General features: G+C 44.2%; 1 pseudogene; it reads right to left on the bottom strand.

Annotated features, from left to right (window-relative positions):
* Positions 1 to 36161: 36161 nt before the first annotated feature.
* LOC126254235 (5S ribosomal RNA) lies at positions 36162 to 36280 on the bottom strand (annotated as a pseudogene).
* Between the last annotated feature and the right edge of the window lie 35809 nt (positions 36281 to 72089).

Genomic DNA, 72089 nt, shown 5'->3' with positions numbered 1-72089 from the left:
CGCGTAGACCCGCTCGGCCACAGCGGCCGGCCAATAAATGTTCATGTAAATAACTCTTGACTAAGTTACTCAAGAAAAATTTCCTCAACAACAGACAGTTTATTAACGATATAATTGGTCATTTTATTTTCACACAATACAGAGCTATCTCGCGAATATCGTACATGTTAACATCTCTAGAGTCAAGTACTGAATTTTCATTTTTTACAATATTTTTCGTTTTGAAATTCATTATCAGTGGATACAGAGGTTCAAGATGATGGTGGTCCGATGTTCTTGCCGATGACAGCTGTTGGCTCTTGACTGCTGAAGTGACCTGGCCTGCCAGACACTCGCTCACTACGGTTCATGTTCGATTCCATGGGAATGATCGCGCCCCACGATCGTGATTTAATCCATCACAGAAAGTTTTCTCTGGAGCCACAAAACTCAAAAAATCATTATGATATGTGTTATGTTACGTGATAATAATTTTTTGCATTGTGTGCTTCCAGACAAAATTGTGTATTATGATAATTTCTATCTGAATTCTCTGTATCTGTATGCATAGAATAGTTTTTTACCTTGACCTATTCTTTTACATAAGGGCAACAAACAGAGGGGTTGGCCGTCCAATATGTCGTAAACAGAGGTTAGCTGTATGGATTTGTAAACAGAGGCCTCAGCTGGATCAATGCTTGTCACATGTCTGAGTTGGTATGGAATGTGTGAGTATACATGATTATTTATAACGATGTGTAATTGTGGAATTGTAACTGTCTTCAACTATGATCAGTGTGCTGGTTCTGCGTCTGATTCCTGTAATATTTGTATTCGTAGCACTGAAAACAGCTGCACTCTCTGTTGAAATCTGGCTCCGGAATGCGATAAAAAAGACAGAAGGCATTACGGCCTATGCTGACCATCTTTCTATGCTGCACTACATATCCTCTCCCTGGCTTGGCGATCTCAGGTCACGGCTATTTTAACGATTGTTAACTTAACAATCCCAATACAATTAAAATACAATTTACACTTCTCTTTTACACCACAGCTAACCATAGTATCTCTGCAGTTTACAGATGCACAGACTATAATATCAGTAATGCCATGTCGCATACTAGGTCATAAAACCACACTTCTATCAGGATTGCACATCAGTAACAATGTACAGTCAGTCAGGGTAACTTTTTACCAGTCAGGATATATGGTATTTGTACCACTTAGCACTTTTGTTTGAAATGGCTGCGGCTCCACCTACTTGCATTAGTTTGCTCTAAAAGTAACTGTTCTATTACCGCTGTGATTTCTCGTTGGTATATCAGTTGCCTTTATAACTTCCTACATGATCTTAGGCGTGTGATTATTTTTTAATTGAGATGGCTGTGGAGAGAGCTTCTGGCGACAGTGATTTAAGTTGAACAATGCCAGCTCGGTACAAGTGTCTAGATAATTCAAAGTAAAGCTGTAGTTCTGAATTAAGCTGAACAACGACAGCTCGCATTTTGTTATATAATGAGCGACACTATTAAGATAAATCTTTATATATCGTTTTTCCTTTCTTACATTAGGACTATAACAATGAAAGGATTTACCGTGGTACTTTAGGACCACCTCTCACTTTGATAGACGTTCTTGTACTTCAGAGGTAGTTATCTTACATGTAAAGTTAGCAAAGGTCGGATAGCTCAATGTTCCTCTTACACTGTATTTCAGACCTTTATTCTATGGGCTATTTCCGGTTTCTGCTTTTATATTTTACTTAAATATAATTTTTCTTATACTGTTACATTTTTCAAAGGCACATTATCCTTTGTACATCTGTACGTATCCTGGAGATCGGAGTTATTCCTTGGCTAAGCCGGCCGGGGTGCCCGAGCGGTTCTATGCGCTACACTCTGGAACCGTGCGACCGCTACGATCGCAGGTTCGAATCCTGCCTGCCAGCCGCGGTGGTCTCGCGGTTCTAGGCGCGCAGTCCGGAACCGTGCGACTGCTACGGTCGCAGGTTCGAATCCTGCTTCGGGCATGGGTGTGTGTGATGTCCTTAGGTTAGTTAGGTTTAAGTAGTTCTAAGTTCTAGGGGACTAATGACCACAGCAGTTGAGTCCCATAGTGCTCAGAGCCATTTTTTTTTTAATCCTGCCTCGGACATTGATGTGTGTGATGTCCTTAGGTTTAAGTAGCTCTAAGTTCTAGGGGACTGATAACCTCAGAAGTTAAGTCCCATAGTGCTCAGGGCAATTTGAACCATTTGAACCCTGGCTAACTTACTTATTTTCCAATACTCTGTGGGTAATTTATAATCGAGAACACAGTTAAAATATATTCCTGAGCACACGTATCCTGGGTACTCTTGGAATGTCCAATTATAACGCCTATAAACCAATACCATTTACGTTGTTTTCTTACTGTTATGAGATTATTATGCCATATCCGTACTAATCATGCTTAGGTCCTCTGAGTAGGATCATCATAATCATTTTCCTTAAACAACAGTCTCGGAACACCTGTCAAATTACGTCCCAGGGTAATGGCCAGAGTGGACTCTGCTTCCACGCATTCCAAGCACTATGTGATACCAAACAAGGAGCTACACGAATAGAGATTAATGATAAATACTTATTTCGCCCCTTTGTCTAAATGGAATATTGTACGTAATACTTTTCCTTGTGAACTAACTACATTTCCCTCGTAACAATGATACTTGTACATTTACTACGATTCATCTAGCTCCTGAGACTCTCGTATTTTACACGTTCTGACACTTGCAATATGCCATTCCTTATTACTCTAAATATGCTCATTTAGCCAAGTACTAGATTTTCACTAAATTGTATGCTGTTGCTTTTTCCTATTCCTCTCAGGCATATCTCTTTCATTGTTACCTTATCGCCTAGCCTCTCGATCTTTAAATTAAAATTACTTATTTGCTAATCTTATAGGTGGCGCCTTAAAGAAGTACCTCACCTGTCACCTACGCATTTATCTATAATCTCCAAATCAAAAAATCTCTTTTTCCCCAATAAATATTATTATACAGTAAAGGTCTTAGAAACGTGAAATACTGTTTTCACTTTGATTCCCTTTAATCTATAACTTCACGGTACTTCCACACATGCAATACATTATAAAGACCTTTTACAGTCTAACTAACTGGATTGTATATAAGCAAAACTTTTGTATGAGGTATGCTTGTTACTTCTCATGGACCCTGGAATAAGGGAAATAAATTTCCTACTTCCTTATGAAGCTTGGAGCTTTCAGCATGTGCCTGAAACATTACTTTCTCCCCCACTTTAAATATAGTAACAGAATATGTTTCATTATACTTCTTATATCTTATCTCTGCGCTGTTTTCTGTGCTATACTCTACCTTTTCCTGGCTAATTTAAGTAATTTTGTCGTTGTCTTTGTGCCATTTTTTTAAAAGTTAACAATTGGTGTCTTTCCACTTGCTTACCTACAACTTCTAGAGGACCATTTCTGTACTAACAAATTGTAGTTCATTTAATACAGTCTCGAACTCAGGGAGTATATCTTTCCATTTACGATGCCTTTCTGAGCGGTAAGTTTGACAAAGACGCCCTAGTTCTTTCATTATCCTTGCTGCAGGACTACTTGGGGGATAATTTTTTGAAATAAGTACCTATTGAATGTTGTGTTTAATTAGTATATTTTAAAGGACTTACTTCTAAACTGACTACCATTGTCAGATGAAATCCCTAAGAGATATCTATCTTAATGTTAATTGATAATCTCCCTTTAGGCATCTAACTACACTTTTTACATTTGCACATTTGAGTGTGTATAATCTAACATACTTAGACCTACATTCTATCACGAAAAATATGTATTGTACTCCAATTCTTCCTTTTGTCTGACGACTATAGAAGACGACAGTACATAAATCACGAAATTTCTCCAGAATTATAGGATACATCTTATATTTAACTATGGCTGAGGTTTCTTTACCTTCTGATGCAATTGGCATGAACAAATTACATTTCTAGTAGTACTACTCCTATTTTTCATGTACTAATGCTTATTCATATGTTTAAGGCTTTTTTTAATGCCAAATTGCCCGAATCTCTGATGGATATACTCTACTAGTTGGGCTGACACATGTCTGCGTACACGAGTTATCCAATGATTGTTACCAATAGAATTATTCCATTATAATACACCAATAGAATTATTCCATTATGTTGTTGTTGTCTTCAGTCCTGAGACTGGTTTGATGCAGCTCTCTACGCTACTCTATCCTGTGCAAGCTTCTTCATCTCCCAGTACTTACTACAAACTACATCCTTCTGAATCTGCTTAGTGTATTCATCTCTTGGTCTCCCTCTACGATTTTTACACTCCACGCTGCCCTCCACTGCTAAATTTGTGATCCCTTGATACCTCCGAACATGCCGTACCATCCGGTCCCTTCTTCTTGTCAAGTTGTGCCACAAACTCCTCTTCTCCCCAATTCTATACAATACCCCATCATTAGTTGTGTGATCTACCCATCTAATCTTCAGCATCCTTCTGTAGCACCACATTTCGAAAGCTTCTATTCTCTTCTTGTCCAAACTATTTATCGTCCATGTTTCACTTCCATACATGGCTACACTCCATACAAATACTTTCAGAAACGACTTCCTGACATTTCAATCTATACTCGATGTTACCAAATTTCTCTTCTTCAGAAACGCTTTCCTTGCCATTGCCAGCCTACATTTTATATCTTCTCTACTTCGACTATCGTCAGTTATTTTGCTCCCCAAATAGCAAAGCTCCTTTACTACTTTCAGTGTCTCATTTCCTAATATAATTCCCTCAGCATCTCCCGACTTAATTCGACTACATTCCATTATCCTCGTTTTGCTTTTGTTGATGTTCATCTTATATCCTTCTTTCAAGACACTGTCCATTCCGTTCAACTGCTCTTCCAAGTCCTTTCAAATGGTTCAAATGGCTCTGAGCACTATGGGACTTAACATCTATGGTCATTAGTCCCCTAGAACTTAGAACTACTTAAACCTAACTAACCTAAGGACATCACACAACACCCAGCCATCACGAGGCAGAGAAAATCCCTGACCCCGCCGGGAATCGAACCCGGGAACCCGGGCGTGGGAAGCGAGAACGCTACCGCACGACCACGAGATGCGGGCCCCAAGTCCTTTGCTGTCTCTGACAGAATTACAATGTCATCGGCGAACCTCAAAGTTTTTATTTCTTCTCCATGGATTTTAAAACCTACTCCGAACTTTTCTTTCGTTTCCTTTAGTGCTTGCTCAATATACAGTTTGAATAGCATCGGGGAGAGGCTACAACCCTGTCTCACTCCCTTCCCAACCGCTGCTTCCCTTTCATGCCCCTCGACTCTTATAACTGCCATCTGGTTTCTGTATGAATTGTAAATAGCCTGTCGCTCCCTGTATTTTACCCCTGCCACCTTTAGAATTTGAAAGAGAGTATTCCAGTCAACATTGTCAAAAGCTTTCTCTATGTCTACAAATGCTAGAAATGTAGATTTGCCTTTCCTTAATCTATTATCTAAGATAAGTCGTAGGGTCAGTATTGCCTCACGTGTTCCAATATTTCTGCGGAATCCAAACTGATCTTCCTCGAGGTCGGCTTCTACCAGTTTTTCCATTCGTCTGTAAAGAATTCGCGTTAGTATTTTGCAGCTGTGACTTATTAAACTGATAGTTCGGTAATTTTCACATCTGTCAACGCCTGCTTTCTTTGGGATGGGAACTGTTATATTCTTCTTGAAGTCTGAGGGTATTTCGCCTGTCTCATACATCTTGCTCACCAGATGGTAGCGTTTTGTCAGGACTGGCTCTCCCAAGGCCGTCAGTAGTTCCAATGGAATGTTGTCTACTCCCGGGGCCTTGTTTCGACTCTGGTCTTTCAGTGCTCTGTCAAACTCTTCACGCAGTATCTTATCTCCCATTTCATCTTCATCTACATCCTCTTCCATTTCCATAATATTGTCCTCAAGTACATCGCCCTTGTATAGACCCTCTATATACTCCTTCCACCTTTCTGCTTTCCCTTCTTTGCTTAGAACTGGGTTTCCATCTGAGATCTTGATATTCATACAAGTGGCCCTCTTTTCTCCAAAGGTCTCTTTAATTTTCCTGTAGGCAGTATCTATCTTACCCCTAGTGAGATAAGCCTCTACATCCTTACAATTGTCCTCTAGCCATCCCTGCTTAGCCATTTTGCACTTCCTGTCGATCTCATTTTTGATACGTTTGTATTCCCTTTTCCCTGCTTCATTTACTGCGTTTTTATATTTTCTCCTTTCATCAATTAAATTCAATATTTCTTCAGTTACCCAAGGATTTCTACTAGCCCTCGTCTTTTTACCTACTTGATCCTCTGCTGCCTTCACTACTTCATCCCTCAGAGCTACCCATTCTTTTTCTACTGTATTTCTTTCCCCCATTCCTGTCAATAGTTACCTTATGCTCTCCCTGAAACTCTGTACAACCTCTGGTTTAGTCAGTTTATCCAGGTCCCATCTCCTTAAATTCCCAACTTTTTGCAGTTTCTACAGTTTTAATCTACAGTTCATAACCTATAGATTGTGGTCAGAGTCCACATCTGCCCCTGGAAATGTCTTATAATTTAAAACCTGGTTCCTAAATCTCTGTCTTACCATTATATAATCTATCTGATACTTTGTAGTATCTCTAGGATTCTTCCACGTGTACAACCTTCTTTTATGATTCTTGAACCAAGTGTTAGCTATGATTAAGTTATGCTCTGTGCAAAATTCTACCAGACGGCTTTCTCTTTCATTTCTCTCCCCCAATCCATATTCACCCACTATATTTCCTTCTCTCCCTTTTCCTACTCTCGATTTCCAGTCACCCATGACTATTAAATTTTCGTCTCCCTTCACTACCTGAATAATTTCTTTTATCTCATCACACATTTCATCAATTTCTTCATCATCTGCAGAGCTAGTTGGCATATAAAGTTGTACTACTGTAGTAGGTGTGGGCTTCGTATCTATCTTGGCCACAATAATGCGTTCACTAAGCTGTTTGTAGTAGCTTACCCACACTGCTATTTTCCTATTCATTATTAAAGCTACTCCTGCATTACCCCTATTTGATTTTGTATTTATAACCCTGTATTCACCTGACCAAAAGTCTTGTTCCTCCTGCCACCGAACTTCACTAATTCCCACTATATCTAACTTCAACCTATCCATTTCCCTTTTTAAATTTTCTAACCTACCTGCCAGATTAAGGGATCTGACATTCCACGCTCCGATCCGTAGAACGCTAGATTTCTTTCTGCTGATAACGACGTCCTCTTGAGTAGTTCCCCCCCGGAGATCCGAATGGGGGTCTATTTTACCTCCGGAATATTTTACCCAAGAGGACGCCATCATCATTTAACCATACAGTAAAGCTGCATGCCCTCGGGAAATATTACGGCTGTAGTTTACCCTTTCATTCAGCAGTTCGCAGTACCAGCATAGCAAGGCCGTTTTGGTTAGTGTTGCAAGGCCAGATCAGTCCATCATCCAGACTGTTGCCCCTGCAACTACTGAAAAGGCTGCTGTCCCTCTTCAGGAACCACACGTTTGTCTGGCCTTTCAACAGATACCCCTCCGTTGTGGTTGTACCTACGGTACGGCCATCTGTATCGCTGAGGCACGCAAGCCTCCCCACCAACGGCAAGGTCCATGGTTCATGGGGGTAGGTATTCCATTATAGTACACCATTATATGCTAATCAGTTTCGTCTCCCCCCATGGTGAGGATTTCCTGCTAGCACGATTAAAATAATTTCATTTAGTTTGATATCCCAATTTGTTACAGTCAATATTTTCTTAGCTAATATCTTTACACAACTATTATGTTGGCCTTTTTTATAAAATTAATTCTAAACTTAGCAGCAGGTTCACACGTTCCTTGGTTTTCTTTATTACTGATTGATAATGTAGATAATACATCTGGTATAATATTTTTAGAAGCGTCTATGCATCTAATTTCGAAATCAGATTCTTGCAAAAACAATACCCATCTCATAAGTCTTTGATGAAGTAATTTACTATTCATCAAGAAAGGGAGTGTTTGACGATCCTAATACGCTATAGTTTTATTCCCTGCCAAAAGTTACCTAAACCTTGTAAAGCTACATACACTGACCAACGCTTCCTTTCCTGTTACAGAATAATTTTTTATGTTTGTTAAGTGTTCTACTGTCAAATGCTATACTATATTAGTTGCTTCTGTCTAAGGAAAGTTCTCCTTGCTGTACCACAGTCCGAAGCAACTGTAGATATCATAAAATTTTCATTAAAGTTAGGATGATGCAGAAAAGGATTTTGCACTAGATTTTACTTATTTGTATCAAACACTATCTTGTCCTATTCACCCCATCACCAATGAGCCTGTTTTAAAGTCACAAGATTCTAGTGTGAGTAAAATGGTTTTCAGTTATAAACTTTCGAAAGAAATTTACCATACCGAGAAGGGATTTTAATTGTTTTTTACTTTGAAGGTAAGGACAGCTCGGTATGGCCTCCACTCTCTTCGGATCTGGACGAATTCCTTTAGCTTGTACAATGTATTCCAAGAACTTAACTTCACGTTCATGGAATGATAATTTGACTAATTTTATGGTAATGACCATTTGGACGAATTTCGTAAAGATTTCTTCCAATAATTCCTTATGTTCATACCAGATTTTTGAGATGATAAGCATGTAATCAACATAGAGAATAACATTTTGCAATAATTCGTTTCCCAAAGCAAGATCTAACGCTCTCATAAGAACTGAAACTGACACTTTTAATCCGAATGGTAACACCTTGGTTTGAAAGGATTTTCCTTAAAACGAAAAGCCAGTATAAGGACGAGACTCTGGATGAAGCGAGATCTGCTAGTATCCGGCTGTCAGATTCGTGATACTGACATTTGAGCCCCATTGAATCGAGCCAGTACTTCTTCTATGTGTAAAGGTCTATCTTGCTCCATTTCTATAATTTGATTCAGAGTCCTTGCGTCTAGAACTAAAAGGATATCACCGTTAGGTTCCTTTATGACTAACAGGAGATTATCATATTCACTTAGTGACCTTTCAATGACATTTTGCTCTAACATTTTTTGAATCTTTAATGCAGCAGCTTGTTGTACAGTCATCGAAACTAGATATGCTTTTTAAAGAATGGTTTACCATTCTTTATCTTTTATTTACAGTCTACCCTGCAACTATCCCTGGTTTAGCTGAAAAAAATATTTGTATTTACACAACAAGTCTAACAGTTCTGCCTTTTTTACTGATAACAATCGATCTTTCTCTATTAGTTTTTGACTAACTTTATTTTCTTTTTCTACTTTAATCACCAGCATATTCCCTTCACAACCAGAGTCTCTCTGTTCTACTTGAGTGCTAGAACATACGCGAACATTTTCCTCTTTATTCACCATCCCCTCATCTTGATTAACAAAAAGAATGGATATGTCTTGATCAAAAACCTGACATAACATAATTTGTTTCTTGATATCTAGAATAACACTGTGATGTACTAACCAGTCTAATAGTAGTAATAAAGGAATGTTAATGCCAGTTACTACCAAGAATTTATGGAAAAAGTTAACTTACGTAGTTTAGAGACTAAAAACATTTCCTCATTAATTTCTTTCCTTTTTCTCTCGTGATACCTACTATCTGAACTCCGCTTACAGGTAAGGACGGACCATTCCAGAATTATTTATTCCTCTCACAGAAAACTTCATCCACAACACTACTATCGCTATGAGAATCGATAACAATATTCATAATTTTCGTCATACACCTTTAGTAAAACTACTGTTTTACATGATCTTGCTCATATGAAAAACTGTTTCTTCTAACAACTCATCATGTAATAACCTCTCTTCTTCTATGTTAATTACACCTAAAAATGGGGCCTATAATTATCTATTGCTGGTTTCTCAGTATGGCCTCTACCAGAAGACCTCAGACGTTTTCTGACTGTTCAATGATGACTATATATATGGGACATTCATTACTTCCTGAAAAGGGATTGTTTTGTACTCTAAGAAATTTCCCATTACTTCTCTTTGTGTGTTCATTATTAGTAACATTATTTGCTGGTCTTTTGAATGAACTGTATTAGCTCTGTCTGTTTCCTCCGTCCTTTCGGAAATCGTCATTTCCTCTTCTGAATTGGTATCTATTAAACTTAGTTATGTTCTTCTGTCTAGTCTTATTTAGAATATCTTAGTGTTCAAAATAATTAAGGATAGTACTGATTGTATTGCATTTTCTCCTGATCATTGTTCCCTTGACGTAAGTGGATGTAAGACTAATTAACACCTTAATCAAATGGCTTTTACGAATAGGTCATCTAGAATGCCATTTAAAATATTTTCTAAAATCTCCCCAACTTCTATTGTATGGATTAAGATCGAGCAGTTCCACGTTTAGTTTTTGTAGCTCACTCTCTCCTTAAAACGTCTGCTAAAGTCCTCCCATGTATGAAATTGTTCTGCGTGCAGTACTACTCATTCAAAAAAGTGCCCGTGACCTCGGGGTAGCGTGTTTGACTAGTAATCAAAACCTCCTCGTCCCGGGCTCGAACCACACCACCGATTAATTTTCGAATAAAAACAATCAGCAATGGCGATCGAAGACTTCCGGCATAAGAAGTCACCCTCATGCTGCCAATGGTCTTGTCAATGAGGGCGGAGAAGTGGACAGATGTTCAGGGCAGACTCTTGCCCTTGCTGTGGGAACCTGCCCCACAAAGACGGAACAATCAGTAATGATCAACGGTATGAGTATGCAGAAGGCTATGGAAACCACTGCATTAAGTGTCATGGTGCTCTCTCCATTGCCAAAAGATTCACGACTAGTCCTACATTTGGATCTCCGAGATGGGACTGCCAAGGGGGAGGTGACCATAAGAAAAACACCGAATAACCAGTAATCCTCGCACTTTTTAGTTCTTGCAGTTTTCGGAATTGTGTGGATGACATTGTTCCAGAAGTTGGATCCTATGTTGCCAGACTCGTACACTCTACACACCAACGTGAATAGTCGTCTTGTTTCCACTTCCCCGAATGATATTAGAAATTCGGATGGAATGTTATCTATTCCTTCTGCCTTATTTGATCTGAAGTCTTCCAAATCTCTTTTAAATGCTGATTCTAATGCTAGATCTACCTCTTCCCTGTCGATTTTGTTTCATCTCGTATCACGGCATCAGTCAAATCGTCCCTATCGTAGATTCCTTCAATGTATTCCTTCCATCTATCCACTCTGTCCCCTGCATCTAAAAGTGGAATTACAATTGCACTCTTAATGTTACCGCCATTGATTTTAATTTCACCTAAAGTTATTTTGATTTTTCTATATGCTGTGGCCGTTTTTCCTACAATGATTTCTTTATCGATTTCTTCGTTTTTTTCGTGCATTCATTTTATCTTGGTCTCTATTGTATTCGTAAATGACTTGTATTTCATTATTCTTGAATTTCCGTGAACATTTTTACACTTCCTTCTTTCGTAAATCAGCTGATTTATTTCCTTTGTTATCCATGGTTTCTTCGTAGTTGCCTCACTTGTACCTACGGTTTGCTTACAACTCCTGTGATTGCCTTTGTTAGAGATATCCATTCGTCTCCAACTGAACTGCCTTCTGTGCTATTCACTGTTGCAGTATCTATAGCCTCAGAGAACTTCAAACGTATCTCTTCACTCCTTGGTACTACCATATCCCGCTTCTATGCGGATAGATTCTTGCTTACTAGTCTCTTAAACTTCAACAATTGTCTTCGTCGTTACTAAATTGTGATCTGCTCATGGGTACGCCTTACAATCCAATATTTGATTTCGGAATCGCTGCTGGACCATGATGTTACCTGCGACGGACGAAAATGTGTGCCAGACATGGATTCGAATCCCGGACCTCCTGCTTACTAGGTAGTTGCATTAACCATTGCGCCATCCGTAATTGCGCGGACTATCATGGCACGCCTACTCGGCGACCCACACACCCACTCAGTGCCACCCATCCGTAGTCACCGACTATGACCTCCATGTTTGCTGCTTTGAGATTCCCGAAGGAGGTGGAATGTAATTGTGCAATGGCCATTAAAATTGCTACACCACGAAGATGACGTGCTACAGACGCGAAATTTAACTGACAGGAAGATGCTGTGATATGCAAATGATTAACTTTTCAGAGCATTCACACAAGGCTGGCGCCGGTGTCGACACCTACAACGTGCTGACACGAGGAAAGTCTCCAACCGATTTCTCATACACAAACTGCAGTTGACCGGCGTTGCCTGGTGAAACGTTGTTGTGATGCCTCGTGTAAGGAGAAGAAATGCGTACCATCACGTTTCCGACTTTGATAAAGGTCGGATTGTAGCCTATCGCGATTGCGGTTTATCGTATCGCGACATTGCTGCTCGCGTTGGTCTAGATCCAATGACTGTTAGCAGAATATGGAATCGGTGGGTTGAGGAGGGTAATACGGAACGCCGTGCCGGATCCCAACGGCCTCGTATCACTAGCAGTCCAGATGACAGGCATCTTATCCGCATGGCTGTAACGGGTCGTGCAGCCGCGTCTCGATCCCTGAGTCAACAGATGGGGATATTTGCAAGACAACAACCATCTGCACGAACAGTTCGACGACGTTTGTAGCAGCAAGGACTATCAGCTCGGAGACCATGGCTGCGGTTACCCTTGACGCTCCATCACAGACAGGAGCGCCCTACATTTCAGCAGGATAATGCACGACCGCATGTTGCAGGTCCTGTACGGGTTTTTCTGGATACAGAAAATGTTCGACTGCTGCCCTGCCAGCACATTCTCCAGATCTCTCGCCAACTGAAAACGTCTGGTCAATGGTGGCCGAGCGACTGGCTCGTCACAATACGCCAGTCACTACTCTTGATGAACTGTGGTATCGTGTTGAAGCTTCATGGGCAGCTGTACCTGTACACGCCATCCAAGCTCTGTTTGACTCAATGCACAGGCGTATCAAGGCCGTTATTAAGGCCAGATTTGGTTGTTCTGGGTACTAATTTCTCAGGATCTATGCACCTAAATCGCGTGAAAATGTAATCACATCTCAGTTCTAGTATAATATATTTGTCCAATGAATACCCGTTTATCATCTGCATTTCTTCTTGGTGTAGGAATTTTAATTGCCAGTAGTGTATCTTCCGGCCTTTTCCAGGTATTATTCGCTGTTACTGACTGACATTTATTGCATTATTGAATTAGTCTTTCTCCTCTGTCACTCCTACTACCAAGCCCATATTATCCCGTAACCCAGTCTTCTAGTCCTTCCACTACAACTGCATTCGAGTTACCTATAACTATTAGGTTTTCATTTCCCTTTAAATATTGAATTACATGTTCAATATCTTCATATAGTTGCTCTGTCTCTTCATCCTATGTTTATTACTTCGGCATCTATATCTGAACTATTCTTTTTCTGTGTTGTCTGTAGATTCTGATAAAAACAACTCTCTCTGAACTGTTCACAATAGCTCATTCTGTGCCCTTCGTTCCTATCCGTAACGAATCCGTTATACCACTTACTGCTGCTCTTCATATTACCCTATACTTGCCTGACCAGAAATCCTTCTCTTCTTTCCGTTTCACTTTACTGACCCCCCACTATGTATAGACTGAGCCTCAGCAATTCCTTTTTCAGATTTTCTAGCTTCCCTACCATGCTCAAGCTGCTGACAATCCGCTCCCCAACTCCTAGAAATTACCCTTTCGTTGGTTATTCAATCTTTTTTTCATTGTCACCTCTCCTTTGGTAGTCTCCTCCCGGAGACCCGAATGGGGGCCTAGTCCGGAATGTTTTGCAAATGGAGGGATCATCATGACACTGTTTTCAATTACAGACCACATGTTCTGTGGATATACATTATATGACTATAATGCAGAGGTTTTCACTGCCTTCTGCATCCTCAGGCCGTTGATCATCGTTGGTCTTCCGCCTTTTAGGGGCAGGTTCCTACAGCAAGGGCATGAGAATGCCCTGAACCTCTGTCTGCACTCCGTCCTATTTGACAACGGTGACGTCTTATCCAAAAGCCGTCGGCCACCATTGCTAATGATTTTTACTCAAAATTTAAGCAGTGGCGGTGTTCGAACCGGGGACCGAGGACGTAAAAATTAACAGTCAAAGAAGCTACCCACTTTTTTTAAATGTCACGAACACGACTTTAACATCGGCGAGTCTGAATATCCGTTCCCCACGGCATTGCCTCGTATCAAAGGTTTCTCTCTCTCTGTCTCTCTCTCTTAATTTTGTTCATAATTGTTCTCGGAATCTGGTATGAGTGGACGTCACGTGACACCCCTCCAAGGTCATCGTTGAGTATTTCACTCTGTATTTTTTATTACGGAGGACAGCCAGCCCTCTTATTGAACACGCTGAGATTCCATGGGGCAACAGACCACGGGTGGCATAAGGACCACTAAATCTTATTTAGTGCAACTAACTGATGCTGATTCCTGTCGGTCTGATGTGTATTATTTTCTCTCTCCGGGCTATGGCGTGATACGTTATTGGATTACTTCAGTTGCGTATCTGCTAGATTTCTGGATTCTGTCTCTACTAGTTGTTTTACAGAAACTAGCACTTGTCGATCCGTTTCAACTACTTCTCTTACACTAGACATAATTTCTTCCTGTTTTTTATCTAAATTAAAATTCTACATTTTCGCTTTTGACCACACCAATAGTTTCATTTACGTTTACTATTTTCTAAGCTTTTGACTCAGTTTCAAGTTAAATTTGATAAATCCTCCGCTACTGTTTTAATTTCATCACCAAGTTGTTCCTTTTCATCCCGAGATTCACTGACGTGAGTCTGGACGTGGTGCATATCTTCAGTTATTTGGTCAGTAAGTTCTAATTTTAGAGCTAAATCACTACTAACTAATTGTTCTGGTAGTTCAAGTAGTTCAGTTGTTACTTGCTCTGTAATCTGCGCAGTAAGTTGTTCCATCATAGCTTGGCTGTTTATTGATCTGCTGATACATCTGAGCAGTAAGAAGGTGATTATTGTTAACTAGGCGTTCATCAAAATTCAGAATTGACTCTTTAAGATTAGTTATTTTCTCGTTTATCTGCTGAGACATGTCAGCAGTAAGAACCTGATTATTATTAACCGTTTGTTCATTTATCTCCTTCTTCGATTCCCTGTTGTCCTTCGACAGTTCTCTTAATAATGCCTGAATGGTTTCAGAATCCAATTTGAATTATTATATCCTAAAGTGGTTTCTAAAATCACTAAAAATTTCGTCTACATAAATTTCTAATACTATCCGCAAAAATCCTTTTAAATTGCTTCCAATATATCACAGAAAAAATCTGTTATCGTGAATACTACTCGTCGTTTTGGAAACCACTCACAGTTAAGAGTAATTATCGCTGCTGAGACGGATGTGGTGAAGCCGTCGACTATGTCTCCAATTCATTGTGGCCGCCGGTCGTCCGACGGACTGGTTACGGCTGCTCTGCGTTGACGGCCGAATGGTGCAGCTGTCCTCTCGCCCGCGTCTGCCGCCGAAAGCCTCGTGGCAGAGGCAGATGTACTCGAAGCCGACTGCGTGGCCGCGCAAACAGCACACTCAGGCTGCTAGACTGCACCTCGACAAACTTTAAAAGTTTCTGCGGAATCGGGTAGTATCTCTCCTTCTCCATACTTCTCGCAGACTCAGTCCTGCCACAACGACACGTAACTGGATGATCTCCTCACTTCTCTTCTGGCGACGACTTGGAATCATCGGTCGCTACGTTGAGGTACCCCGTCCCGTTACATGATGTGCTAAGACGTGAATAGTTGTCTTCCTTCGTGACCGCATTTATCGGGATGGGACGAAACCTCATACGAAGTCTTATTTCGTCTTTATATTGCTTTATATTGGTATTATTGTTCTCGATCACGTTGAATGTATTACGCAGGATCGTCTGTAGATATTAAAGAAATTACTGGGTGCCATATCGGATCCAGTTGCTTTTATCACCTTTTCATGTTTATATTTACCACGCTGACGCCTTACATTTAGTAAACAGGATACTGCCAACATTGTTCTCAGGTACACTGTTCTTAGTAGGCAAGTTCCGAGGTACTTTTAGAGACGATAATGTTGTAGCCTACATCTACATAGACACTGATTCACTACTAATGTTTACCTGAAGATGGTTGTGTAGTAACCGAAACTATTAACCAACAACATACAAAGTAAAGTGATATTCGGTCAAGATAATTTAAAAAAAATTCAAGACATTCCATCGTACCTGAAAGAGCTTTAGATAGTAAAAACTGGGAGGGGGAGAAGAGAGAGACTGGAATGTAGAGGAATTTGTAGAGGGCAAAATCAGATCAGACACATGACCCAAAAAGAGTTCCAATCCCTCAGTTCTGATTAAGAGTTTCCTGACTTTTCTCTTTGTTTTCATATAAAAGCCAATATGAATATGATCTGAATGTCTACACCTACATCATACTCCGCAAGTCATTTAACTGTGTATGTCGGAGGGCACTTCTGGCACTAATAACTGATCCCCCCTACCTTCCTCCATTCACAGATGGCGAGTGCGAAGTATAATTGCCTGTAGGCCTCGGTATTAGCTCTAATTATTCGAGTTTTCTCGTCCTCCTCATTTCGCGAGATGTGTGTGGGCGGAAGCAGTATGTTGTCCGACACTTCCCGGTAAGAGTTCTCTCGTAATTTCCGTAGTAAACACCTCTCTTGTACCGTCTGCCACTGGAGTTCGTTGAGCATCTCTGGAACGCTGTCGCGCCGACTAAATGGTCCCGTGACGGCTCGTACAGCTCTTAGTTGGATCTTCTCTCTCTCTCTCCCTCCCTCTCTCTCTTTCTCTCTCTCTCTCTCTCCTCTCTCTCTCTCTCTCTCTCTCTCTCTCTCTCTCTCTCTGTCTCTCTCTCTCCTTCTCTGTCTCTCTTGTATCATTCCTACCTGTATGGATCCCAGATAGATGAACAATACTCAAGAATCTGTCGAACAAACGCTTTGTATTCCCCTCCCTTCGTGGATGAGTTACATTTCAGTAAGACTGTTTCTAAGAATCTCAGTCTGGCATGCGCTGTTCCTATTATTCGCCGTCATTCAATCTCACATCGCTCTGGATGGTTACTCCTGTATATTTTGCGGCGGTGATATTGGCCAAAACCGGTCAGTTTGAGATAATAAAACAGAGATGGACACACTGAATGTAAATGTACTTCATTATGCACATGTGATACGACGATTGGACCATTTACCCGAGAAGTTCTCCTTCATAAACAAAGGAGATGGCCCCAGCGGTGACTGACCAATACAGCGCCGTGTGTGGAGGCCGCAACCCTCTTCAACAGGGTGGGGGCGGAAGGACCAGCTGGCCGGAGGCAGAGGGGTTATCGCGAGTCTGGACACGCTTCGACGGCACAGGAAGCGCCTCCCCTGTGTCTCCACAGGCACCAGAGGGGAACCCCTCCCTCAGCCCCTCCCTGTCACCTGTCCCTCCCTGGCACGCTCATACACTCACACTCACACACACACACACACACACACACACACACAAACACACACTGTAGCGCTGGCTAGCGCCTCTCGTGCGGGACTCACTTACCGCTTTCCCGTCCTGCAGTGCTTCTTAGCCACTGCAACGAACGCACCCAGCTACGTAATTCTACACTCGGCGAAACTGAGACTACCTCGCACGTCATCTAACGAGGTCACAAAAAAATTACATTCTACAGGTTGTTCCAAACTGATTGATCCTATTTAGAAAGCATGTTCCTTCTACGTAAGATAAAAAGTTGGGGCAAATTTCAACTTCCACATTGTGGTATAATTTCATAATCGATTATCGCAGTACAGACAAAAATTTTACGTCACGTGAATCACACTTTTTTATACACAAGATATGTTTTTGGTCCCTTTGAAACGAAACTAACCTTCCAGAGTTGTATTTTAGCTCTCCTGTGAGAAGTCCATATTTAGAATGTTGAAACTAATTTTTATACATTACCTCTGAATTTTACTACCATAAATTCAGGCTCAATAGCAACTATAGCATACAGGCTTCTTAAGTACCAACTCATTTGCCTAATTCCAAAATCGTATCACGTGTCAAACGAAGCTGTTCCTTAATATTCAAATTCAAATTAATAATAGTCTTCCAAAAGTAGAATTTATTGAGCAGATGCTTGAGGGCCAAATATCATGGTTTGCCTATACAACCGGAATCCAAATGCGTCAGCTAAATTATTAATAGTAAATTGTAAATCAGATTATTAAATCGTGCAAGACGTCGGAAATATTACAAACACGCCAAATCGAAATTTTGGAATTAGCCCAAAAATTCCTTTAATATCAGTTACTTTATGCACGAGACTAGCTGAATACAGCTATGTACTTATTCCAATACATCTCCTCTCTACCCTGATCAAATAGAATCAATCCTAGGTAAAACACGTGGCATATTTCGATTCATTGCTACAATAATACAGTTAGCTCCTAAACGTAATTGCTTATTGAAAACACTCGAGCAATCCGTCCTAGACATGGCCCACGCGTGTAAAAGGCATTTCAAATATACGGAACAATCAAATACACACATCAGAATAAGTTTTGCATCTCCTCGGTTCAGAGTTCCGGAACCTGTACAGAAAACTGGAATAGAGATCAACTTAAACATCATTTCTGCCCTTTTTATTGCTCATGAAAACCACACATTGCATGTTGTACCGCCATACAGCGAGACCTTCAGAGGTGGTGGTCCAGATTGCTGTACACACTGGTACCTCTAATACCCAGTAGCACGTCCTCTTGCATTGATGCATGCCTCTATTCGTCGTGGCATACTATCGACAAGTTTATCAAGGCACTGTTGGTCCAGATTGTCCCCCTCCTCAACCGCGATTCGGCGTAGATGACTCAGAGTGGTTGATGGGTCACGTCGTCCATAAACAGCCCTTTTCAGTCTATCCGAGGCATTTTCGATAAGGTTCATGTCTGCAGAAAATGCTGGTCACTTTAGTCGAGAGATGTCTTTTTCCTGAAGGAAGTCATTCACAAGATGTGCACGATGGGGGGCGAATTGTCGTCCATGAAGACGAATACATCGCCAGTATGCTGCCGATATGGTTGCACTGTCGGTCGGAGGGTGGCATCCACGTATCTTACAGCCGTTACGGTGCCTTCCATGACCACCACCAGCGTACGTTGACCCTACACAATGCCACCCCAAACGGCAGGGAACCTCCACCTTGCTGCACTCGCTGGACAGCGTCTCTAAGGCGTTCAGCCTGACCGGGTTGCCTCTAAACACGTCTCCGACGGTTGTCTGGTTGAAGACATGTGCCACACTCATCGGTGAAGAGAACGTGATGCCAATCCTGATCGGTGAATTCGGCATGTTGTTGGGCCCATCTGTACCACGCTGCATGGTGTCGCGGTTGCAAAGATGGACATCGCCATTGACGTTGGGAGTGAAGTTGCGCATCATATAGCCTATTGCGCACAGTTTGAGTCATAACACGACGTCCTCTGACTGCACGAAGAGCATTATTCAACATGGTGGCGTTGCTGTCAGGGTTCCTCCGAGCCACTATCCGTAGGTAGCGGTCATCTACTGCAGTACTAGCCCTTGGGCAGCCTGAGCGTACGCTGCGCATGCATGGTTGTTTACATCTTTGGGTGTGTTTAGTGACATATCTGAACAGTAGAAGGGACTGTGTCTGTGATACAATATCCACATCCTACGTCTGTCTTCAGGAGTTCTGGGAACCTGGATGATGCAAAACTTTTTTTGATGTGTGTAAAAACGATGCAGATGGAAAAAAGTAACTACACTATTTATTATTCCAAAAGTATGTTTACTTTCGCGGTGTCTGCGTTTGTCACACTACGCGGTCACATCCCGTGTACAGAGAATGCTCATAGACTGGACTTGTGTAGTGTTTCTTTTATTTATACTTCCTTTTTCTGTTAATAAGCCACTTTATTGACACACGTTGTCCAGTTTTTTCTGGGCTATTGTGCCATTTCTCTGCAGACTCCCCCTCTGTTCTTTAAACTAGCCATTCATCAGGTCTTTATGCCTCTTTTTTATGTATCCTCGAGTTACCAGAGAATTATCCTGATGCGATTTGTTTAGGCTTCACCTACCCCATTTTGGACGTGGAGCCCTACGACCAGCTGATTTTTATTTACTAACGTGCCGCTATTTAGCGGTTTATTAGTTTTGTATGACAACGAATGTTAGGTTCCTTGTATCGGGCTACTTAGCTCTTACGACATGTGAGTACAGTTTTCTCTGTTTTATATATGTTCTTTAAAATCTTTTTCATATTAGTGGTACTTTTACATGATTCATTGTTATGCAGATGTCACTTGAGGATGTAATTTTCAGTGCCAGAAACCGGCTGCGATCTGATAATGAAAAGATTAAATACAGCTGAAAAGGCCTCTTAATCCCCAAGGTCGTCAGAATAGCCTTAGAGTAAATTACAATACCAGCTGTCCGTAGCGAAAACCGCTGAAGCAACAGCCAAGGGCACCATGAGAAGCAGAGCAATATACCGAAAGCAGGACGGAAACGGCGTGCAGAATCGCTTTGTCCCTCGTTCAACGGGGCTCACAAACACGATAATGAAGCCGCGCAGGCCCGTGACTGGTGCATACTCCCTCTAAAAGTAAACACTAGCAGACTTGCCGTCACTCGACTGGTCAAAATGTCGTGTGACTAGGGCCTCCCGTCGGGTAGACCGTTCGCCTGGTGCAAGTCTTTCGATTTGACGCCACTTCGGCGACTTGCGCGTCGATGGGGATGAACTGAGGATGATTAGGACAACAAAACACCCAGTTCCTGAGCGGAGAAAATCTTCGATCCAACCGAGAATCGAACCCGGGTCCTTAGGACTGAATTCTGTTGCGCTGACGACTCAGCTACTTTTCTTTTTTTTAAATTAAAGTCGTCGTGCGACTTGTAGTTAAAGTCCAGTTCTTACAGGAGCTCCTGAAGTGTATCCGCCTACAGCATGCCAGCTCGTCCAAACGTGTCTTCTCATGGCGTAGGCGTGGGTTCTGGGTAGCAGATCTATTCAGTTCGGTTCGGTTTATACAGTTTTCAGCTTCTCAGGGCTTGGACGTTCCAGCTACTAGGTGGGTCATCGAAAGGGCTCCGTAAGAAATCGGAAAAAATATTGTTTATAGCGTGGGTTGCGTATCAGGACGCAGTGTCGTTCGTTGAGATAAGTCCAATGTCCTAGCGTAGACTTGTCGCCAGAAGTAAAAAGATAGCGGATCGTGTGGCCACAGATCCAATTCACAGAGTGAGTTTTGGCGGAGGGGTAGAAAGTCTTATCGGGGTACAAAAGCATGTGGACGTCGATCTGAGCCGGTGTCTGGCGAGTAAGAAACGCCAAAATTCGCCGCGCAAGTGTCCAGACGTCGAACGCTGTGCCACAGTGGAACCGGTGGACATCCGTGTCATCCACTCCACAGTGGATGCAGAGGGATGAATCGGCGAGATGGATGCGGTGCAGACGATCTCGGTTAACTTGTTTGCCATTCACGGTGATGTTCCACGCTGATTGAACGTCTGATTCAAGAAAACGCGCATGGATCGCCTTCCATATGTGTCGCCACACGTACTGTGGATACTTACGTTCGATGGGGTTGGACGGGCGGCACTGTTCTAATAATTCGGAGACTGTTTTCGTGAGGTACAAACGTGTAAGTGGTAAGGACCGGTAGATATAACTGAACTCTAGGAAAAATCGTTGGATGTAATAAAAGGGGGTTGGAATGGTCGATACCAGTACTGGGGCGGACAAGGAGGCCGGTGCAAAGTTGTGAAGCAGGAGGCTAGTAAGGATCTGCGGGCAACGATGCCAACGTTTTAGGTGGGAGCTGACGTATAGTGCCTTGACACGAGTCGGCACGTGGATGAGTCCCACCCCGACACGATCTCGTGGCAGTGCGAGGGATTCATACTGCACCTTGAATAACATCCCCGAGCTGTCGAAGGAGCCGAAAGCCATCAACAGTCGTCGCGCCAGGAGATTTGGGACTGATAGTACTTGAGCCACGTGTGGTATACGGGAAGCATGATACATGTTCACGTATTGCGCGCGTTGGATAACGTCGAGAGCTCGTAGACGGTGATCTGCGAGATTTGCTCTGATTGTAGCAAGCGTCTACCATTGATAGTCGCTGAGCGGCGCAGGTCTGCTGTGAAATCAAGTCCAAGACACCGTATGGTGGCGGCGACACTAAGGGGGGCAGCGCATCTTTCCGGCAAGCCCTCACCAATGAGCAGGACCTTGGATTTTGACACGTTGAGGCAGCTCCCCGACGCTTCGCCGTAAGTCGCCACCCATGTCAGTGCTGCTCGTACTTCATCTTCACTGCGCAGATATAGTACTATGTCGTCTGCGTAGGCTGTACAACAAAAACGGTGGCCTTGCACAGCCATGCCTTCCAAACGTTGGCGCATGCCCTGGAGCAGGGGCTCCAAGACGAAAGCATACAAAATCGTGGAAAGAGGGCAGCCTTGTCGTACAGATCGGGCGATGACCAGGGACGGTGTAAGGCGACCATTGTACATGATTTTAGAGGTTGCGCTACTCAACAGGCGCATAACTACTGTGACAATACCGCCAGGAAAACCCATATGCTGAAGAATTGTCCGTAAATAGAAGTGGTCAACATGGTCGAAAGCCTGAAGCCAAGGCGCCAGGGAGACGCTGATAATGCGCTAATGCTATCATGTCTCTGTAACGGTAAAGGCCCGTACGGATGTTGTTGTCGCCTCCTAGGGAAGTCTGGTCGCAGGGTGTGACGTAACGTGCGACCTTCTTGAGTCGCGATGCCAGTAGTCGTGTGAATATTTTCATGTTGCTGCTGAGCAAAGTAATTGGTCGACAGTCCTGGACCCTCGATAACCCGCGCGGTTTATGTACGGGGATAATAATGCCTTCTAGAAAGGCGCTCGGGATCACTGTCATCGGTGACATCAGCTCTTGTGCGATTGCCGTCCACGTGGAAGCCAACAAATAGTGAAAATTTTTATAAAATTCGATGGGTATACCGTCAGGTCCAGGAGATCTGTTATCGGAATCCGCCTTGATAGCATCTACCACTTCATCTGTGGTTACGTCGTCTTGGAGGTCATGCACTGCATCCTCCGGAAGAGTGTTCGTAGTAAGCTAAGCGACTTCTGTGATCAGTGCTGCAGAATGCGGTACGGCTGCGTATAGCCCGGCAAAATTAGCATGGAGAGTACGACCGATGCTTTGTTGGGTGTCGTGCCGGCGCCCTTCCACATCAGTGAGGACTTGGATCAGAGCTCGTCGTCGTCGTTGTCTTTCCTGAAGGAGGTGGTACATCGACGGACGTTCTTGAGGGATTCGATTAGAAGCTCGAGAACGGACTACAGTGCCTTCCAAGTTACGCCGCATGATCAAGGAGATCTGCGCCTTCGTGCGATGGACCATCGACTGCCGGGCTGGCGAGAAGGGCATCGTCATACAGTCACGTAGAATGGTGTAGTAGAAGTGCAGGGTATTGGTTTGCCACGCCTTTAATTCCTTCCCATAACTCATCAGAGTCTTCCTGAGGGTCGGCTTTGCACAGGAGTGCCACCATGATAAGGTGGAGTCATAGGCTTCTCGACGATGGTGGCAGCGTGCCCACGCTTCTTCGACCACACGGCGACAGTCTGAGGAGGTCAAGTGAGCGACATTGAGTTTCCACAGACCACGACTATGCCACACTTGCTGTAGGGCGAGAGTGACGTCAGAGTTACGCATCGTGGTCTGAAAAGGCCAAGGGCCAGACTTCCGCATGACGTGTGCCATCAGCAAGGGAGCGGGTAACGTAGATGTTATCTATGCGGCTTGACGAGTGAGAGGTGTAGAATGTATAGCCCGGTTGAATTCCGTGGAGCTTCTTCCATGTGTCAACAAGTCGTAGACGGTCGATGACCACTGAGAGAGATGCACAAGGGGAATGTCGCGGGAGTTGGTCCGCGGGCTCTTGTGTCGAGTTAAAATCCCCACCCTGTACCAAATCGTCCTGCGGACCGGTGAAGAGGGGTGTGACGCCTTCGGCAAAAAAGTTTGTCGGTCATGACGGCGGCCAGTGCCGGACGGAGCGTAGATATTAATAATACGCACGCCGAACAGTGTGAGGGCCATACCCCGCGCAGTGGGGAGGTAGATGACGTCCTCTGCAGGGAGTCCGTCGCGTAGCAGGATGGCGACGCCGCTACCGGTATCGGATGAGGGGGAAACATGGGCGTTGTATCCGGTGGGAACTAGGAAGTCAGCCACAAACACCTCTTGTAAGAGTGCTATATCCACATCCGCAGAGTAAATAGTGTCTCTGAACATGGCCAGTTTATGGGGGGCACGAATGGTGGCAAGCTTCATCGTGGCGATACGATATTGCTGTGTACGGCCATCCTCAGAATTTGCGGTAGAAGTAGTCGGCAGGTGGAGACCCGCCGGTGGTCCCGCAGTGGTGATAATTACTGGCGGGGCGCCATCCCCAGTATCGCCGAGGTGGACTCCTGTGCAGACACGCTGGCAGTCTGTTCCACTTCTTCTTCAACGACATCGGCCCAGGAAGCTGACGACGTGGACATGTGACGGTCACGTACTTCCGGAACGGGTGTTGTGGATTCCGCAACATGAGTGGCAGGGGGACCGCCGTCATCATTCGTTGACAACGGCGAGGACACGTCCCTGGCTGGGAGAGTAGGCGTCACAGGAGGGGCGCCTGTTGCTGCCACATCGCGTGACTGGACGCAATGTGGGAGATCACCGTCAGACATCAGGTCGACATCTCGCGGGGCCGTCCGAGAAAGGGCGTCATCGGAAGGCGTTCGTCGTCGTTTCCTGTGTTTGCGAGAAGACCACTGTTTTCTGATGTGGCTTCTGAGTCAGAATGTGGTCGCCCGTCGTCTGACGCCGAACCCGTCTGGACAAAGGCAGACGTCGGCACGACACCGAGGTCGACGTCCATGACCGAGCGTGGTGTGCTAACCAGCACACTGGACTCGCATTCGGGAGGACGACGGTTCAATCCCGTCTCCGGCCATCCTGATTTAGGTTTTCCGTGATTTCCCTAAAATCGCTACAGGCAAATGCCGGGATGGTTCCTTTAAAAAAGGGGCACGGCCGATTTCCTTTCCCATCCTTTCCTCACCCGAGCTTGCGCTCCGTCTCTAACGACCTCGTTGTCGACGGGACGTTAACCACTAATCTCCTCCTCCTCCTCCTCGACGTCCATGGTTCCAACAGGAACATCGGTTTCGGTCTGCAACCCGGACGGTCCTGAAGCGAGCACTGGAGGCGACGCCGTGCTTGTGTCCTCGGCGCGCTGTGCTGCGGCGGGTGGCGTTGACGATGCTGCTGGCGCAATCGAGATTGGTACGACGGGGTCCTGTGCAACCTTGGCGTAGGTGATGGGTAAGGACGTGACCGTCGAAGCCTGGGTCTCTTCACGTAACGGCGTCTGTATTAAACGGCGGTGTAGGCATTCGGAACGTACATGTCCCTCCTGGCCACATCCTGCGCACGTTCGTGGCTGTCCATCGTACATGACGATGGCCCTCACACCGCCAATCAGCAGGTACGATGGGACATGTTTCGTCAGCTCAATTTTTATTTGCCGGACGCCATTTAATTCGGGATAGGTCGTAAATGTTTGCCACTTCCCGCGACGTGACCCAAGACGGTGCCATATGGTTGGAAAGCGGCAATGACCACATCCTGAGGCACCTCGAACGGGAGCTCAAACACCCGCAATGTCCGGAGACCGAATCCAGCATGGGCGACTATCACAGCACCCATATGTCCATCAGAGTGTTTAAATTTCAGTCCGGTGGCATGACGGTGAATTATGTCATTGCAAATTTCCACCGTCGACATCTTGATGTAGACAACACTTCCAGTGATGGAAAAATGTATGCCGATTACGTCCTGGGGGTTCAAACGTAGATCCTCACGTATGAACTGTTCGACTTCGAAAGCTCTGGGTCGTGGATGTTCGGCCTGAAACGTTACTTTGATCGTTGCACGGCGGTACGAGTGCGCCATGGTGTACGTCAGTACTGGACTCGATAGACACAAACACCGCGACGCGGAAGTAAACACCGTCGAGAGCGGAGCGTCGGACGGCGCGCGGAGCAGCTCCGCACACTAGCACGGCTGCCAGCAGACTTGCTACTGGGGGCGGACACTCGACTAGTCAAACACTGCAATACCTTAAGTAATCGATCACGTGGTGCAGAACATCTTTGCAACCGGCTTGCGACTCAAAACTCGCGGAAGAATAAGTAATTTTAAAATTAACATTTTAATGAACAGTTTTCACACTTAACCTGCAACTCTCGCACTTTGCCAAGCAGAAGGAAGGAAAAAACCATTTTGCAATTAGATGGATGGACCTATGCATTCGGATCATCCATCCAACCATTCTATACGACTTCATCTCGTAGTACAGGCATGGAAAGTGATCGTGGCAGCGGCAGCGTTAAATTTATTGACGAGCAGAAAGTGAAAACAGCGACAGTGCTGATAGGAAAGATGACGAAAAGTGCATGTGAAATATTAAAAATGAGTGAATTGATGGTAAAAATTACGACAAGAAAGACACGATTCTGTGTGGAGCGAGGTTCAGTTATCTGCCGCGAACAAGAAGAAGCAAATAGTACAGAATACATAAATCTACGATGTGGGTAAACGTATTATTAGTGCTGTGTCTTCCAGAAGATACGAGACACAGCCTGCACGGGAAAGCGCCGAACTGTCTAAGACTCAGGCGCCACTTAGAATTCAGCTCCCAAATATTATAAGCGCACACACGGCTCCACTCGACAGTCAATTTGACAGTACTACAGGACAGAACCTCTGTTAGTGCATGAGCTCTCATCTACAGCCGCCGTGAAGAAGGACCAGACTGGACATTATACAATGTCCAGTCTGAATCATTGAGTCTAGGGCTATACCTATATTTAAAGACAGATCAAAGTGACCATTAATGTACAAGGGGCAATGAAAAATTTTCTGTTCGAAAGTCATACACTTCAGAATCGGTATGTTAATCAGGCAAAACCGCCTACAGCATTGAAGTAACCACGCCACCGACGCATGAGGTTGAAGATACCCATTTGGCAAAACACTGTGTCCTGCTGCGTGAAGAAGTCCGTAAGTGACTGTTGCACATCCTCGTCCGATAGGAATTGTCGACCCTTCAACGTATTTTTTGAGGGGACCGAGGGCGTGATGATCGTATGGGGAGAGATCAGGTTTATATGGAAGGTGCTACAGTGTCTCCCAATCGAACTGCCTGGCATGCCAAGTCGACCGGTAAGCCACTTCATAACAACAACTACTCGGATTGTGTTCTCTTCCTGTCACATTTATATGTAGAACACCAAGTACATTCGGTGAGTACATCAAAATCGGGCAACAATTTCTGCGAAATTATGAACGATGAAATACCTTTCATAAACCGAGGCTAGAAAGAAAACTGAGAAAAGCTGTTCTATCTATAGGATTTGGTTTAAAAAAGTATCAGAATGAACGACTCATCGTTTGTAAAAGAGACTCCGTGCACAATGTTGCTACCTTCTCACACACCTCCCCCTCCCCCGTGCGGTGCTGCCACCCTGACGTGGCCTTCGCTTTGCCGAATAATAAAGACCTTACCAGAGATGGGCAGTAGTGTTGTGTTTTCTCCCTGGGAACAGGGCGAGAGGGTAGTACTACCCAATCATGACATTACTGCACTTGGCCTCCCGTGGCTGCTGTGGGAAACAGATGGCGACAATGCAGTAAACAAGTACGGTGCTGAATAAGGAAACATATTTATTTATTATTTATTTATTTATTTATTGTTCCGTGGGACCAAATTAAGGAGAAGTCTCCATGGTTATGGAACGACTCAATACATGACATTATAACACGATATTAGAAGCAGATAAAATGAAATATAAAAAAAACATATTCAGGTGACAAGTCGTAAGTTTAAATAAAGAAAATCAACAATGCAACACTGGAATTTGCTTAACTTTTTAGCTCTTCCAGGAGCAGGAGCTGTGAATGATTTCAAGACAGTTGTGCATATACCGTCAAGTGGTTTAGCAAGTCCTTGTGAAGTATCATCATAAAAAGTCACGATAAACCATCCGAAGGGCCCTCACTCCGAATTTCAATAATATTGTGGTCGACTAATCGCATTATGCCCTCCAGTATTCTTCCAAGTGCAGCGTATTGTGTGACACTTTATTAAATCTCCATTTCACACAATAACGGAGACAGGACATCTTACGTTAGCTGCTCACAATGTTTGCTGGCGTCTCCGTTGAACTATCTTCCATTGTGACGTCGCTATCTTTCTCAGCTGTATCTGTTGATTCGTCATCTGCGGTTTCATTCGTGGACAATAATTTGCACTCTTCTCTCTAATTCGTACCAACTGATACTATGTTTTCAGTTTCCTCGTCCATCAAAATATATCTTCTTCAGTAGCCAACGCCATCTTTTTTACCCTGATACACCGCTTTACACCAGTTTTCTAATGTCACAGTAAAGTATCAGCCTTAATTTTTAGTTCCAGGGGCGAGGTACTTCAAATATTCTGAGGGAGTATTTGATTCCTGGCGATATGTAGATCAGTTCTTTTATATTTTGATCTGGATGATTGGGAGGCAGCTGGAGAGGAGCAAGTCCAGTTCCTTGCAAATTTTTGTCAATGGAATGAAGAGGGGAACGATGATACTCCTTAGCTAATGACAAATGTTGGGCTTTCCTTACATAAAGTATGTGATTATTGGCCAACCAGCAGCACTTTATATGGAGCTAGAGGAAGCTGTTTTATTATCCAGCTTGTTGTGATACGGAGTATATATTTCTAGAAGGTGTTCTTGGAATAAGCTACATCTATACATAGCTCTCTAAAATTTTTGCTGTCCATTTCCGAAAGATGGAATGCCATTTTTGCAGTTAATGTCGTCTCATTTTCACATGATCATAGTTCATTCTTTTCTGTGCCCTTATTGTGTTGAAGTCCAGTTTCTTGTGACAAAAAACGAAGTTTTCACAGTTTTGGTATTTCGTTTTCTTGTTTGTAAGAAGAGACAAACTATTAACACTTTTAGCCATATCGTCAATGGAATCTTTACCGTGTGCATTGTGAGTAAACGAGCATTTCGCTCTCATGTAAGTATATGGCAGAGAGTCAGCCTTCAGGAATTGTGAAACGAACCCTGTCATCCAAGACCATGTGCAACAAAAAGCACAGATTCGCCACGAGATGGGGAAATTCACAGGTGTTTATTGTGCTGAATGAGGCCTAAGCACAGTACTGTGCGAGTGAGACAGACGAGAACCTACGTCATAGGGAAACTCTGTAGAAGCTGTTTGTGGCCAGGGAGAAGTAGCATTGTTAAATATGGTGGACCTAAGATCGGCCATAAAGAGAAACATTTATGGAAACTATTTAATTCTGTAGTAATTGAGGGAATGAAGCCACAGTAATTTTAATCTACCATCCTTCTTAAATTTTCATGGTGATCCCAATAAAACTTGAATATTGATCGTATCTATAATAGTCTAGGATTTACCCTTAAAGTGAAGTTAACAAGTTTTGTAACAAAGACCTGTGTGCTAAAATCTGAACGCTTTGGTCGATCTTAACGATCGACATTTCATATAGAAGCGCATCATTAAAATGACAGATGTTGTAAATATCAACTCTGTAACTTTATTTGATTAAAAGATATAGTAAATTTGACCTGCCAGCTTAGCCGAGGGCGCTAATTTGTAGCTTCCTGGACTCGGGTAGGCGCGACAGCCCCAGATCAGATCTGCCTGGCAGATTACCGACGAAGGCCAATGTGCCAGCCAGTCTAGATGTCGTTTTTAGGCGGTTTTCCACATCCCACTAGGTGAATACTGGGCTGGTCCCCACATCCCACCTCATTTACATGACTCATAGACATCTGACCATGTTCACACTGTTCCATGGATTACAATAGATGCAGACAGCTGGGGTACACCAATTCTGTCCTGGGGGGGGGGGGGGGGGAGTATATGGGCTGGTGACAGGAAGGGCATCCGGCCACCCTTTAAATTAACCTTGCTACATCCGACCCAAGCCATCCCGACCCTGCAAAACTGTGGGACCCAGGCACAAGCAAAAGAAGAAGAAGAAGATAAGTAAATTTAAATTATCAGTATTTTCAGTTAAGCATCAGATCATTTCCTCCACACAAAAGACATTGAATGATGGCAGCATGACACCTGATTGAATCATTAGGCAATAGTATATTTTTTGTAGAGTTTAGTGCATAATAGTTACTTTTGTCCTTTATTTATCAGAAAGCACATTGGTGCAAGGCTACTGGCCGTGACAGTCAAATCTAAGAAGGAAATTATATTGGTTTTATGTTAAAGAATTTAACGTTTATTTTGTAATGGATATTATTGTTATTTTATTTAGAACGTGAAAGTGGTCAAGCTTTGATTATTTAAATATGTTAAAATGTAAAAATGGTCGGCGGGAAACGCGGCCGGGGACGGGCAGTGTGACAGTGCTGGTGGAGACGCAAAAGCCGACGGTCGGTCTTTAGGTAGCTAGAAAGTGAATCGACTTCGAAAATTTCCTGTTGTGTGGTATCGCGGGACTCAGTCTCTGAGTGGTGAGCAGCCGCACGCCTGGCATGAACTCTTAACTTTTCGCGTAGTTAACGAGGTGGAGTATTGGACTTGTATTTCGCGATGAGATTGTGAATGATCGAACTGTGTTAAATGGATATGCGCTCGAGTGTAACAGTAACTCTAAATACGACCACTTTCGGTATTAGTTTGCTTTTTGAATAAACATTATTCTTACCAAATAACAACTGTATGGCCTACATCATCCATGGGTCGTTAATTTAGCTCCAGACATTATTATTACTGTTATTATGTGTTATATTAACTTTGTCTATTTCATACAGTTTCGCAAACTCTCCATCAGCCAGACAATTTAATCAAAGGGTCACAAGTGTCTAATTTAAGGCGTGTAATGCGACACGTGCGGTTTAACCCCTAGACGAGTTTAAGCTAAGACATTTCGACGAAGAGGAACCGCACGTGAACCCGAAAATCTTTGGGATGTTAGCATATATGTAGTTACAAGGCTTCCATCTGTGATAAATATTTAGTGTATATATGACGTTAAAAAAGGTAGGAAGAACATGGACGCATAAATTTTGGTGTGATTATCTCTATGAATGGTACCTTGGGATATTCAGCTGTGTTCCATTAATGCATTAATGTATTGTTACTGAGTAATCCGTTTAACATTTTATTGACCTTGTTTGATTCACATGATCGATTTCTAAATTATACAAGTACCCAACTCAACTAAAATCAGGAGTGCTACAGTAAGGGAAAAACACCAAACGACTAGGATGGTGAAATGGTAATGACCTGACCTGATACCGAATTTAACTTAAATCAACAAACAGTGGTTAGAAAAGAACATGATGATGCCATTATCGAGGAGGCTGTCTATCGTAAGGTCACGTTCCTTTCTTATCATTTTTGACACGAATATGAAAATAGAATGAAGTCGTTTTTATGACTCCATAAGTGATTGGGGATCTAAATTAAGGGTCCGTTTCAGGGATTGAGCTCAGATGTGCGACACACGCAATGTATGTTCAAAAATGTTCAAATGTGTGTGAAATCTTATGGGACTTAACTGCTAAGGTTATCAGTCCCTAAGCTTACACACTACTTAACCTAAATTATCCTAAGGACAAACATACACACCCATGCCCGAGGGAGGAATCGAACGTTCGCCGGGACCAGCCGTAGAGTCTATGACCGCAGCGCCAGAGACCGCTCGGCTAATCCCGCGCGGCGCAAGGTATGTAGTAAGAGATAAAAGCGCGGGAGGGGGGGGGGGGGGGGTCCATGTGGCTAATCATACTGCAGTCGTTACTAATTGCTATTCGAAGTCAAACCCCTTGCGCTAAACATCGTTTTGTAAATTTCTAATGGTCCGCATTACACCCTCATTACATGGAAATCATTAAGAGCGCAACGACCCATTCACCGCTAACCGATCAGGTCTGCTTATCATGTCACTAGGGGAATACGGATAATGAAAAGGCCGCTAGCGCATCGCGAGATACACGGCGTGCAAAGCGTGATGTCTGTAAAGGGATAGGGCCCTTCTTTCTGCATTAAAGGCGCGAAGGGCATTCGTCACGACGATCTGCTGATGCATATATCAGTGTTGACTAGGAGCACGTTGAATATAACTTGTACGAAAGAATTTCTTGTGGTAGCCGGGTACATTCTGTTCCTACCACGATTTTCACCGCGTTTCAAAAAGAATCATCGATTTCAGAAGACTACATCTTCTGTATGAATGAAGATAGACACTGGGAGTGCATTTTGACCTACCAGTGAGCCTACAAAGTTTTTATTTTCAAAAGAATCATCTTCGTCTACATATACAGGGTGAGTCACCTAACATTACCGCTGGATGTATTTCGTAAACCACATCAAATACTGACGAATCGATTCCACAGACCGAACGTGAGGAGAGGGGCTAGTGCAATCAGTTAATACAAACCATAAAAAAAATGCACGGAAGTATGTTTTTTAACACAAACCTACGTTTTTTTAAATGGAACCCCGTTAGTTTTGTTAGCACATCTGAACATATAAACAAATACGTAATCAGTGCCGTTTGTTGCATTGTAAAATGTTAATTACATCCGGAGATATTGTAACCTAAAGTTGACGCTTGAGTACCACTCCTCCGCTGTTCGATCGTGTGTATCGGAGAGCACCGAATTACGTGGGGATCCAAAGGGAACGGGGATGGACCTTAGGTACAGAAGAGACTGGAACAGCCCATTACGTCCACATGCTAACACCTTTTTATTGGTCTGTTTCACTGACGCACATGTACATTACCATGAGGGGTGAGGTCCACGTACACACGTGGTTTCCGTTTTCAATTACGGAGTGGAATAGAGTGTGTCCCGACATGTCAGGCCAATAGATGTTCAATGTGGTGGCATCATTTGCTGCACACAACTGCAATCTCTGGCGTAATGAATGTCGTACATGCCGCAGTACATCTGGTGTAATGTCGCCGCAGGCTGCCACAATACGTTGTTTCATATCCTCTGGGGTTGTAGCCACATCACGGTACACATTCTCCTTTAACGTACCCCATAGAAAGAAGCCCAGAGGTGTAAGATCAGGAGAACGGGCTGGCCAATTCATGCCTCCTCCACGTCCTATGAAACGCCCGTCGAACATCCTGTCAAGGGTCAGCCTAGTGTTAATTGTGGAATGTGCAGGTGCACCATCATGCTGATACCACATACGTCGACGCGTTTCCAGTGGGACATTTTCGAGCAACGTTGGCAGATCATTCTGTAGAAACGCGATGTATGTTGCGGCTGTTTGGGCCCCTGCAATGAAGTGAGGACCAATGAGGTGGTCGCCAATGATTCCGCACCATACATTTACAGTCCACGGTCGCTGTCGCTCTACCTGTCTGAACCAGCGAGGATTGTTCACGAACCAGTAATGCATGATCCGTAGATTCACTGCCCCGTGGTTTGTGAAACCCGCTTCATCGGTAAACAGGTACAACTGCAACGCATTCTCTGTTAATGCCCATTGACAGAATTGCACTCGATGATTAAAGTCATCACCATGTAATTGCTAATATAGCGACACATGAAACGGGTGAAAGCGGTGACGATGCAGTATACGCATGACACTACTTTGACTCAGTCCACCGGGTCTCGCAATGTCCCGTGTACTCATGTGTGGGTTCATCGCAACAGCAGCTAACACACCAACTGCACCCGCTTCTCCTGCGACGGGCCTGTTACGGACCCGTTTGCGTGCTACGACCATACCTGCTGCATACAGTTGGCGGTAGATGTTTTGCAATGTGCGGCACGTTGGATGCTCTCTGTCAGGGTACCGTTCTGCATACGCCCTGCAGGCTTCAGCTGCATTTCGTCGACACTCGCCATAGATGAGTATCATCTCCGCCTTTTCAGAGTTCGAATACACCATGGTCACAGTTCCTACAACACTACACTATCACAGACGTCTGGTAACACGGTGTACTACAGTTGGTCTGCGTGCGGAGACGAATGCAGAATAACAATAGCAGCAAGCGCTACATGCGGACACTGCGACAGCTAGACCAAACCACAACAGTGCACTACAGCCACACTCGTAAACACGGTCGTCATCGTAAACATGTCCCTGCAGATGCTGCTCGCCGACCGTGGCCCGTGTTTGTTACAACACGCAACTGAACGTCGGAGGTTTCAAGCGTCAGCTTTAGGTTACAATATCTCCCGGATGTAATTAACATTTTACAATGCAACAAACGGCACTGATTACGTATTTGTTTATATGTTCAGATGTGCTAACAAAAATAACGGGGTTCCATTTAAAAAAAAAACGTAGGTTTGTGTTAAAAAACATACTTCCGTGTATTTTTGTATGGTTTGTATTAAACAATTACACTAGCCCCTCTCCTCACGTTCGGTCTGTGGAATCGGTTCGTCAGTATTTGATGTGGTTTACGAAATATATCCAGCGGTAACGTTAGGTGACTCACCCTGTATACTCCACCGCCGATTTCCTTTACAGATGCACTTACCACACATACCGTGCGCAGAACATTTCAACATATTCTATGCGATAATTTGTGCAAGGATTGAGTGTAGCATTGTAAGTACTTATTGTAAACTCTTCTCTTTTGACAGTGCATGGCTACAATAGAATAGTAATTATGCATTTTAGTTCATGATATATTTACATATTCACGAAAATCATTACATTAATTCGTAAAGTAAAATATAGTCAAGTTTTTAACCTGATATTCTTCACCTTTGAAGAGAGATGAGGAATTGTCATTAAACGTAAAGTAATTTAATCAAAAATGTGCAAACCGTAAACCTATTTAATTGTGAAACGCTACCAGGAAAATAACTTCTAAGAAACAATTTGAGACCTGTAACAGACTTCGAATTTCGAGAGTAGGGAATATTAGAAACCGATGGCCTGAAGTAATTGTAGCACATGTAAGGTGAGACTATCAGAATTAATTAAGTGAATTAACTGCCCACTCTGATACCGCTTCCCTATTAGGAGACGGGAGTAATAGCTGCAGATCTTCTAGCAGAATTCTACTTTACTACAGGTGTTTCTGTTTATGAATAATTAATAGGGGAGACATGGGTAGGCTACAAAGAAGTAAAAGACAAGGAAGGAAGATTAATGTTTAACGTCCTGACGACATCGAGATGATTAGAGACTGAGCACAAGCCCGGATTATTTCAAGGATGGGGAAAGAAATCGGCCGTGGTCTTTCAACGGAATCATTCCGACATTTGGTTAGAGCAAATTAGGAAAAGCACAGAAAACCTAAATCAGGGTGGTCGGACGCGGAGTTGAACTATCGTCATCCCGAATGCGATCCCAGTGTGCTAGCCACTGCACCACCTCGCTTGGTAAGTAACATAAAACCAGCAAATTAATAGAATAAACATATATTGACCATTAAGAGACAAGATGAAATGCGAGGTAGCCCCGTTACAGTAAGAAATGATGTCAATGCATGGATTACTCGTCGGTAAGCCGGTCTTCCATAGAAAATACAAATACGAGTAACGCAAACAAATACCGTCCGAACAGAGCTTGGAGGCCCAACGGCACCGACCGGCCGCCGTGTCATCCTCAGACCTTAGGCATCACCAGATGTGGATATGGAAGGGCCTGGTCCGCAGCTCGTGGTCGTGCGGTAGCGTTCTCGCTTCCCACGCACGGGCTCCCGGGTTCGATTCCCGGCGGGGTCAGGGATTTTCTCTGCCTCGTGATGACTGGGTGTTGTGTGCTGTCCTTAGGTTAGTTAGGTTTAAGTAGTTCTAAGTTCTAGGGGACTGATGACCATAGATGTCGAGTCCCATAGTGCTCAGAGCCACGGAAGGGCCTGTGGTCAGCACGCCGCTCTCCCGGCCACTGTCAGTTTCTCCGTGACTGGAACCGCTACTTCTCAATCAAGTAGCTTCTCAATTGACCTCACAAGGGCTGAGGCGCCCCGCTTGCCAGCACCACTCGGCAGACCCAGACGGTGACCCAGCCAAGTTCTAGCCAAGCGCGACAGCGCTTAACTTCGGTGATCCGACGGGAACCGGTGTTACCACTGCGCCAAGGCTGTTGGAATGACTAACAGAGGAAAAAAGAGCTGAACAAGCAGTCCCTAGAGAGTCTGTGTAGTGAAACATGATACATTACCAAAAGTAACGTCCAGGACATATCGTGGTTGACCGTGAGGAATGCTAAGGTGACCATACCTTCCAGACCAAAATTCGGGACACATTACAAATTTTAACACTGCAAAAAAAAAATCTTAGTTAAACGTAGTAATTACAAAGTATCATTTCAATTGGTTACAAAAAGTACATTAATTTATACTTCATTTGTATATGAGAGCGTTCACCTAGGGGAGAGTATACCTACAGGGTGTTTCAAAAATGACCGGTATATTTGAAACGGCAATAAAAACTAAACGAGCAGCGATAGAAATACACCGTTTGTTGCAATATGCTTGGGACAACAGTACATTTTCAGGCGGACAAACTTTCGAAATTACAGTAGTTACAATTTTCAACAACAGATGGCGCTGCGGTCTGGGAAACTCTATAGTACGATATTTTCCACATATCCACCATGCGTAGCAATAATATGGCGTAGTCTCTGAATGAAATTACCCGAAACCTTTGACAACGTGTCTGGCGGAATGGCTTCACATGCAGATGAGATGTACTGCTTCAGCTGTTCAATTGTTTCTGGATTCTGGCGGTACACCTGGTCTTTCAAGTGTCCCCACAGAAAGAAGTCACTGGGGTTCATGTCTGGCGAATAGGGAGGCAAATCCACGCCGCCTCCCGTATGTTTCGGATAGCCCAAAGCAATCACACGATCATCGAAATATTCATTCAGGAAATTAAAGACGTCGGCCGTGCGATGTGGCCGGGCACCATCTTGCATAAACCACGAGGTGTTCGCAGTGTCGTCTAAGGCAGTTTGTACCGCCACAAATTCACGAAGAATGTCCAGATAGCGTGATGCAGTAATCGTTTCGGATCTGAAAAATGGGCCAATGATTCCTTTGGAAGAAATGGCGGCCCAGACCAGTACTTTTTGAGGATGCAGGGACGATGGGACTGCAACATGGGGCTTTTCGGTTCCCCATATGCGCCAGTTCTGTTTATTGACGAAGCCGTCCAGGTAAAAATAAGCTTCGTCAGTAAACCAAATGCTGCCCACATGCATATCGCTGTCATCAATCCTGTGCACTATATCGTTAGCGAATGTCTCTCGTGCAGCAATGGTAGCGGCGCTGAGGGGTTGCCGCGTTTGAATTTTGTATGGATAGAGGTGTAAACTCTGGTGCATGAGACGATACGTGGACGTTGGCGTCATTTGGACCGCAGCTGCAACACGGCGAACGGAAACCCGAGGCCGCTGTTGGATCACCTGCTGCACTAGCTGCGCGTTGCCCTCTGTGGTTGCCGTACGCGGTCGCCCTACCTTTCCAGCACGTTCATCCGTCACGTTCCCAGTCCGTTGAAATTTTTCAAACAGATCCTTTATTGTATCGCTTTTCGGTCCTTTGGTTACATTAAACCTCCGTTGAAAACGTCGTCTTGTTGCAACAACACTGTGTTCTAGGCGGTGGAATTCCAACACCAGAAAAATCCTCTGTTCTAAGGAATAAACCATGTTGTCTACAGCACACTTGCACGTTGTGAACAGCACACGCTTACAGCAGAAAGACGACGTACAGAATGGCGCACCCACAGACTGCGTTGTCTTCTATATCTTTCACATCACTTGCAGCGCCATCTGTTGTTGAAAATTGTAACTACTGTAATTTCGAAAGTTTGTCCGCCTGAAAATGTACTGTTGTCCCAAGCATATTGCAACAAACGGAGTATTTCTATCGCTGCTCGTTTAGTTTTTATTGCCGTTTCAAATATACCGGTCATTTTTGAAACACCCTGTAGGAACATATGATATTTCCTGGTCGGTGTTTAAATCTAGCTACTGATCTTAGAATCACATGAAGGCACACGCACAAGAGACTGCTATAAGCAGTTACCGGCATTTTATACCGTTTTGTTGTTGTGAGGCATGAGGTTGTATTTTATGCAGCGTTTGTAAATGTAAAATGTTCTCGATATTTAAGTGCTCCATAATAGGTTACAGCTATTCGGAGGATAAAGTTAATTCTTCAGCTACAGAGTTTTATGGTAAGCAAAATTCAGTAATTTTTAAAACTAATTACATAACGTGTTGACGGTTTAGTCATACTTTGTCCGTGCTACACTGTTCTGTACCTTGAAGCGAAAGGTCTTCTGCATCGAACACGTGATATTTGCAAACAACCTGAGTTGCTTCAACGTGTTAACAACTTCCCTATACTGAAAATGGAAATTTTTGTTTGTTTTCAATAGTTTCTACTTCAAAGCATTATTAACTTTTAACTGATCTTTGATAGTGCTTTGATTTCACTTACTGATTATTTGTGTAGGAGAGCAATAATTTGACATATAGATTATTAAATGCCGTATATACAAGAATGTTGTACCGTCGAACATTTTTTACATTTGGAAAAATATTATTTATCCTGAGAATTTTTGTAACTTCAAAAAAAGACTGCAGTAGACAAAAAATGAAAGATATGAATTCAAAATGGAATAAGAAAGTATATTAAAGTTCTATTACAGGATTATCTAAAGGCGAAGAACAGAATAATGTTCCAATATACAACACACAGGACAGGAAGTGAGGTTATTGATGAAGAAAAACAAATAAACTGAACTGTTACAATGCAACATAACACTACGTAGCACACAATATAGTCTAATACAATTTCCCGCTTGTAGATGACATATGGTGGTAGAATCGAGCTACGTGCCTTGGACGGAACAGTGTAAGTTGGTACTCTTTGTGTAGAATCTCTTTGTCAAACAGTTTCGACAGTTTAACTAAAATTGAAAAAATTCGGGACAGTGCTACAAAAATCGTGACTGCCCGAAAGAAACGGGACACAAAGGGCGACAATTGCGACCTTTCTTACCCCGTCATAGTCGGTGAATGCGGTGTGCGTGCAGGTGGCAGCTCAAGAAGCGTCCTCGCGTAATTACGGCGGGTGAAGTAGGTGCTTTCATACTTTCGCGGCGCGACCGAAATTACGCTGATGCGATTTTACACAAGACTGGTTCCAAAGCAATGGAAGCCAGTGCACGTTAAGTAAGATGGAGGCAACTTCCGCACCAACTATTCAGCGATACCAACATGAACCTGTGTAGGAAAGAGTACAGTTTAAGATCTGCAGCCGAATTGGCTCCTGAGAACGTCTCTCCGTGGTTTTATGTTCTCCGTAAAAACGAGGCGAAGGTTCTGCTCTCAGAAAAAAGTAGTTCCTGTAAAAACTTTACCGGTAGGGTAACAGCGCTGGCCGTTCCTTCGGCTTTTTAGCCGGAGGGGCTGGAAGAATGACACTTAGGTTAGCCCTCCTGCGATGGCGCCGGAAAAGCGGCCCCCCGCGAGAGAAATGTGTCGTTACGCACTGACGTGTGTGGGGCCACCATCTGAACGCAACTGTCCCGTCTTTTACCGATGCACGCCATCTTGTGGCTTTCTTATATTAAATGACCGGCTAACATTTAATTTTTAATCCGCCCCCCCCCCCCCCCCAGATCCGATGGTCCTGTATCTAGGCAGCTCATCGATGGGTCAAGAAGGCCAAAACTGATAATATAAATTAAAGGTTTCCGACTTGTCCGTTAAATACGCAGTCAGTTCGTGATTGCCATCATTGATTTGTAATTTAGTCTTCTATATGGGCCTGTGATTGTAAACACTGATTATTTAGTGATGAAATATTCTTCCTTTGTAAGAAACTGGACTATACAATTGCTGAGACCCCTATACGTGTGTGTTACACTCCGGAGAAATGTCTCATGCTTAAAAACAACTTTGTGAACAAAATTAAACAGAATAATTATCGTTGTGTGATATATATTTTGACGATACCATTAAAAATGACTAACGGGAAACGAATAGGTAAAATAGGTAATTTACAGCTACTGACCGAGCAGCTTCGATAAAAATTTGGGCAGTTGTATGGTTAGCTAGACCGAAGTGGCAAATGAAGACGATGCGATAAATATCGATTGGCGGTAGTGAGAGTCTTGAAAAATGGTTCAAATGGCTCTGAGCACTATGGGACTTAACATCTGAGGTCATCAGTCCCTTAGACTTAGAACTACTTAAACCTAACTAACCTAAGGACATCACACACATCCATGCCCGAGGCAGAATTCGAACCTGCGACCGTAGCGGTCACGCGGTTCCAGACTGAAGCGCCTAGAACCGCACGGCCACACCGGCCGGCAGGCAAATGTATTTCCGAAATTTCATTACCCTTCTTTAATTAGCTGTTAATGTAACCAGCGTAAGACTCAAGACTTCGCTGTCTGCCTGACGTTTCATGGTGTTGCATTACTTTACTACAAAATAAGTACACCTGGCTTGTCTGAAAATGTAAACCACAATTTCGCAGTACGTTCTCTACTGGAAAAAAAATCTCCGGTCCAATAAGAGGCAAGAAACAGGCAGATGCAGTACAGCCGTAATTCGTATACAATGCACATTGCTTCAAATATCAACGGCCTATAGGAAGCAAATGACATGTATGGGCCACATAAAGCGAGCAAATAACATCCACCAAAGGACTATAAAGTCTATTTTATTTCCTGCGGTTGAATGCCACCTCCAGGCGAAGAAAGTGAAGAAATTAGTAGACTTCGCTGTTTGATGGTAAAGAGAAAGGAATAGCCGCGGAGGAGAGGAGCCTTGGGCCTGATCGCGGAGCAGTACATTGTCTACGATTCGCATCTGTACTATGTTAGGAGTTGGTGACAGGATAGCACTGAAGCTGAATAAAATTGGAAAAATACTGCTTTTGTCTCGCTTAATGTACGATTTTTTTTAAATTTCTATTGACTCATACAGTACTACATTTGAAAAAGTCCACGTTACTGGCCTGTTGTAATACACTCCTGGAAATTGAAATAAGAACACCGTGAATTCATTGTCCCAGGAAGGGGAAACTTTATTGACACATTCCTGGGGTCAGATACATCACATGATCACACTGACAGAACCACAGGCACATAGACACAGGCAACAGAGCATGCACAATGTCGGCACTAGTACAGTGTATATCCACCTTTCGCAGCAATGCAGGCTGCTATTCTCCCATGGAGACGATCGTAGAGATGCTGGATGTAGTCCTGTGGAACGGCTTGCCATGCCATTTCCACCTGGCGCCTCAGTTGGACCAGCGTTCGTGCTGGACGTGCAGACCGCGTGAGACGACGCTTCATCCAGTCCCAAACATGCTCAATGGGGGACAGATCCGGAGATCTTGCTGGCCAGGGTAGTTGACTTACACCTTCTAGAGCACGTTGGGTGGCACGGGATACATGCGGACGTGCATTGTCCTGTTGGAACAGCAAGTTCTCTTGCCGGTCTAGGAATGGTAGAACGATGGGTTCGATGACGGTTTGGATGTACCGTGCACTATTCAGTGTCCCCTCGACGATCACCAGTGGTGTACGGCCAGTGTAGGAGATCGCTCCCCACACCATGATGCCGGGTGTTGGCCCTGTGTGCCTCGGTCGTATGCAGTCCTGATTGTGGCGCTCACCTGCACGGCGCCAAACACGCATACGACCATCATTGGCACCAAGGCAGAAGCGACTCTCATCGCTGAAGACGACACGTCTCCATTCGTCCCTCCATTCACGCCTGTCGCGACACCACTGGAGGCGGGCTGCACGATGTTGGGGCGTGAGCGGAAGACGGCCTAACGGTGTGCGGGACCGTAGCCCAGCTTCATGGAGACGGTTGCGAATGGTCCTCGCCGATACCCCAGGAGCAACAGTGTCCCTAATTTGCTTGGAAGTGGCGGTGCGGTCCCCTACGGCACTGCATAGGATCCTACGGTCTTGGCGTGCATCCGTGCGTCGCTGCGGTCCGGTCCCAGGTCGACGGGCACGTGCACCTTCCGCCGACCACTGGCGACAACATCGATGTACTGTGGAGACCTCACGCCCCACGTGTTGAGCAATTCGGCGGTACGTCCACCCGGCCTCCCGCATGCCCACTATACGCCCTCGCTCAAAGTCCGTCAACTGCACATACGGTTCACGTCCACGCTGTTGCGGCATGCTACCAGTGTTAAAGACCGCGATGGAGCTCCGTATGCCACGGCAAACTGGCTGACACTGACGGCGGCGGTGTACAAATGCTGCGCAGCTAGCGCCATTCGATGGCCAACACCGCGGTTCCTGGTGTGTCCGCTGTGCCGTACGTGTGATCATTGCTTGTACAGCCCTCTCGCAGTGTCCGGAGCAAGTATGGTGGGTCTGACACACCGGTGTCAATGTGTTCTTTTTTCCATTTCCAGGAGTGTACTTTGCTTTCATCGACAGGTAAGAAATTTCAGTTAACATTGTAACGCTCGTCTATCGTCTCGATCATCAATATTCTGGACATTCGGTGACTTTATTAGACGTGTTACTGTTGCAAATAAGTTATACTGTCAGATAACAGGGTACGTTACAGTCACGGTCGCGGTAATTTGAGTGAGACTCGTGGTTTCCTCAATATAAACTTCAGTCGCTGTCTGTAACAAATACTCTTGACAGAACTGATACGCAGATTAAATATACCTTTTGTCTGTAGTAATAAATACTTGAAATTACTTTGACCTCAGTCATTTTTGGCAGTTAAACATATGCGCTAAGCGATCCAGCACGCGTAGTAGCTACCGATGCAGACTCAGAAGCGAGACTTATTAAGGGCAAGCAGTAATGTCAATGACTGGTACTGGGTTGCTTACTGGTGACTCATTGACTTGGCCGAATATCATATTTATAGTGTTAAGTTATGAAATGAATCGGTACATGACAATGAAGACGTACTCATCAGCGGGCAGGAGATGGAAGCTGCCAACCCGTCGCCTTCCCCCCTATAAATCGTCATCTGAGTTTCTCAGACTGAATACGCAAGCTATCCAGACACACAGAGAGACAGAGCGTTTCAGTATCTGAAGAAATCCAGAACATGTGATGGACACTGACAAGAATCATGCGTACCCAATGACATTTCTCGGGAAATCTCAAAACTATTTCGCCAAGTGCCGTAATTTTTTTTATATCTCGGATCGCCAGATGCCTGTTGGCTCTCATGCAGTGTGAGAAAAATAAAACTGCGCCGAAAAATATTTCATGCAATGCAACTTACATCGCCCACACCCGAGACGGATGATATAAGCTGGGGTTTCCCACCTTAAGGTGCAAAAAATACCAGTGCAAGAAATACCACGAAGGAATTATCCGCATAGGACAGGACACGGCAGAGTTCATGTAGCTACATATATAGACAAACAAATGAATACAGTTTCACAAAAATGGAATGATTCATTTAAGAGAAAGAGCTTCACAAATTGAGCAAATCAATAACGCATTGGCCCACTTCTGGTCTTAAGGCAAGCAGTTCTTGGAAGTAGTTATTCGGCTTGACATTGATTAACAGAGTTGTTGGATGTCGTCTTGAGGGATATCGTGCCAAATTGTCTCCAACTGGCGGGTTAGATCGTCAAAATACAGAGCTGGTTGGAGGCCACTGCTAGTAATGCTACAGACGTTCTCAACTGGACAGAGATACGGCGACCTCCTGGCCAGTGTAGGGTTTGGCAAGCACGAAGACAACCAGTAGCAACTCTCACCGTGTGCTGGCGGACATTATCTTGCTGAAATGAAAGCCCAGGATGGCTCTGCATGAAGGGCAACAAAACGAGCCTTAGAACATCGTTGACGTACCGCTGTGCTGTAAGGGTGTGGATTACAACCAAAGGAGTCCTGCTATGAAATTAAACGGCACCCCAGACTCGTGGTTTTCAGGCCTTATGGTGGGTGACAGTCAGGATAGTAACCAACGGTCGTCCTTGGCGTCTCAAGACACTTCTTGGCTGGCCATCGGGGCTCAGTTCGAAGCGGAACTTATAGTTGAAGATAATTCTACTACAGTCAATGAGATTCCAGGCCCGTGGTCGTATGTAGAGTACACCAGTGGCAAAAAACAGTCAATACCGTCACTGCGCGATAGCGATGGAAATGTTACCGATGATGGTGCCACTATAGCGGAGTTACGAAATACAGTTTTCCGTAATTCCTTCACGAAAGAAGACGAAGTAAATATTCCAGAAATCGAAACCAGAACAGCTGTAAGCATGAGCGACATAAAAGTAGATGCCTTAGGTGTTGCGAAACAACTCAAATCAATTAAGAAAGGCAAGTCTTCCGGTCCAGATGGTGCACTAGTCAGGTTCCACTCAGAGTACGCAGACACAATAGCGCCTTTCTTAGGAATCATATACAACCGCTCACGTGGCGAAAGGTCTATTCCTAAAGACTGGAAAGTAGCACAGGTCACACCAATATTCAAGAAAGGAAATAGGAGTAACCCATTGAATTACAGACCCATATCACTGACCTCAATTTGCAGTAGGATTTTGGAGCATATACTGTACTCGAACATTACGAATTACCTTGAAGAAAATGATTTATTGATACATAACAAACATGGATTCAGAAAATATCGTTCTTGTGCAACACAGCTAGGTCTTTATTCCCATGAAGTAATGAGTGCTGTTAACAAGGGATCTCAGATCGATTCCATATTCCTAGATTTCCAGAAGGCTTTTGATACCGTTCCTCACAAGCGACTATTATTCAATTGCGTGCAGATGGAGTATCGTCTCAGTTGTGTGACTGGATTCGTGAATTCCTCTCAGAGAGGTCACAGTTCGTAGTGATACACGGTAAATCATCGAGTGCAACGGAAGTGATATCTGGCGTTCCGCAAGGTAGTGTCTTAGGTCCTCTGCTGTTCCTGATTTACATAAATGATCTAGGTGATATGCTGAGCAGCCCCCTTAGACTGTTTGCTGATGACGCTGTAATTTACCGTCTAGTAAAATCACCAGACGATCAATTCCAATTACAAAGTGATCTAGAGAGAATTTATGTATGGTGTGTAAAGTGGCAATTAGCATTAAACAAAGAAAAGTGCGAGGTCATCCACATGGGTACTAAAAGAAATCCGATAAATTTTGGGTATACGATAAATCGCACAAATCTAAGGGCTGTCAATTCGACTAAATACCTAGGAATTACAATTAGAAGCAACTTAAATTGAAAGACCACGTAGATAATATTGTGGGAAGGCGAAACAAAGATTGCGCTTTGTTGACAGAAAATTTAAAAGATGCAACAAACCCAGTAAAGAGACTACATTACACTTGTACGTGTGCTGAGCGGTGTGGGATCCTTACCAGGTAGGATTGACGGAGGACATCGAAAAAGTGCAAAGAAGGGCATCCCGTTTCGTGTTGTCACGCAATAGGGGTAAGAGTGTCACTGATATGATACGCGAGTTGGGGTGGCAGTCACTGAAACAAAGGCGGTTTTCTTTACGGCGAGATCTATTTACGAAATTTCAATCACCAACTTTCTCTTCCGAATGCGAAAATATTTTCTTGACACCCACCTACTTAGAGAGAAATGATCATTATAATAAAATAAGAGAAATTAGAGCTCGAACGGAAAGATTTAGGTGTTCGTTTTTCCCACGCGCCATTCGAGAGTGGAATGGTAGAGTAGTATGAAAATGGTTCGATGAACCCTCTGCCAGGCGCTTAAGTGTGAATTGCAGAGTAACCATGTGGATGTAGATTTAGATGTAGATGACCACCGAAAACGTGTCTGGAGACGTCCCGGACCATAGGACATCCCTTAATTCAGTCAGTCAATGCCAAACTGAATATATTCTTGGATAAGGGCCAGAGGTGCCCCAACGCATTATTGACTTGCTCAATTTGTGAGGATCTGTCAGGTGAATAAATCGTCCAGTTTTTCTGAAATTGTAATCGTTTGTTTCTACATGTATATCACATCTACCGATTTCCGTCCCGTTTGGATAATTCCTTCGTGGTGGGCCTATTTTTTGTCTTAGAGTGTATTTTCTCGGCGTTTTATTTTGCCCAACGTATAATTTCCGGTAGTGCTGTACTCCCAAATTACGATGTGCTTTTGTAGTGTTACCACCCAATGTCATAAACTGCCAAAAATGTGAATGTAGAAGGTACTGAACATTATCTGCTGATAGCAAAATAATATATACCACTTCCACACACATTACACTCTCTCAGTTAAGTAAATAGCAAGTACCAGCTTTAAAGTGATAACATCAGTATGTTTAGCGGCTGATAAACAGTTTTTTAATTTTATTTTGTAAGAATTCGCTATGTTTATTCCAACCCACCCCCACCCTCCTTTTTTTTCAGGGAGCTAAGTTACATTGCTACCTTGTTCACATAACTCTTATCCTGAGTATACTCTATCACAGTTGTTAAGAAGCAATAGAATTTGGTATGGCATACGTTTACGACCGAAAATTCCTACGAAGCTAGATCTACTATTTGAACGTAGTTGTCTACATATTCATATTGCTGAAATGTGATTGGAAAAAATATGAAAGTTGTAATAGATTTCTAGTATTCTGCGACTTCCCGTATTTCATATCTCTTTTAGGAGAGCTTTAGAGAGAAATTATTCCCTGATGTCTTATCACGACCTATCAACGTTTCTCTCCTCGCCTGTTATCTGCGGAAGTTCCTCGTTTGCTATCTTATAAGCCCATTTAATGTCTATAGCACCACATCTCAAACCCTGGATAGCCTTCTCCGCTTTTCCCATGGCCCATGTTTCATTTCCATACAATGCCGTGCTCCGGAGTCGTACTTTCAGAAATTTATTTCTCAAATTGAACACCCATTATGATTCATAATTCGATGACGCTGCAGAAAAAAAGGTTTTTAATATGCAAGGGACAATTGTTTTTCTGCATCGTTGACTCGAGTATTCAAGTTTGCATGGTTCTAAAAAAATAAGCAGTGATTTGATATTAGTGATATGATGTTTTTTAAGAGAAATAGAATATATGTTTGCAATAAATCTTCTGAGAAATTCGAAACCTTAGACAGCGTAACGCATTTTCTTGCTCTTTGTGCCTTTCCCCCGTGGTAATGGAGTTGGAACGAAGAAGAGCTGCCAATCTGGCTTCTACAATAACTTGAACTGCGATTCAAAGAGGAAATCTTCATTTTTAGCTCTTGTTTCCTACGTTCTGCTACATTCACATTTGTATTCTGCTATATTTGGCACTTATTACTCGAGTAAAAGCAGAAGATTTTTACTTTGTTCCGTTGATGTGAGGCTTGAGCCGGAAATAGAAGTCCTCTTCATGAGACTCCGTTCCAAGCTTAATTTAGTTGCTATGTCCATAGCTACTTGTGTAACTGATATTTAAATTGTGGATAAGAACTTAATATTTGAACACACATTCACGTGAATATACAAGGGTGGACAAAATATGGAAACAACCAAAACACAACACATTATCATGCGTAATACGGTGTAGGAAAACGGTTGAAATTCGAATCGGTTTCTAGTTGTCTCGAAATGGTGTAACCTCCCCGGAGAATTTTTAAAATGACAATATTTAAATGTTAATGGGCATAGAACCAAGTGTAACCTTCCCACAAAAATATGAAAATGAAAAGAATTGAGTAAGAATTGCAAATAGTGCCAAATGTTAGCTTCCAACAGTAATAAAAGTCAATGATAATAAAAACGTGAAAAAATGTTAAGTCTCCACAAAACTAACGTTAAGATCAACCTGATAAATTGATTCTGGGAGGAAAAGCAAAGGAAATATTGTTTCAATTATAATGATTATTTTCTTAAAAAGATTGCTTTGAGAACAAAATTATTATTGGGGCAATTCTTGAACAAATTAATTACAGTTAACATACATTACATTATCAGATGTGCGCAATGCTGCTTCATTACCTTATTTAAAAATTATACCTCGTCCTGAACCTTGACCAGAGGCCCATGTCGACGCCCGCCGACTCCTCACACACAACTCCGACTGTCTCTCGCGCGCTACTAGCACGAACGAACTACATGCTCTCGCGACTCGCTACGTACAACAACTCTCTCGCAACTGCAACGTACAACTACCGCCTCGCAACTGCAACTACATGCTCTCGCGACTCGCTACGTACAACTACTTCCTCGCAACTGAACTACATGCTCTCGCGACTCGCTACGTACAACAACTTCCTCGCAACTGAACTGAACTCTCGCGCGGTCAAGCGCAGACTAGCAACGATAAATAACTCTCTGCTCAGAGATTCTGTCATGCGTCGCCGTCGCTGCTACTGACATACGTGTTTCAATGGATAAATACGGGTCCTGTATGGTTTTCATGGGAAGCCTAACCATTCTACCAGCAAAATAGTTTAGGTAACGATGGTGGAGATGGACAGTGACCACGTTCCCTTCTCTCTAAAGTTGACTACGAAGGCTCAATAACATTGAGGCCCGGCTGCTGTGGTGGCCAGGGAAGATGCGATGTTTCATCTTCCTACTCAGAAAATCACTCCTGCGAACTGTGTCAACAGCGGACGTTTCATCTTGGAGCACAGCATCACCATTGGGGAACCAACACTGCGATGGACCTCTTAAGCCAAAATCAGTACATAATTATTGACAGTAATGCGAACTATTGGGTCCATGGAAAACCACGATATGACTGCCCAGATCATCACCGAATCCCTTCCTCTCCGGACGTAAGCTCGGCTGGAAGTTGTAAACAATGTAAAACAAGACTTATCCGACCAAATTTCTTTCATCGCTCCATTGTCCAGGTTTGATGGCTTCGGCACCACGTTTTCCTGTTATGGACGTTTGCATCGCTGATGAGCGGTTTTGGAATTCCATCTCGCTCCGCAATTCCCTGCTTATATGGCTCCCTTTATGTTGTTCTGCTGGTCACGAGATTTTGCGAGTGCGACATTCAGTTCAGCAGTAACTTTTGCAGCTGTCGTCCTGTCATTTTTGTGACATCTCTCTTCAATGACCGTCCATCGCGATCACCCAACAAACACTTCCTTGTCTTAGCGGATGATGTTTTTCGGATTTCTCTGCATGCGGTATAAATGTTCGATACGGTGCCTCTTGAAACCCCAAACACTTCGGCTACCTTGGTTACCGAAGCATCCACCACACTAGCGCCAACAATTTGCCCACGTTAAAATTCACTTGTCTCCGGATCTTGCACAGAACCTGGATCTTGCTGTCTTGACTGCTTACTTTATTATGGTGTCATATATCTGGGTAACATTCTTTAAAAACATGCGTAACCCAAACAGTGGGTTGTCGGACGGACCTACTACACCAAATCGCGAGCTTCGTACAGGACGTTGTGCAAGTGAATCGGAATTCTAGCCCTCCCATCTGTCCATTAACAACCTAATCATGAGATTTATGGTTAATAGCATGGACTCTCTCGAAGGGAACTGGTGCATTCATTGAATGATCGCTGGACGAATAACGATTTGCATTTGAATAACTCTTCCTTGAAAATTGAACTACAAGATTTGCACTATTCTGCAAATTGTATTTCCAGTAGACTTCCAGGACAATTGGAAAATGTAGACATTCAAATCTAAACTGAATAAATTCCTTGCGGTGCACTCTTTTTTATCAGTACGGTTACTTCTCGCAATATGGATATATTATGGCATTTTTCTCCTTGTCTCTCTTTTTGTCACCTTTTTGTGAATTATATAGTGACTAGTTCCCCCACTAAGTAGCCGTTCCATCCACTATATCTTTCATTTCAAGCGAGTTAATTTTACATAGAGTTGCAGTGGACATTCTACAAAGAACTGAAGTGATGCCGCGGACTGATTTAAGCGCTCTTGTTCGCAGTTGCTGTTATGGCACAATGGGATCAGTTTCGGGCTGTTATGTGTTGCAATGAAAAACATGTACTTGCGTATCATTTGTTCAAAATAGTGGTGAGTGTTAGTGATGATCGAAAACTGTCAAGGTCAGTTTGAATGTTGGAAAGTGGTACTCCTAATATTCGTTACAAGCAACTCAAATATTTATAGATTATGTAATGCTGGAAATAACATACGCCGTTGTGAAGAATAGTGGCAGTGCCAAATTTGTCACTTATGAAATTCTTCCGCTTTGCTAATGACAATGATCACATTTTCTTCTATAGATCACAGCGAAGTATGGACGATTCTTTACAACCAGTCTTATTAGTTTGCCTGTCGAGTCTCGAGTCGGTAGCTTTGTGAAAACACAGTTACGATGCTTTGACATTTACACATGTCTTGTAGATATAGTAAAAGAACGAATCAAATGTTGATGACTGATGCTTTTAAAATTTATTACGAGTATGATTATACGGGAAACCCACGCTGTTTAAGTGATTTAGTTACGATCGATCTAACTGCCTCTTATTTTTTGTACGATTCCTCAGCTTGTATACATGAGCTTCCAGCCATGTTTTGGTTGTCCGGCGGACTGCCATTTACTGCTCGCGGAAGAAGTTTGTTGCAATGTGCAGCAATGGACTTCAAATCAGCTTATACTGTACCTAGAAAAACAATGTTCGTCGCATTTATTTACGTATCTTGAATTTACATGATGTGGTCAACGTTGTATTATCTTCATCAAAATGATATCTAAAACCGCTTTTGCGCTTGTCTGTTTAAGAGACAAAGACACTTAGATTATAAAAACAATTACTTAGCGTACTCTACGTAACTCGTGGATCGATGCAGCAATTACATTGACCGGAATTTAACACCGAATACAGTGTGAGATATATAGGGTGTTTCCGTAAGAGCGTGCAAAAATGTAGCAGGGCATAGAGAATGCTCCAGTGACTAATTTGAGATAGGAAACCAGGAGGTAGGAGAAGCTAGCTTAACGAGACCTAGTAGATAGTGTCGGAAGTTCCATGCGGCTTTTCGCGGATGATGCTGTAGTATACAGAGAAGTTGCAGCATTAGAAAATTGTAGCGAAATGCAGGAAGATCTGCAGCGGATAGGCACTTGGTGCAGGAAGTGGCAACTGTCCCTTAACATAGACAAATGTAATGTATTGCGAATACATAGAAAGAAGGATCCTTTATTGTATGATTATATGATAGCGGAACAAACACTGGTAGCAATTACTTCTGTAAAATATCTGGGAGTATGCGTGCGGAACGATTTGAAGTGGAATGATCATATAAAATTAATTGTTGGTAAGGCGGGTACCAGGTTGAGATTCATTGGGTGAGTGCTTAGGAAATGTAGTCCATCAACAAAGGAGGTGGCTTACAAAACACTCGTTCGACCTATACTTGAGTATTGCTTATCAGTGTGGGATCCGTACCAGATCGGGTTGACAGAGGAGGTAGAGAAGATCCAAAGAAGAGCAGCGCGTTTCGTCACAGTGTTATTTGGTAACCGTGATAGCGTTACGGAGATGTTTAATAAACTCAAGTGGCAGACTCTGCAAGAGAGGCGCTCTGCATCGCGGTGTAGCTTGCTCGCCAGGTTTCGAGAGGGTGCGTTTCTGGATGAGGTATCGAATATATTGCTTCCCCCTAGTTATACCTCCCGAGGAGATCACGAATGTAAAATTAGAGAGATTAGAGCGCGCACGGAGGCTTTCAGACAGTCGTTCTTCCCGCGAACCATACGCGACTGGAACAGGAAAGGGAGGTAATGACAGTGGCACGTAAAGTGCCCTCCGCCACACACCGTTGGGTGGCTTGCGGAGTATAAATGTAGATGTAGATGTAGAACGAGACAGAGAAGTGAACGTGTCTACCGCTTTGTCTGGCATTACAGTTTTCAGCTTATTTACAACTACAATGAGTACAGTTTGCTCGTACTGTGATGTTTATTAACATGTACATTCTATATTTCCTGCAAGGAAACAAGCAGGATGAACCTGATTTCTAGGAAGCTATGACGCAGTTTTTCTTTACTTTACTTGTCCATAAAGTGGCTCTTTTGTATCGTATTTCCTTGGTTCCATGACAGAACGAGCTGTCAATCGACGACTGACCCATTCATTACTCAGTGCTGATCAGAGACGTACGGTGCAGTACGATAGAGCAGTACGAGACAATTTCGCAGAACTCACTGACTTGTGTATGGGGAAGAACGTTATAATGCTCTCGCTGCTGAGAGGCTGTACAGGGAACGATTTCCGAATAGGTATCATCCGTCACGACGAGTGTTTATTTCTCTCGATCGACGAATGCGGAAGACTCGTACACTATAAAGAACCTGGCAACATGAGTACCACTCGTACATCCGATTTTGAAGAGGAGATGCGCGAATGTGTTGCAGCGGATCCCACTACAAGTACTTGTCATACTGCATGTGAAATGAGCGCTGCACATGCTAGCGTATGGCGGGTACTTCACGAACAACAATAACACCCATATCACCCACAACGAGACTATACAATGATTGTGGCTGACTTTGCACCAAGGGTCGCATTGTGTAAGTGGTTGCTCCAACAGTGGATTGATCGACTAGATTTCCAGCAAATCGTGCTGTTTACTGACAGGGCCTCATTTGCTTGTGATTGGATTTCGAACAGCAGGAATAGCCATGTGTGAGATGAGGAAAGCCCTCACGTTGTAATAGAGTCACACGATCAAGTACGATTTGCTGTGACTATCTGGGCAGGCGTAACAGGCGGCAGTCTCATCGGGCCATATGTTCTACCTGACGTCTGAATGGACACCTGCACTAGAGGTTTGTGCGAAGAGCTCTACCTGAGGTGTTGGAGAACATACCGTTGTCTATTCGTGAGAGAATGTTTGTATGACATTACTGTGCACTGTCTCACTTCACTGTGGACGTCCGCAGGTATCTCACAAGGGAACCTCCCCATCGCACCCCCCTCAGATTTAGTTATAAGTTGGCACAGTGGATAGTCCTTGATAAACTGAGCACAGATCAGTTGAGAAAACAGGAAGAAGTTGTGTGGAACTGTGAAAAAATAAGCAAAATATACAAACTGAGTAGTCCATGGGCCACATAAGCAACATAATGGACATTATGAGTGTAAGAGCGCCGTGGTCCCGTGGTAGCGTGAGCAGCTGCAGAACGAGAGGTGCTTGGTTCAAGTCTTCCCTCGACTGCAAATTTTACTTTCTTTATTTTTGCATAGTTATTATCTGTCCGTTCGTTCATTGACATCTCTGTTCACTGTAATAAGTTTAGTGTCTGTGTTTTGCGACCGCATCGCAAAACCGTGCGATTAGTAGACGAAAGGACGTGCCTCTCCAATGGGAACAGAAAACATTTGATCACAAGGTCATAGGTCAACCGATTCCTCCACAGGAAAACACATCTGATATATTCTATACGACACTGGTGACGGCATGTGCGTCACATGACAGAAATATGTTGTCGACCCACCTAACTTGTACACTTGGCGAATGGGTAAAAAGATTCTTCTACCTTGCCCGATTTAGGTTTTATTGTCGATGTGATAATCACTCCCAAAAAGTGATGAAAACATAAGAGTTTGTCACATAAACTGAAAATAAAAAATTAAACTTTTCACTAGATGGAAGATTTGAACCAAGGACCTTTCGTTCCGCAGCTGCTCACGTTACCACGAGACCACGGCGCTCCTGCGTTCCCAGCGTCCTCAATGTTGCCTATCTTCCCTTGAACTACTCAGTTTGTATATTATGCTTATTTTTTCACAGTTCCACACAACTCCTTCCTGTTTTCGCAATTGAGCTGTGTTCAGTTTTTCAAGGCCTATCCACTGTGCCAACTTATAACTAAATCTGAGGGGGGTGCGATGGGGAGGTTCCCTTGTCAGTGCTGTATTTTCTGGTCACTGGATTGGGAGGGGAGGTCCTATTCCATGACCTGCGAGGTCGTCTGACCCGAATCCCCTTGATTATTTCCTACGGGAATATCTGGTGTTACTTATGTGTGAGACCTCAGTGGATACGGAGATGGAAAAACTTGCCAAAATTGCAGCTGTGATTCGAAACTCCTTGTTTGTCAGGGTGCATCAAAATCTTGCTCGCCGATGTCATGCTTGCACTGAGGTTGATGGGCGTCAGTTTCAGCACATTTCATCAGATAAATTACAAATGTTACGTTCATTGTGTCAATGGTGGTATTTTAAGTTACCTGTAACTAATGTAAATAAAAAGATACACAGTGATGTGATTTTATTCCGGTTATCTCCTTAACCCGGCTTCTTCGACGCCGGGTTCCCTATCTCGAATTGTTCAGTGGAGCATCCTCTATGTCCTGCTAAATTTTTACACGCTCTTACGGAAACACCCTGTATGTAAGAAAAGAGTTTCTCAAAAAGTGAAATTTGTCATCATCGAATATAAATGTAATAAGAAGTCTCTGAACCGTTGTGATCATTTCGCAGGAAGTGCGTGATAAAAAGTAATACCGCTAAACGAGGCCATTTGGGTCTGCTGAGGAGATCGGTGATCATTGTATTGGATCATTACATATTCTAAAAATGTATGTACAGTATGTATGTCACAGATTTACTCTTAAACTAATGGGCTGATTTCAACCAAACTTGGTATGCATATCACTTGCTGTCTGGAAAGCATTGCTAGGTGGAGCATGAGTCACCTACCTATCAAAGGGGTGGGGTGAAAAAGAAGTGTAGGCTAAGACGCGCGAATACCAAAAATTTATTCACCAAGTAGTTAAGAATGAGAGTACCCGACAGATTAGTTGAGAGCGCTAATGCGCTGCTTCCTGGATTCGAGTAGGCGCGCCGGCGCCGGAACAAACCCGCCCAGCGGATTAACGACGAAGGCCGGTTCGCTGAGCAGCCTGGATGTGGTTTTAGGCGGTTTTCCACATTCCACTTGGTGAATACCGGGCTGGTCCCCACGTCCCACCTCAGTTACACGACTCACAGACATCTGAATACGTTCACATTATTCCATGGATTACATTAGATGCAAACAGTTGGGGTACAGTAATTCAGTTCTGGGGGGGGGGGGGGGAGGGAGGGGGTAAGGAGTGGACATCCGGCTACCCCTTAAATTAACCTTGCCCAATTCAATTAACGATGCCGACACTGCGGGACACAGGCACATGCGATAGATAGTTGAGAATGAGAGCACATAGATACGTACAACAAATCAGAGACATGATTTTAAACCTTCATGAAACGTTTTCTCGATGACAATCCCCATAAGATGGTGGAAGGAGAAAAGCTTATCGCTTACTTCATTTTCATTGTTCGGGCATGTAGAACTGCCACATCAAGTATGACTTTGTAATTTATTACTTTTTTACTACTAATTGTAGTCGTGACACATTTGCAAACAGTATTCGCATATGTTGTAGTTGTGGTCTTCAGTCCAGAGACTGGTTTTATGCAGCACTCCGTGCTACTCTAACCAGTGCAAGCTTCTTCATCTCCGAATAACTATTGCAACCTACATCCTTCTGAATCTGTTTTTCTGAATCTGTTTATTATATTCATGCCTCGGTCTCCCTCTACGATTTTTATCCTCCGCGCTTCTCTCCAATACTAAACTGACGATCCCTTGATGCCTCAGAACGTGTTCTATCAACCGATCCCTTCTTATAGTCAGGTTGTGCCACAAATTCCTCTTCTCCCCAATTCTATTCATTACTCCCAATTAGTTACGTGATCTACCCATGTAATCTTCAGCATTCTTCTGTAGCACCACATTTCGAAAGCTTCTATTCTTTTGTTGTTTAAACTATTTATCGTCCAAGTTTCACTTCCATACAAACACTTTCAGAAAAGACTTCCCGACACTTACACTTACACGATGGTAACAAAGGGTATTTCGCCTGTCTCATACATCTTGCTCACCAGATGGTAGAGTTCTGTCAGGGCTGCTTCTCCCAAGGCTATCAGCAGTTCTAATGGAATGTTGTCTACTCCCTCGTCCTTGTTTCGACGTAGGTCTTTCAGTGCTCTGTCAAAATCTTCTCGCAGTATCATATCTCCCATTTCATCTTCATCTACATCCTCTTCCATTTCCGTGATATTGCCCTCAAGTACATCGCCTTTGTATAGACCCTCTATATACTCCTTCCACCTTTCTGCTTTCCCTTCTTTGCTTAGAACTGGGTTTCCATCTGCGCTCTTGATATTCATACAAGTGCTTCTCTTTTCTCCAAACGTCTCCTTAATTTTCCTGTCGATCTCATTTTTGAGACGTTTGTATTCCTTTTTGCCAGCTTCATTTACTGCATTTTTATATTTTCTCCCATCATCAATTAAATTCAATATTTCTTCTGTTACGCAAGGATTTGTACTAGCCCTCGTCTTTTTACCTACTTGATCCTCTGTTGTCTTCACTATTTCATCTCTCAAAACTACCCATTCTTCTTCTACTGTATTTCTTTCCCCCATTCTTGTCAATCGTTCCATAATGCTCTCTCTGAAACTCTCTGCAACCTCTGGCTCTTTCAGTTTATCCAAGTCCCATCTCCTTAAATTCCCACCTTTCTGCAGTTTCTTCAGTTTTAGCGACAGTTCATAACCAATAGATTGTGATCAGAGTCCACATCTGCCCCTGGCAAGTCTTACAATTTAAAACCTGGTTCCTAAATTTCTGTCTTAGCATTATATAATTTGTCTGAAACCTTCCAGTGTCTCTAGGCCTCTTCCACGTATACAGCCTTCTTTCATGATTCTCAAACCAAGTGTTAGCTATGATTAAGTTATGCTCTGTGCAAAATTCTACCAGGCGGCTTTCTCTTTCATTCCATATTCACCTACTACTTTTCCTTCTCTTCCTTTTCCTACTGTCGAATTCCAGTCCACCATGACTATTAAATTTTCGTCTCCCTTCACTGTCTGAATAATTCCTTTTATCTCATCATACATTTCTTCAATCTGTTCATTATCTGCGGAGCTAGTTGGCATATAAACTTGTACTACTGTGGTAGGCGTGGGCTTCGTGTATATCTTTGCTACAATAATGCGTACACTATGCTGTTCTTAGTAGCTTACCCGCGCTCCTATTTCTTTTATTCATTATTAAACATATTCCTGCATTAACCCTATTTGATTTTATATTTATAACGCTGTATTCACCCGACCAGAAGTCTTGTTCCTCCTGTCACCGAACTTCATTAATTCTCACTATATCTAGCTTTAACTTGTCCATTACCCTTTTTAAATTTTCTAACCTACCTGCCCGATTAATAGATCCGACATTCCACATTCCATGCTCCGATCCGTAGCACTCCAGTTGTCTTTCTCCTGAGAACGACGTCCTCCTGGAAATGGAAGTTTGTGGTAAGGTCTTATGGGACCAAACTGCTGAGGTCATCGGTTCCTAAGCTTACACGTTATTTAAACTAACTTACGCTAAGGACGACACACACACACCCATGGCCGATGGAGGACTCGATCCTCCGACGGTGGGCGGGAGGAGGGGGGGGGGGGAGATTCGCGCGGACGACGTCCTCCTCAGTAGCCCCACCCGTAGATCCGAATGGGGGACTATTTTACCTCCGGAATATTTTACCCAAGAGGACGCCATCGTAATTGAACCATACAGTAAAGCTGCATGCCCTCGGGAAAAATTACGGCTGTAGTTTCCCCTTGCTTTCAGCCGTTCGCAGTTCCAGCACAGCAAGGCCGTTTTGTTTAATGTTACAAGGCCACATCAGTCAATCATTCAGACTGTTGCCATTGCAACTACTGAAAAGGCTGCTGCCCCTCTTTAGGAACCACACGTTTGTCTGGCCTCTCAATATATACCCCTCCGTTGTGGTTGCACCTATGGTACGCTAGCTGTATTGCTGAGGCACTCAAGCCTTCCCACCAATGGCAGGGTCTATGGTTCATGGGAGAAATATATTCACATATACCACTAAGTATACCTGCAAAATTATGTTTGATTAGCATTGTGACTCTGCACGGCGAGGCGATCGGAAGGTTGCTGTCCGCTGCTTCCTGATGTGAGTTTTCTTAACCATCGAGCTTTCAACGTTTACTTGTTGGGAATTTTATCTTTTTTTGTTTTTCTATTTTGCTCTCTTCATTGGAGGCTAACACGGTTTTAACATGTCAGTTTTTCAACTGGTCAGTGTGATCTATAACAGGCTACTAGTGGCAGGTAACAGTATTTTATTTTGAGGAGCTTGAGTCCCGTCCTTCCCGTATAGTGACCTTAATGTTCTACTGAGTTTGAGTATTTCATGTTGGTTGTTACCGAGTTTAAATTATCATTATCATAATATCGATTTTATGTTCTCTGTTTGTAAATGTACACCTGAAGATCCATGACATTTAAATGTATTGCTTCTTTGCTACTAATTCTACGTTTCGCAGACACTACCCTCATTTGCCGCTGAATCTGCGTACAAAATTATGTCGTTGTGCGACCAAGTTCATATGATGTGACGTCATAGACAGTGATCTGCGTGAAAATGAAACTGCAGGACGGAATTCTCTATAGATGCAGCTGAAAAATATCCTGAAATATACGTGAAATATGTTAAATACACGTAACGCATGCTTAGCGGGCTAAGCTACTGGCAAAAATCCCCTCCTAAACCCATGGATCGATTTGAACCAAACTTGGTACACACATTGGCTACTATCTGGAAAGAATCACAGTAGGGGTAAGTACCAGCAATCTCGTATTGAGTTAGCGTGATAACGTGGAGAGAGAAGAAAGCAGGAGATGGACAGAACGTGGAAGTAGGAGATGGACACAGATGTGTGGGAAGAGGAGATAGACAGAGAGAGGGAGAGAGGAAAATGTACAGAGAAAAGGAAGTCTAGGAGATGGAAAGAGAGAAGGGAGAGGAGGAGAATACAGGGGAAGGGAAGAATGGGATATGGGCAGAGGAGATGGACAGAGAGAGGGAAGGAGGAGATGCGCAGGAGCAAGAGAAGATGGAAGAGAGGGAGGCGGAGGAGATGGACAAATAAGGGATGAAGGAGGAGAAAGAGAGGTGGAGTAGGAGATTACAAGAGAAAGGGGGAAGGAGGAGATGGACTAACAGAAGATTGGAATAAGTACACACATGGGCCAGGTACTTAGCTAGTTAAATTATAAGAGTCAGTGTCTTGGTCACAGGCTAATTTATTAAAACTGATTAACTATGTTGATTAATATATTTAAAAATAGATAATAACTTTACGTGGAAACAGTAGGTCACATGGTTTCACGCATGGTAAAAGAACGTAGTATATAATGCAAGGTGAAAGCATGAAAAAATTAAACGTGTGCTTGACGGTTATCTCTATACATTTCAATCGCACAGGCATTACATGACATCGCTGCACCCTTACAACATATATAGTACACTCAACATTGCGGTACATTAAATCAAAACTAAAGACCATTGAAAACAAGCTTGAAAGTATGAGATGTGAATGACAGGCGACTTGAATAAAAACGTAAGAAAGTAAATAGCGGTACAGAGATGGAAATAAAGGCAACGACTGTGAATGTAGGAGCGGGAGAGGTAGTTCAGCTGACGTCAGCAGGATAGCCGTAGGGGCCCACGAGATGTACGCCCCCCCCCCCCCCCCCCTCCTTCCTCAACGAACTTACGATGTCACACTAGTCGGCTTATCCGCGAACGTTCGGCTCCGTGCAGGACCAACGAAAAATCAATACGTAATTGAAAAATACCCACCAGTGGTCTTAACTTTGTGGTGTGCTATCGAGAGTATGCATGCATTTAAACGCACAGTCTAGTATTAATAAACTCGTCTGAAATAGTTAGTCGCTCGCCACCGGAGTCAGCTGCTGGTACTCGTAAGGCCTGCAGTGTCACGTGCCGTGATGTAGCGCTACGCCCTGTCTTTCTCGTGGACCTCGGCTGGACATGGGCGACAGCAGCGGTAGAAGCGGCGGCAGGCGGTCTACCGGCCTGTGTCGGCGTCTGCAGGCCGCGAGGCTGCCATCGGCGTGAAGCACGGTTCTCACTTCTCACCATAAAGGCTGGGGCAATTGCGATGAGCTGCCGTGCACCTCGACGGCGCTCTGATACATCAGACCTCTAAAGTTTGCCAAAATAGGTGCTGTGGTGGAACTCGTATGGTTGATTTAAGAACTTCACGTGATTATTCTTTCGGTTGGTATAGATTCCAGTTTCTCCTAATACTTGGAGTGGAGCGCCTTGTTGTTCTCGATGTAGAGTTTTTAAAGCGGACTGGATGCCGTTCATAGGCTACCCAGTTTCTGTTATACGCTCGCCATATGCTGCTTTGCAACTTCTTTTTAAGTGTATTCTTTAAATCGTGTAATTAAGTTTTTGCATATTTCATTGATATATTCTTTGTCGCAGGTTTTACACTTGACATTGTACAGCGCAGAGGTAAAAAATTGGTTATTTCCCTCACTTGTTATATAATGCTTTGATTTGCTACGTAGTGTGTACGTGACATGGAAGTCTGTTTTAATCTTACATTTACGAAGCCATTGGGCTATTTTATATGATATTCGCCCATTGTAAACCTTTGCAACATACCTTGTCGATAGTATTACAGGTAGCATTAGTTGATGAGTTCCCAAAGTTTTTCGCGTTAATGCCTCTTTTAATTTCCTTGTATAATGATTCAACTACGTTACATAATAGTTATTATTAATCGCGATTTGTTTTAGAACTGCTAGTTCTTTGTTACATTCGTTTTCTAGCAGCGGCAGCCTTAAAATTCTATTGATTCTGACCATTCTTTGTAGTCAAGTGGCATGAAATCGCATTGTACACGTAACTCCTGTAGATTTGCCTTTCTACATATCCCGAGTATATATTCCACATTCTGCTTTGCAATATCCAACTCAAGGAAATTAGCTTGTCCACTTGGTTCGGTATCAACACTAAATTTAATTTTGCAGTAGGCCTATGTGTAAGATTTTTATGGGTTACTTCTTTCAGGTATTCTGAATCACCATTATACAGGACAGTCATAAAGAGACTGAAAAGCTGGTAAGAGTGTTGCACAGTAGGTTGTCCTGATAAATAATTGTTAAGAGAACAATTCGACACGTTATTCCGTTTCTGAGTTAATTAGCACTGAAATTAACCGATCAGGCCATTCTTCTTTTTCTTCTTCTTTTGCAGGTGCCTTGTCCCACGGTTGTGCAGGGTCGGCACGGTTAGGATCGGATTTGGCAATATTCATTTTAAGGGGGCCGGATGTCCTTCCTGCCTCCACCCTGTACCCCCCCCCCCCCCCGGGACGAAATTAGTGTACCCAAGCTGTCTGCATCTAGTGTAATCCATGGAATAGTGCGAACGTGTTCACATGTGTTCAGATGTTTGCGACTCGTGTAAGTGAGGCGGAACATGGGTACCAGCCCAGTAATCACATAGCAGGATGTGGAACACCGCCTCCGCCTAAAAACGACGCCCAGGCTGACCAGCACACCGGCCGACGTCGGTAATCTGCCATACGTTTTTTTTTTTTTTTTTAGTGGCTACGGTAGGAGCTCGGGGGGCAAAGTGGGCAGGGGTCGAAACCTGAGGCCTGGCCACGGTGTCCCCCTCACCACTACCGAGCCTGTGGTGCTTAGGGAAATAGGAGACACAGGAATCAACAGTAGTGGAAGGCGTTGTTATTTATTTATTTGCATGTGTTTTTGTAAGATTCACTAATATCATGAAATTATGGGAACACATCGGCGAAAAAGAAAAGAAATATAAATTCTGGTTAAAGAAAAAGAAAGGAAAAGCAAAAAGAAATAAAATCCGCGCAATCTGCGACGCGCTCTCCCATCCGCGGAGGTCAGAAGTAGAATAGATCGTAGGCGGTTGAAACTCAGACACCGCCGGGGGAGGAGGGGTGGGTGCCCTCTGAGCCATGCACCCCCCAACTCAGTGGAGGTCTAACAAAGACCGCTCGAAGATAGTTAGCAAATAATGTTCGGTAACGTGGCGTGTTTTCGAGAGCTGCATGGGCTGTTCGTAAATAGGTCCAAAAGTCGAGGCGGGATTTAGGTCCCTCATGAAAGAGATAAGCGACCGCCCATCCTTTGACCCACGTAATAGCATGACATTTGGCGGCGGGAAAATGTCGGTCCTCCGGGTATAGAAACATTCGAGGTTCGATTGTGTCTGGTGGCACCCGGAGATAGCAGGCAATGATTTGCTGCACGAAGCGCCATACATCTTGCGATGAGGCGCATGTCAGACGGTGTTCATCAGTGTCCAGTTGCTGGCAAAGGAGACAAAGAGGGGATTCTGACAAGCCAATGTTGTGCAGGCGCTGCTTCGTGGCAAATTTCCTGTTGACTATGTGATACCACAGTGCCCGGACGTTCGTAGGGAGGAAGGGCTGGTGGACGGTAGTCCACACTATGGGCCACTGGATGGAGGGATGTTTGGTCTCCATCACATTCCGGGGAACACAGCGCAGCAACAGGCTGTAAAAATCCTTAGTCCTAGGTGGGCGTGTATCTGGGAGACTGGTATGTATGTAACTGTAGTCGACGAAAAAGGTCGAAATATGGGACAAATAAGGCACGATATGGCCGACAGACACCGGTGGTGAGGTGGAAGCAGGTAGGAGGACTTCAAGCAAGCTGCGTGTTAGAGATGCACCCTGGCCCATCCACTGTTTTCTCATGGTACTCATGTACAAGGCTGCAGCTCGCATACGGACATTGACGAGCCCGACGCCACCATACCGTGAGGGCAGGGCAAGTGTCTCATAACGGACTTTAAACATTGAACCAGCCGTGAGATAATAGCCAAAAGCCGCCTGAATGTTGCGCCCAATTGCAGTTGGCAGAGGGAGAACTTGCGCGATGTGAACCAATTTTGATGTCACATAAAGATTAATAAACTCAACCCGTTGAAGTGTGTCCTGGCGGCGCAAGAGGTTCTGGCGGACGTCGTTGCGGATGACGTGTAACAGGCGACGGAAATTCGTTGCCGCTGTGCGTGTGACCGTGGGGGCAAAGGTAATGCCCAGGTACCGGAAAGTCCGCACAAGCGGCAGGGGTGCCACTCCACCCTCCTGGAGGCGTCGTCCAATGTGCATTGCAGAAGATTTGGCGACATTCATGGCACTGCCAGCGACAGCCCCATAACGGCTAATCAATTCGAGGACTTCCCGAATCTCAGAGCCGGAGCGAATGAGGAGGAGGAGGTCATCAGCATATGCCCGACAGCGAAAAGTGTGTTGGCTTAGGGTGAGGCCAGAGAGCTTGGTCGTCAAGCCACCAATAACGGGCTCAAGGGCAATGGCATACAGGAGGGTAGAGAGGGGGCACCCCTGCCGTATCGAACGGCAGATAGGTACCGGCCCTGCTCAACGTCCATTGACTTGGACACGTGAACTGGCACTGTCGTAAAGACGCCGGATGACGTCGAGAAACGGAGGGGGGATGCCCATTCGGGCTGCCATCGAAAACAGGAAACGATGACGCACTTTATCGAAGGCGCTGTCGAAGTCTATAGCGACGACCGCTGCCCGGAGTCTGCAGGCCGCCGCTATCGCAATTAAGTCGCGGCATTCCCCTGTGGCAGTCTGTATGTTAACCTGTCCGCCAGGCGTCGTTTGCTCTGGCGAGAGGATATGAGGGAGTGTAGTTCGGAGCCGCATTGCCAGCAAGCGCGCGAAAATCTTGTAATCGGCATTGAGTAGGGTGAGCGGTCTGTAACTCGTGACCATCGAACCTCGGGCTGGTTTATGGACCGGTATAATGATGCCCTCAGCAAAGGTGGGTGGGATTGCTTGGTCAGATGTCATCAGTTCTTGATACATAGTCGTCCACCGTGGTGCCATGAGGTCCCGAAAGGTACGGTAAAACTCAATCGGTAAGCCGTCAAAGCCGGGCGATCTGTTGACTGCACCCTTGGCGATGGCGTGGTTGACTTCGTCTAGCGTGACCGGCACTGTCAAAGCATCCGCCTCCGTGTGGGGGAGCGTGCGCGTGACGTAATGCAAAATGGAGTCGTCTGCTGCAGTTTCAGCGTCTTCATCACTATAAGTACGACGGTAGTGCTCGACGAATGCGTGTACGATGTCATTCTGAGTGGTCACCTGCGTTCCATGAGGCGTGGTCAGAGTGCTGATGATCTGCCGACGACGCCTTCGTTTGTCGGACACTATATCGTGCATGGATGGAATTTCTAAATCCGCGTGATTGTGGTGCCGCGTCCGTATCACGACCCCTTGCAGTTTCCGGCGTGCCAGCGCAATTATCTTCGCCTTGGTTCTTTGCCGTTCCAACTGGTTGCCCGGGGTTGGCGGTTGAGCATCCAGATCTCGGAGAATCGCGTAATAGAAGTCAACAGTGGTGCGATGCCAGTCGGCCATGTCCTTCCCGTATCTCATCAGTGTCCTCCGGATCGCCGGCCTGGCGCAGTCCAACCACCATGTCAATGTCGAGTGGTAGCTGGGAAGGCGTCGTTCGCAGGCTGTCCACGTTTCAGTGACTTGTTGGCGACACGCCAGGTCATACAAGTGTGAGGTATTGAGTTTCCGTGGCGCACGGCTGCGCCATACTGATTGCGGCGGAAGGAGGACCGTACAGACGTAAGCGCAATGGTCGGAAAAGGCCAGCGGCCATCGTTCGGCGCCCTGTATCGCAGATCTAAGAGTTTGTGAGACATATATCCTGTCTAGGCGGCTTGCGGAATGACTTGTAAGAAAGGTATGGCCAGAAAGGTCGCCGTGTTGAACTTCCCAGGTATCGTGAAGCAGGAGGTCTCGCACCACTATACGTAGCTCCTGGCATGTAGTATAGTGGGGAATCTGATCTTTAGGATGCAGAACGCAGTTAAAATCACCTCCTAGTAGGCAATTGTCATAACGCACTAAAAACAGGGGAGCGACTTCCTCGGAATAAAACTGGGCTCTTTCATGCCGTCGGTCGGTGCCTGAGGGAGCGTAGACATTAATGATGCGTGTCCCCATGGCAGTGAGCGCCATGCCCCGAGCTGATGGAAGGAAGGCGACATCGGTCACAGAAATCCCGTGGCGGACGTAGATACCCCGCGGCCCATAGGATCACTCGCGGAGGCATGCGCGGTATAGCCATTGATATCCGGGAGACTGGCCAAGTGAACTTCCTGCAGAAGGGCGAAATCAATATCCGAAGCCCAGAACATCTCCTGCATAAGGCGGATTTTCACCCTGGAACGGATGTTGTTGGTGTTGATGGTTGCTATCCGGTAGGCCTGGTGTCGGATTGCTGGAGGCTGGTCCACTCCGCCGTCCGCGCAAGGGTGTGGCCGTCGCAGCGGAACGTTATCCCGCTGGCCCGCAGGGGAGTCTGGGGAGAGTATGATTAGTGGTGCGGCCGTGACGGCGCAGGGTCTCGTAACGGCTCCTGCTCCTTGACCTCCTCCTCGTGCCACGCCGTGGAAGCGGAAACTGGTGTATCGTCCATTTTGTCTGCAGAAGATGTTGTAATTGTGCGTGGTGTAGTGTCGCCTGTGTTACGTTCATGATTGAGTTCAGCGTCAGCACGGGGCGCAGGCACACCAATAGATGTCTCCGCGCTCATTACGTCTTCGTCAGCAGTAGCGGGTTCGGAGGCCTCGTGCTGGTCGACGGTTACGTCCTCCTCGACTTGTAACGTCTCCTCTTGGCCGGAAACGGTGCAACGTCTTCGCTTGCGACGTTTCGGGGAACGTTGTTTCCTTGTGCGACCCTCCGTGTCCGACGACGCAAGGGAGTCGCGTCGTTCTGGCAGAAAGGCCGCTGTAGGAACGATGAGCGAGTCGATCTCCATCGTGTTTCCGAGGCCAGGGTCAGCGTCGGGTTGCGCCGGCATCTTCGGAGCGGCGTCGATGGCCGGCCGAGGCGGCGGGTCGTCCGAGGCGCTCTCCGTCGGTGTCGGGTCGGGCTCGTTGGTGGCTTCGTTTGTGGTGACCGGGCGACGTTGCAAAGCGGTAGGAGAAGCTAGAGCAGCGGCATAAGTCACCGGTAGCACCGTAGGTTGCGACGTGGGTGGTTCTTCGGCAGCTGGAAGTTGCGTAATACGCCGTTGTAGGCATTCAGATCTAAGGTGGCCTTCTTTGCCGCACCCGGAACAGGTCCGAGGCTGGCCGTCGTATATAATTATTGCACGGCATCCGCTGATCTGTAAGTAGGACGGGACGTGGCTTCGGAGATCTATAGTGACCTGTCGGACCCCGTTTAGGACAGGATACGTCCGAAACTGTGTCCACTTCTCCGCAGTGTGGCCATGGACTGTGCCGTATGGGCGTAGTGCCGCGACGACTTCCTCAGCAGGAAGTTCGAATGGCAATTCGAAAATGCGTATCGTTCGCATACCTAAGCCTGTGTGGTCGACGGTTACCTCCCCGACGTTGCCATCAACGTGACAGAAGCGGAGCCCCTGTTTGGTCTCACGTAGTATGCGTTCGCACGCCGCGTCGTTAATGATGTTCACATAGACCGTGCTGCTCACGATGGACAAATGTATGCCGATAATATCGGTCGCCGGGATCTTCACTTCCTCTCGCAGAAAACGCTCCACCTCGAGTGCTTTGGGTCGGGCATAATCGTTGCAGAAAGTAAATCGGAGTGTTGATTTACGGTAACGGTTCGCCATGGATCGTACAAGGTAAGCCGGCACTTAAGCAACGGCCATCAGAAAGTAAACAAGGCGAGCTCGCGCGCCGCACGAAGTCAACACGTACGCGTCCGCTCTGTTGCCCTGCCGAAGGCAGACTGTGTCGGTAATCTGCCATACGGATTCGATCCGTGGCCGGCGTGCTTACTCGAGTCCACGAAGCAGCGCATTAGCTCTCTCGGCTAACCTGGTTGGTTAGCCAATCAGGCTGTTGTGCGCGTAAATTCGAACACCAAGCCAGAGACGGTGCTGCCAAACCTGTTCTTCGTTTGGCTTCCTAAAGCCGAATAAGAGAGCCGTGCAAAAATTGGACATCGGAAGGTAGTAAGGATCGAACCTGAACAGTGTCGTGTGCCACCATCTACGCTGTGAGAACAACTGATGGTAAGTATATCTGTCGGGCATCTTGAATTTGCACACACAAAGGCCTGATTGGCTAACTTCAGTGCTAATGAACTACTAAACGGTGCAGTGTATCGATTTTTCTGCTGAACAGTTGCTTTTAAACCACAGCTTTCCCTGTAACTCCATTACAAGCTTTTCAGACTGTTTCTGAGAACACTGTATAATAAAATTCAGTCACTGTTCTTTCTGTGATGCAAGGGTATTTTTTCTTAAGCCAAACTTCGAGGTTATTAATAAAAATGCAGGTAAAACACATACATGGCTGCTTCCAGTGCCAGCTCTTATTACTGCCTATAGATTTTACTTTAAATTTAAAAATCCTTCTACAAGACTGTTTATAAAAGTTCACAAATTTCCAGCGCTTCACCAGTGTAATTTTGCTAACAGTCCTGCCGCATAAAATTTAAAATTTAACAGAAACATTTATAGACAGCAAGAAAGGCTGAAACCAGTTTTATTAAAGTAGCATGTGACCAAGGCTCTGATTTTAATTACATTTTTGTAACGTAGGCTCTCGAAATTTTAACAACAAACCACTCCGTGTTGGACAATACCGCTCTTGTATAGCTTGACAGTGAAGTTTGACTATCATTTCCTTGAGACTCTCACACTTACCAGACGTCCACGTGACAAAAATTTCGCTCTTTTTTAGATCTTCTCTGTCTCCTCCACTAATTCTATCTGAAAAGTGTTCCGGGCAAAATGTAGAAGAAAAATCGACTCGATCCTGTTCGTTTGTTATTGATTAATTATTACGACATTCTACGCAAATCTGGATCTTCGTTTCAAGAGTAATGAGGCGTAATTTTCGTTAATAAATCATTTCAGTGAGATAACAGGTGGTCTAGAGGATGCCGGCACGGTAGCTCAGCGTGTTCGGTCAGAGGGTTAGCTGCGTCTGTAATAAAAAACTGAGTTACTCCATCAACGATGGACTTGAAGAAGCGTCATGTCACGTCCGCCCCCAACAAATAGACCGAACAATAACGAACAAAATGAGACCAAAAAAAGGGTAGACTCTTTAATTAGTAATCTAAGCGATCTCCGTCCCGGGTTCGAAACCAACCACCACTTAAATTTTGATTAATGATCAGCGTTGGCGGCCGAAGTCTACTGGCATAAGAAGTCACCTTCATTCTGCCAACGGCCTTGTCAAAGAGGGTGGAGTAGCGGACAGAGTTCAGGGTACTCTCTTGCCCTTGAGATGAAACACCATCCCTAGAAGGCAGAAAAATCAGCAATGATCAACTGTATGACGATGCAGAAAGCAACAGAAACCACTGCATTAAAGACACATAACGTGTACCCACAGGACTTGTAGCCTGTAATTGAAAAAGTGTATGACAGCCTCTCCATTGGCAAAAGATTGTTTTTCTTTCTGGGTGAAGGTTTTCTCTCTATTTCTCTAAAACCCTTCAAGTCTTTTTTTATTTTGGTCCTGAATATTCTGTATGGAATGTCTTCTTCAGTTACGTTTATCTCTGAATCCTTTTTAGTGTCTTTGACCTACTGATTTTTGCTCCTTTTGGTATTCAAATATCTAAAGATTCTTTTAGTTATTCCATTGTCGTCCATTCTTTTCACGTGTTCACTGAACTAATCCACCTTTTCCGGATTGCGTCTCAGAGTTTGAGAAGTTTTCACTAGAGTCGTTTGTTGCTTCTTAGTTTATATTTGCCATTGTCTGTGGTGGGTCACAAAACTTTTTCAAACGATTATCTCCTCTCTTTTTTCTATTTCTCGTGCTTTAAGTATGCCAATGTACTCTGCTGCATAGACTGCTAGAGAGCTTGTTGTTTTATGTTTCATGGTGCCTAATTTTCGCATTAATGAAGACTTCTTTTTGGAGCTGGTGACCAGAGTCGGCGAGTCGATACGCCATCTAAATCTTCTGGGCTCTGATATCGTTTGTTTCTTCGGTCATTCCATTGGTTTATTTGATTTCTCTGAGATATTTACAAATGGTTCAAATGGCTCTGAGCACTAAGGGACTCAACATCTGTGGTCATCAGTCCCCTAGAACTTAGAACTACTTAAACCTAACTAACCTGAGGACATCACACACATCCATGCCCGAGGCAGGATTCGAACCTGCGACCGTAGCGGTCACGCGGTTCCAGACTGACGCGCCTAGAACCGCACGGCCACACCGGCCGGCGAGATATTTACATTTTTCAACTTTGGTAGTTTCTCAAAAATCTGTTTCCAACGATTTTGGAGCATCTACGATATTTGTCATACATTCTATGCTGGATGTCGAGATTTGCAAGCCTGCTTTGCTGATATTCTAAGGATATTTAGCTGAATTTTTTGTTTGGTTCCTACTTTTATTTCACTTCTCTCCTTTGCATTATTACCTGTGATGATCGGAAGACGTTCTCCCCTGAACGGCTTTAATTTGTATTAGAATCATGACGCAATTTCCTATGGCTTTAGATGCTTTTCCTCCATCCTCTACCGAGCAAGGTGACGCACTGGACTCGCATTCAGGAGGATGACGGTTCAATCCCTCGTCCGGCCATCCTGATTTAGGTTTTCCGTGATTTCCCTAAATCACTCCAGGCAAATGCCAGGATAGGTCCTTTGGAAGGGCACGGCCGACTTCCGTCCCCGTTCTTCCCCAATCCGACGAGACCGATGACCTCGCTGTTTGGTCTCCTCCTCAAAACAATCCTCCATGACGACGTCAGTACAGCAGCCATGGTCAGACTTGGCGACACAGTCTTGAGACCACTCCGTGCCACTAGCCGAACTGCCTTATTTGTTAGCAGTGTCAGAAGCTACGTTCATAATATTTAGCAATGCTGATAAATGCGGAACAGATTTTGCAAAGACGTCTGTCTTATTCTGTACCCAAACTAATTAACGAATGATTTTGTGATCGGTGTCCTTTAAGACGCAATACCGCTTCTATTTTCTGTCGTAGATTCATTTCACGCAATCGCGCCGAAATCACTTTGTCGTTCCCAATTGCTCTTTGTATTCGGATAGTTTATCAGTTTTAACAGAAATTATTAATTACTGATTATGTGAGATATTTTCCATCTGCGCTCCAGCGTTTTCGGCGTTCCAACAGTTAATCTAGAACGCTGGTGTAAAACACTTTATTTTCGCGTACGTTGTAGTTTACAATATTCATCGGCTCGCAGCACTGCGAGAGAGAATTATGAGCCCGATTAAATTTTCAGTAAATCACAAGTGAAGTGACCAGAGTCAGCCCTACCACCCTCCAAAACGTACGTCGGTTCCGCCCTTCATTGAAGCTGCGTTTAGAATGGGAGACTAGTCAGCGTTTTATATGCAACGAGAGAGTATCTTACGGTTCCCTCAAATATCTGAAATATTGCTTTTATTTTGACTACCGAAAAATTGAAGCATCTGCTATCGGCACTTGTTGGAGCAGTGTGTGTGTGTGTGTGTGTGTGTGTGTGTGTGTGTGTGTGTGTGCTCTATACGACAAAGGCGTGCTCTTGAAGCACGTAATTAAAATAGGTGAATGATGGGAAAGGAAGTAAGTTCATAACGGGAAGTATCTGCAATTATTAGAAATCTAGTGCCTTGATGCGATATTGATGCAGTTTGAGATGATCTTCCATTGTTGGCGGCAGGAATTCATGCAAGGGCCAAGCCGCAGGTTCAACATAGTTTGTGGTTGATAACATGTAGATTTACTTCGTGAAATAGTTTAAAATTTTTCTTTAAAATTGAACGAAGCGAAAACCAGTTAACAACAGCCATAATCACTGAGCGCCAGAAGGGCTCAAAAATTTGCTTTGAAATTTATTCCTTTTTTATAAAACTACAAGATCAACATCAATAACCGCAGCCCGAAAACTCAGAATTTACTTTAAAATTCTCTCTTAAGAAAATTTACAACAAGATCAAAATCAATAATCACCAAGCGCCTGAAGGGTTAGAAACTGCCTTGAAATTTTTAAGCATTACAAGACCAATACAGAGCCCCAGTAGACTTAGAAATATTCCCTTTTAAAAAATTAAAAAAAGAAAAGGTTAGTCTTGGGCTACCTCAACAATCATTTCAAAAGCTACTTGAATCTACGCAATTTAGAAATAAGAGATTTAACTTTGAACTTGAATTAAATGATTCTGAACAATTAACAATAGTAAAATTTAGTACGTACCAAGCTGAGCTGCAGTCACAGGTAAGCTAAAATATGGTAACAAAACTCGCACTCTTAATTTGTGCTTGTGTAATCTAAATATTGTAGCCAGCTATGAATACTGTAACTGAAATTTGAAATTAAAGCAGTGAAATGGAATAATATTACTTTAATGCTGGCGTTTGAATTTCAACGACACTCGGGTTCATTCCGGAAAAGGAAGGGTCCCTGCTTGGTAATGCAATTGGGACAATGAGCAACAAATGTTCATGCTAAGTTGCTGTAATTATAGTTACGAAAATGGAACGCCGGCCGCGGTGGTCTCGCGGTTCTAGGCGCGCAGTCCGGAACCGTGCGACTGCTACGGTCGCAGGTTCGAATCCTGCCTCGGGCATGTATGTGTGTGATGTCCTTAGGTTAATTAGGTTTAAGTAGTTCTAAGTTCTAGGGGACTAATGACCACAGCAGTTGAGTCCCATAGTGCTCAGAGCCATTTTTTTGAAAATGGAACAGTTTGAAAAGCTGAGGTCTGCCATACAGTTCTAAAACTTTACGTGCTTCCAGTCTTCCTTGATTGAAGGTTTGAAGCCGTCGATCGAGGAGGTGGCGACAGTCACTCATTGTCGGCCGTCGCTGTTGCAGAAGCTGGATGTTGGCGCGCCTTCTTCTCGACACGGTCACCGGGCGAAACGGACTCTTGATGTGCGCCAGCTAATGCTTACCGTCCGCGACAACGTGTCAGAAACTATCATAGCAAGTCGAGCGCAATTATAAGCTGCCCAACCCAGAAAGCGCGGCAACTCGCGGGAGCGTCACACAACACACCTCCTCCACCGCCCTACTCCAGCCAGACTCCCCCTGCTCTGCTCGCGCTCC

Source organism: Schistocerca nitens, chromosome 4 (assembly GCF_023898315.1).
Source record: "Schistocerca nitens isolate TAMUIC-IGC-003100 chromosome 4, iqSchNite1.1, whole genome shotgun sequence".
Classification (NCBI taxonomy): domain Eukaryota; kingdom Metazoa; phylum Arthropoda; class Insecta; order Orthoptera; family Acrididae; genus Schistocerca; species Schistocerca nitens.
This window is presented reverse-complemented; position numbering and strand designations above follow the sequence as displayed.